This window comes from Nothoprocta perdicaria, unplaced genomic scaffold, assembly GCF_003342845.1.
Source record: "Nothoprocta perdicaria isolate Ctin4 unplaced genomic scaffold, notPer1 scaffold_84, whole genome shotgun sequence".
In the NCBI taxonomy this organism is placed as follows: Eukaryota; Metazoa; Chordata; class Aves; order Tinamiformes; family Tinamidae; genus Nothoprocta; species Nothoprocta perdicaria.
The window spans coordinates 1,925,440-1,997,528 of record NW_020456132.1 but is presented as its reverse complement, the minus strand read 5'-3'; the positions used below and the strand labels follow the sequence as shown (position 1 = coordinate 1,997,528).

The window sequence follows — 72,089 nt, the reverse complement described above, 5'->3', positions numbered from 1 at the left end:
CGGGAGGGAGTTTGYCTTGGGGAGCCACTTTGCTCAAGGAGCTCCCTGGTGCTTAGGGAAGGGCGCTGCGCACCAGCAGAGGCGGGAACGCTCAAGGCCAGCCGGGAAGAGCGGCCGCGCGGGCCCACGGCAGCCATGGCGGGGAGGCCGCTCCCTCCGCGCCGCGCCGCTAGCAGCACGGGTCTCGCTGGATTAACGCGGCCAGGCCCCATGCCCCTCGGCCGCRTAGCGGGGCTGGCTGTGCCGGGAGAGCCGAGCGCTGAGGCGGCCCCCCCAGAGCGGGCCCGGCYGCTGCCGCGGCCCCGCGCGCAGCCCAGCTGCCGCCTGCCCCACTTAGCTCCGTGTCAGGGTGTCGCAGGGAGACGCGATTGCTGCCACGTTGCGCTTTAATCAGGGCCTGCGCGGCGGGAGGCGGATAATCCCTCCTGGGAACGCTCCCGGCGCCCCGCACCAGCGAGCTCGCTCTTCGCAAAGGCACCTACCACCAGTTACTTTGGGTGGCATCCTGAATTGAAAAGAATCGGGCTCTTTACTTCTCAATTATTATTTTTTCTTTTTTTTTTTTTTTTTTTTTTGATGTGCCTTTGACAAGTACAGGCTAATGGGGTGAAAGTAATCACGAGCAATCATGAGCAGCCTGATAATGTCACACTCGCATCGCACCGCTGGGAACTCGTCAGAATGAGGAAAACACTGCAAAACAACATGCTGCAAAATTTTAGCTGGCTGGAATCCGTGGGAATCACCTATAGGCCGATACAGTTGGGTAGCGAAAAGGGACTAAACCTTCATGGGCTGCTTGTGAATTTGCAAACTTGGATATCTTTTCACATCCATCAGATATTTTTCTCCCTTATATAGTAGGCTAATTCATTCAGATTCTCCTCCAACAGGGAAGAGGGTAGTGATTTAAAAGCAGAAGATTCAAAATTCGGTTTCCTATATTTTATCTGTGAACTGAGATATGGATGGATATGTCACCAAATACATCTTCTTGTTCCCACCTCCATGAAATGTAGCCCCCTGAAGGCTCATACAGTGCTGCATTACTCACCGCTAGTGAAACTATATTAAGAGTGTGAAAGATACTCATGCCACCCTCACCCAGAAAATGTCTTGACTCTGGTGATCTGCCTGTTCTTTGCCGTGTAGTCATTTGTAGTGTTTTCTAGTAATTACATAGCTGGAGCTAAACCCTGCTGTCCTTTCTCAGTCCTATCCACCACTGTAAGCAATTGGGACCTCAGTTACAAAAGAAAGTAGGAATTCTGAAACATTTATCATGCATTAACTCAGTAGAGTATAAATAAAATCATTGAAGCCAATTGGTGTTTCTTTTCCTTCTTTTTTCTTTTGATTTCCCCTCCTTTCTTTTCTCTTTTCACTTGCAGTGAAGCCCTGAGAAGCCCAGAATCACCACAAGGCCTTCACCGTGTGGCTGCAGCCCACGGTCCTGGATCCCAGGTAGCTGCCTAGGTGGCAACAGCAAGAGGACTACAGCAAACAAACCAAGTGAGCCACAGGCCACCAGTTTCTGTTCATCAGCTGTGTGGAATATCACCACCCTGCTGCTCAGTCTTTCCCTTATTCCCTTTGCTCCAGTCATTTTGCCCACAGCAGAYCTAGACCACTTCCAGCATTTTAGTACAAATCCATCAGCACTGACCTAGGCTACCAAGCCAAATTGGTGAGCAAGCTCACCTCGACACTTAGCTTGGTAATATTCAGTGGACTACAATGAGTGCGTTACAATGAACCAATATAAAATAGCTCTTAAGCTACATCTCTGAAGTTTGATTTGATGTTATTCCAATTGTCTGGGGACCCAGGGCCACCTGGGGACTTTCTCGATGCACTCCTGTCTGAGGAAGAACTTGCCCTTCTAGATTCAAGAGATGTCTACTGGTTCACTGGATCTCCAGGAGAAGTACAGCTCAGGAGGAAACTCAGCATTAGGGTTCACAACATGCTATTTTGCTTCTTTGGGGAGGCAAAAAAGTTGCCAAAAAAAACCTAAATCATGAAAGCAATCTTATATTAAAAATAAGATTATTTTAAGATATTAAAATAGAAGATTTACAGGCACACAGCATTCATGTAACTGAAAAATTATGGCTGCCAGAGTAGCAATAAGTTAGCTATTTCATACTTGTTAAGCAAATGCAGAACACAAGGTCAAACGTGAACTGTACTCAGGCTGGATTTTCTGTACTCAGGCTGGATTTTCTGTACTCAGGCTGGATTTTCTGAAGGTCAGTGTACCCACCGGCTTCAGCAAACAAACATTGAGGGAAGAATACGAGTATGACCCTCTCCATTGCATTCCCTACCCTCGTGCTGCCCGAACTAGCACAAAAAGAAATCAATCATGTGAAACAGGGGCAATGGCCTGAAATTCAAAAAGCAAATAGGTAGCACAGATGTGTGAGTTTGTAGGCTTTGGTGCAAGTCGTGTGACTCAGTTGCCACGTGTGTGTCAGTGCACTGATCTACATAGAGCCATTTGGGTCTGCCAAGAGACGTCTTAAGGGTCATGACAATGTTGYCCTTTTGTAGGTGATTTGTCTGCAGTGATCTAAGTGATGGGAATCAGACAAACCTCCAAGACAGTTCCTGGTTTAAGAAGCTTATTTGCGAGAAGGTGTTTGACCCAGTGCCTGCCAAGGAAATTGAGGCCAAAGGATTGACTGAAGAAATGGGTGACAGTTGTTCTTTCCCTGTTTCCTCAGTTATAGGTAAACAGGGAGAATTGCACGGATTTAAGGAGGGAGATCTAAGGGATAAAAAGCAAACTGAATTTGTTTAAACTTCTCAAGTATGGCCACCTTCAGTAAAGTCAGGGCCGGGGAAGCCAGGCATTTAGGAGATGACTCCTTGCTGGAGAGCATAAACAGAGCTAGCCTGGTTCAAGCCCATCCGTCTTTTCTGCTGAAGTGGTGACAGTGACTCCTTGAAGGACATCTCCTCTGAGTCATGGGTGACTGCATCTCACTCAACAGTGTCCAGAGACTGCAGAAAGCACAACCCCTCTCTGCTACATCCAGCTCCATCATGTGCAAGACCAAAGCAGACACCTTCCCCTTCCATCAAGGAAATTGTGAGGACCTCAGCCGCAGCAGACAAGTGTGACTGCTTTGGGGCAAAAGGTCTGTCAGGTCAGCAGGGAAATATAGATCTCCCTTGAATTACACCAGCACAAATCCTAGCCTGGATTTGATTAGATTCAGGCTTCTTTTTGGTCAGAAATCAGGTTTCTTTTTTCCAATGAATTATAACAAATCCCCTGGCAGTTGTGAATTTTTATCGAAGATTTGAATGTCGCAACTGTTATTCTTAGGGTTACTATAAGTATCATTTAGATGACCCATATACACCTTTCCCCCAAAAGAATTAAGATTCAAACAGACCAAATATAGTGTGGAGAGAAGGAGGTGAAATGACTGGGTRCAGTGTCTCCAGAGAGCAAAAACACCACAGCTATCGTGACACCTGCCTCAGTGCCACAGTTGCCCTGGCCTCTGCTGTTGCCTTGCTAGGCAAGTATTTTCTAGCTAGCATTTTCAAGCAAAACCTTTTTCTCCTTATTCCTATTAACATTTGSACTTTAAGGAATGTGAGCTCCTTTAATCTGTTAGTAGAAATAGCTGCAGGAGCGGCACAGGCTRGCTGTGCTGAAGTAGTCAGAAGGCATCAGCAGTATTTCCTCACATGAAAGAGTGGCATCTTCCCTAAATTCTAGAAAAACTGAGACTTTCTGTGAGACATCTAATACTTGCACAGTATCAGATACATATCTGTATCAAACAACCTCCATCTCCTGCCCACTGGACCTCTGGTCCCTGGAGATGCAGTTCCAGGTTGCTTTGCCTCTGTCATTGTGGTCTTCACGGAGCAACAGGCAATGCAGAARCATCGTCAAAATTGCTAACAGCCAAATTTTTGTCTGATATGTTATCACACAACACAGTTGCTTCACAATTAGGCCATGATATACCTGTGTCAGYAGTGACTATGTTTTACTGCATAGTGGCATATTCCCCCATAAACAACTAATAATCAATATAGGCCTTTGCAACAAATACTGAAGATGTTTCTCTGCCAGGTCTAGCAAAGGCAACACCACAGGAGCCTCTCTCTTCCTCCCTAGCATGCTAGAGACAGGGCATTAGAGGGCTCAGCAGCAAGGCAAGTCAAACCACCTCCTTTTGTGCTAGGACGTGGTGGTTATTGCTATTCAGGGGACAAAAATCAAATAACTAAAAGGCCTAAGAGACAATGCATGGCTTACRCTGCAAAGAAGGATCAGAGAAAGAAGACAAAAAGAAAAGAAAGTGTATGGCCACACTTACACATCCTCTCAGATGTGCCTGGCAGAAATCAGATCTCCTTGRCAGTACTTAGGAGAGCTTGTTTAATACAGACCTGCTGGTAGTGAGACATAGAGTGAAAGAGGAGCAATTCTAGAGTAAATGCTTTGTGTCAGAGCGAGTTAATGATTATTAGGTATGTTACAGCAAAACCACAAGTTCTATTGTTTATTGTGTTGAGCCCACATCAGCTATTCATTTCCTATTTTAGGAATCAAAAAGGTAATAGGGCAAATTCTCTACTGCTGCAAACGGGAAAATTCAGTTCAAATCCTAGAAATGCACCCTTTAATGCTGGCAAAGACTTTAGGCTGGTGCTGCTCAGTCTTCAATTAGCAAAGCAGGTGCCCCAGACAGGAAACGAAGACCCATCTACACCCAAAGGCTGCAGCTTCCAGCCCTGCCAGGACACCCATCCCAGAGAAGCCACCCAAGATGAAGGGAGAAAAGATGGCTTCAAAGACAAGATTTAAAAAAGGGGAATGTGACTTGATGAATGCCTGGGAAAATATAAATGAGGCAGCAGAAATAAACAGGAATACTAGGTGGAGGACCACAGAAGAGCCAGAAAGGCTGGGTGATGAAGCACAGATCACAGATGAAGAAGTGGAGAGGGAGGGACATGCAGTTAGGAAGGAAGGAGCAGAGAGTCAGTGTGGGAGAGMAGAGCAATGATCAGGGAGAAGTGCGAGGAGTACTGCTAAAAAACATTTTTTTTTTAATAAAGGACAATTTATGGCATTTGGTCATGGCTAATAAGAGCAGGAGGAGTGTTAAATCAGATTTTCTTTAGTTCAGTATATTTGAGGGGTCTCATTTCCAATGGACATGAAATGCTGTGATTTTGGAAGAAAACTACATGTTTTGCCTTATTTTTTTCTCCACTCCAAGTCTTCTGTAGAAGCTTTTGCCTACCTTCTGTAATAGAAGGGAGCCCGAGTACTTGGTCACAATGGAGTACAGCTCCCCACCAAAGGCATCTGCCCAAGACTTCACCCTGAAAGGAGAAAAGAGAGAAAACAGCATAAATAGGTAATAACCTTTAACTCAAAGGGAGCAGGACTTAATTCCAGGGAATAGACAGGGAAAACCAGTCTTTCTGTGCCTGAAAACCTTCGTATTTCTTCTCAACCAGTACAGTGACAACAATAATCCTTTCTCCCCAAACTGGTGGTGAAACAAGCAGCAAGGTAGGAAGTGGTTTTGGACATTCTCCACAGAATATAGTCAGCAAGAAGGAACAGTGAGTTTTGACAGTCTCAGCTATGACTAGTTTAATTGGAGGGTATCATTTGCCTCACATAACTTTAGAAGTGAGAAAATTGTGTGTTTAGGCTTACATATTACCATGATTTCCTCAGTCGTTAGTAGAACGAAATAAACAAAGAAATATCTGGAGATACCTGTTTGTCTTTGCTGATTGTAGAAAGAGTCTAGGGTGATGGTCTAGACACCTTATTTTTAAGATTGTTGAAGAGAAATATTTCTCAGTCGTAGAAGAGTTGTCAAGATCCACCTCTTAGTTCAGTTCCTAGAGTTGTGCAAAACAGAGGCTAACAACCTGGATGAAGACGATGCTCTCAGCAGAGATACCRTGGCTTGACAATGCCTGTGTAGATCTCATCATTGTAAAATATTATTCTTATTTATGCAGTCCTATAATAACTGATGATAGCTGCAGTGCATGGAGAACATAAGGATGTTGAAGAGCTGCCTGAACTCCAAGTTATCCAAATCAGAATAGATGGTTGTTGTAACTGACAGAAAACTTTATCAGAAATTGCCTACATGATTCACATTAGGCAGCTCCACCTACGCACAGCTCCTTTAATGAGGATGCACTTAGGAGAGATGTACTTAAGGGAATAAATGGTCTTCTCYACTTATCGGAATATGCTCTTTATTTATAAGGTAAAGAGTCTTACCTATCATTTCCAGTACATTTCTCTCAGCTCAAAGCAGACTAACCTCAGAACCTGACTGTCCAATGCACTGCACCATTTCTGGGGCAGAATAATACAGCTACTGTTAATGTAAGCTCTAGAGCTAAGCCCGTGCAGTGATGGCAGAAGAATCACAATAAATTTTAGTCTAGAAAAGTCTGTTTAGTTCCCTCTATTGCAGCAGCAATAGGGGCTGATTTAGACCACCCATTAGACTTCTGCTCTCTACCACCTCTCTCTCCACTAACTCCAAAAAGGGGGTACCTAGAGTAGGTCCCTTTATAACCACTCATTGGCAATGAGGCATTCACTTCTAACCACTGCGTGTGATCTGGTAACAGGTGAAATCAATAAGAAGAACTCAACTTTATTTTTATTTTTACKTTATTTATTTTAGTGGAGGGGGAGGGTTGTGTTATGTGTCCTGTTTTGACAGCTAGAGCTTTTATTTCTTTGTTTTGTTTCTTAGATTAAAAAAAAAGCTATTTTCCACATTTTACGGTCCCATATCAGAATTATTTTAACAAGCCTGGAATAGAGGGGGGAAAAAAAGAGGAAAACAGAAAAAGCATGAGACCTTACGAAGCTTCTTCCTCGTTCTTGCAGTGGCCAACTTATTCCCTGACATACAGAGAATAAATTCTCACAAGGTTTGAGAGTTTCTAAGTTGASATTTAACTTGATGCCCATCTATTGATCTTAGTTTATAGTATTTATATGTGAGATGTTTTGTGCAGATATTGACTAATGTTCTTCTTGTCTCTTCACCTTTTCCTATAGAAAACAAAAACCTAAAATGAGGCCTGGCGTAGTAATTCTGGCAGAAATACTTGTTTTTACCCTCTTTGCTGAAAGGAATGAGGTTTTTCAGTTCTGTGTTGTGTTTGTGGCTCTGCAAGTGACTCTGTCCTCTCAGCCCTAATAATGTTTCTGTCCAGGAGGGTAGAAGAGTCAGTGATATTAAGTTCCAACAAGTGTAGGTAGATGGCCATATTCAGCAGAAAGATGCAGTTCTTGAGGGAAAAGGGGCTGCAATATGAGCTCAGCAATCATCAGTCACTAGAGAAGCCAACCACAAGATGCAATTTTATTGAAACATCTCTGCTGCTCACACAATGACTTGTTTCTGAAATCCTTAAGTCCTGGTGCTGCACGATTACTTGATGTTCTTGGCTTTTATAAAAACAGAAGATAGTTTTTTAGCATTTGAGGTTATGGCAAAAGAAGAGTAAATATGTGAGCCTTGAAACGTCCAGTAACAGAAGAACTTGAGGGAGAGACAAACCGGGTTTGTGTAAGTTCACCATTGCTGCGCCACTCTCCTAGGGGGTGAGTGCTCGGCCAAGGAGCACCTCCTTGCCCGCTGGAGGCCACRGGGCACAGCCATGGTGTGTGGAGGCCAGGGCAGGACCCTCACGGCCACTTCTTGGCTCCCACCCAGGCTCTGGGGCCAATGTTTCTGCAGAAGTCCTCAAGGCAGCTCTGCAAAGTGCCACGCTGCAAACTGCACAAGCGCTGGGAGAGGCAAAGGCAGCGAAAAGCACCAGGGGAAGAAGGAAGCACAGAAAGAGGAGTGGGAGGATTTGTACTAATGACTGTAAAGTTAGGGGAAATGAAGAGGGCACAAAGGTCACAGAGACCTGTGCGATGGGGCTGAAAAGCAGATAATTAAAAATGTACGATGATATTTCATGGAGATGAGAAGAAGGCAAGTGAAGAGGCAGGAATACTGGCATTTACTTGTACAAAAGGCAATTATTTGCCATGGAAGGGAATGGCCTTACACTCCTGGAAGGTTAAGGGCAGCCAGCCTGCTGAATTTAAATGGGTTTCTTCGTCTTTTCAGAAACAATGAGAGAAAAGGTCAGTCTAAACCTCATCACGTTGCAGAGATATTTCATCCAAGGCTGCCTGCTCGCAGACCTCAGGAGCAGATGTGCAGGGACGATGGAGGCAGCTGCAGGAGGCCACCCCAGGTTGGTATGCACCTCTCCTACCAGCATCTCCTTGGGTAATCTACAGAGCAGGACCATTTCCCTACTCCCTTTTGTCCCCTAGCAAATGTGTTCCTTTGCTGAAATTTGTTTCAAAGGGGCATTTTTGTGTGCTTCAGTCAAATTCAGGAGTGATTTTGAAACACCAGGGACTATTTCAGTTGTTGGACTGTTTTTAATATCAGGGAAAAGAAGATCTTTTCCATTGTTTGCTTCCTTTCTTTCCCTTTTTTCTTGTACATGTACGAGTTCCAAATTCTGTGAAGTGACATAACTGTTTTCTCTGTAGTAAAGGGCCACCACATTACAACCATCAGAAAAACGTCAGAAAAAGATTTGAGCAGCAATTGCCCGCCTGTGATCCCTACACTTGTATGCAGTGGCAAAAACAACAGGGAGGACAGGCTGTCTTAATGCCACAGATTTCAAGGCCAAAAGGTAGAATTATGCAGTGTTTACTCTGGGCATAGAAAGCTGCTTTTTACTGTACACAGTTTGAAATTACTGAAGGTTGAACCTTATTTTAACAGAGAAATAGAGAGCAAGAGAGCAAGAGGGAAATATATTTTGGAACAAACTACTTTTGCTGCAAAGTTCCTCTCAGAGGAAAAAGTCTTGTTTACCAACAGGCAGTATCTACCAACAGAAGCACTTGAGGAAACGCAGATTGCTGTAAATCAGAGGCAATCCCCCACAGAAGCAAAGACAATTTCTCAAAAAGGCAGAGGTGTGGGGAAGGCTATAGGCTGCCCTATAGCCTGTGCATCCTTCTTAGGAAGCTCACATCACCAGCCCTGAGCTCAGGCAGGATTGGGTAGTTCAGCAAACAGTAAAGCCAGCRGCAGTTTCCTGCATTCCCCGACGTAAAACCCTGGAGAGCAGCAAGGAGTCAGCAGAAGGCTGGGTTGCATCAGGTGTGCCTTATCAGCAAGCACCTTTGTAAGGGTCTTGCTGGCACTTTTYGAACACAAAATGCTTTTTTTAGCCTCAGGGAAGGGCTTTGGCTCACCTTGGGTGGTGCAGCCCACATACCTCTTTCTGAAACTCAAAGACAATGTTGTCTCCTGTCCAAACTGGCCTTGCTGTTGTACGCGGATGGACCTGTCCCAACTCTTCTCCAGAGAAACTGCCCCACAACTTTTGCCAACAGTGTTGCTGACAGGTTTTTAATCCTTCAAGGATTTAATTTGTTTAAATCAGCTTAATGAGGTGAGGCTTTTATAAACTCAGTTGGCTGAGACCTGTTAGCATCTGGGGGGGCTGTGGCTTGATGCACATGTAGGAGTTGCAGCAGTAGCAACTTTCCAGCAGCGACCGTGATGGAGCAGCCACTCACACATCCCAGCATGTACAGAGCTGTGGGCACCCTGCTGCCTTGTAGACACCCAAAGAGCCCACGTACAAAAGGGGCACGAACATCTCCTGTGAGTTTGCCACCACACACACCCAACGGCAGCGCACACGGAGTGAAAGAGAGCAGGAGAGCTGGCGCTGCGCCATCCAGATCTGGATGTGCCTGAGATGTGTCTTCCCCTGGGACCCGACCCGTCATGAGGCCACGTCCCGGCCGGTGCTAGGGGCCCATATTGTCCCTTGTGGGCGACACACCGGCCCCGGGAGGCTGAGGGCAGAGGGTGGCCGGGTGCGAGGGCAGCAGGAGGCCGGCGCGGGRCCCGAGGCGGCCGCGGAGGGGCGAACGCTTACGTCTCCAGCGGTATCTTCATCTGGGCCTTGGCGGCGAGCGGGAGGCAGACGAGGGTGAGGAAAAGCCACGGGGCGGCTCCGTGCGCCATCCTCCATGCGCCGAGCGTCAGCAGGAGAGCCGGCTGCAGCGAGGGCGTGGGGGCGCCCGGCCCGTCCTGCCGCTGGCGCCCGGCATGGCGCGGGGCCGGAGGCCGGGCTGCCGTGGGGCCGAGCCCTGGCGGGCCCTACACCCGCGGGGAGCCCCGGGGCCCCCACGGGCGGCGCTTGCGGCTGGGCGCCCCGCGGGGACGGCGGAGCCCGGCGGGAGCCGCGGCGTCTGCGTAATCCACCGCCAGCCCTCTAATCCCCTTGCAGGGCAGCGCAGCGGCAGATTTAGGGAAGTGGAGTGGGATAAAATCACCCGGGATTACTCTGATTCCTGAAGACGGGTCTCGGCTACTCCAGGCCGAGGTCAGGCTGCTGAGCCTGGTTTAAAGGGGTAGCATCGCGCCTGCCTTCCCGGGATCCTGCCCCATGGGTGCTCCCACATCCTCATCTCTTGCATCCACATGACCCATCCTCCTTTCCCTCAYGGATCCTCCATCAACGCGCCGCCTGACGCCATTGGGCAAGTAGACTGGGGAGTGAGCCCGGTGCCCTCTCCAGGATGCATGGCCACCAGGATCCAATCTGGCACCAGGAGCGTGGGCCCTTGGAGGGCTCCCACAGCTCTGCCTCTTGGCACGCTCGTGGGTTAACACCACCATATCTTAAGTTGGCATAGCAGCGATGGCCCCAGCCATAGACCTGGCGTGTGAGGCACCATCCAGCACTGGTCTGACCCTTGGAGCAAAGAGTTTGTAATCTAAGAAACGTCCAAAGACCTCATCTAAGCAACTCAAGAGGAAAGCAGATGGGCAGCAAGAGGGAAAAATGGCATGAAAAAAGGCCCATGACAGTTAACTTTAACTGATCRCCTACTAATGTGGGTGATTATTTATTAATAGTCAAACCTCTCCGTTCAGGCAACATTCAATTGAGATTGCCATCCCTTAATCGGTGCCGGGAGACCAATGAATCACAAGGGACCCGTGGTTGTGTTAGATGAATAACAGCACGTAGTGAACGGCGTACTCTGATGAGGGACGCTTTTTATAAGCTCATTATCATCAGGAGAAGTATGAATTATGAATAACTTCAGATACAGCAGTGGAAAGATTATAAATGACTAGAGCAACCTATTGAGCAGCTTGACTCTGYAGCTATGGATTAACCCATTTATGAGAATATCTTGCAAATCATTTTCACACCTTTATAAACTCCTTTTCTAAGACAAAATACAATACCCCAATATACGAAAGGGGACCTGAAAGGGGAAACTGACTGTGAGAATGCTAAAGTAAAATTAAGTGACATATCTTAGATGTGCTGTTGGGTGTAGTGGTAGTGCCRCATGTGGAATAGGTAACAGAAGAAAGAGAAAATACAGAGAAAAGAAAAATCAAACTGTGATACATGAAATAGAGGTCAAATTGTATGATGAAGAGGCTCAAAGTCCAGGATGAGCAAGAAAGTGACTACAGGAATGACCTTCCTCAGGATAGGATGGTTTCTTCATTTACTAAAGTTTTTACTCCGAGTTGAGTATCTTTTAAAAAGTTATGATCTTATTCAAACAGAAGTAATGAGCCCAAAGGGCAGGAATTTCGGAATGATGTTCTWAAGTCTGTGCTATGTGAAGGATTATGCTGGAAGGCCAAAATAGTTCTTTCTTACCTAAAATCTACAAAAAAAAAATCAATTTCTACACACATAAGCTCACACCCTAGAGACAGTGTCTTCAAAGAAGTACCACATGCCTCCCTAGCAAACGGCACAGTTAGCTAATGAAAGCAATAGTCAGAATAGCTTGGGATCTTGGTAATACATTTTTCTCTCTCAAATGGCTAGAATATATGYTATCTCTTTCCCTGAAAAGGGGTTAATACGGGACCAAACCGCCCCCAAAGGAGTGTGAGTGACACAGTGGTACAGAGAAATGCCTTCCTCCAGCAAATTGCACCCAAGGGGTGCCCAGGTGCCGCACGCTGGGCCACACCAGGCCTGGTTGCTCTTCCCAAACTGTGGCCTCCTGCTGCTGGGACTGCGGACCTCAGGGTCAGGTTTCCACCAGCTCCTTCTCCGCCTTCCTCTCAATCTAGACAAAAGGAGAAGATTGCTTTTAGAAAAGCTGTTAAAACTGTCTKTCAAGCTCTCATTTCTCTGTGATTACCAGGATTAAAAGTGAGGGGTAGCATGTAGCACTGGCTAGCTTCCTTGCCTGTGGAAGAGATGGTAAAAATTTTGAAAAAAAGCCAAAATGAGATCTGAAGGAAGGGAAATCAACATTTTAGACAGCATTTTCTTTCTTCTTCACAAGGAGCCATAAGCAAATAGATATTTAGAGTGACTCTTCCAGGATATTTAAGCTAACCCTTCCAACCACTTTGGGCTATTTGCAGCTGGGACCCAGTTTAATCCAAATGGGTTCTGGCAAGAGACCTTGTTTCTGTGTCACTGGAAAGCTCTGAAACACCGATAGAAATGTGATGAGAAGCAGCAAAACACTGAACAGGGAAATCCAAATCCCTTTATTTGGATTTATCTTATTTAATGGATATCATCTAATGGATATAGCTCACTTAACCCCTTAATGATCTGAAATTGCAAGGCAATGGGATTCAAAGATGAAATGAAAATAGCGTAAAGAACAGAGGAATACCAGGTGACTAGAGAGCCTTTAATGGGATTAGTGTGCATCAAGATACTTCTGCAGGGCTCAGCGACTTCGGTTTGTGAGCGTTCGGACTGCTGGGAGGAGATAAACGATGGCGAGGTCTAACAGGGAAAAAGAAAATGAATCCTAGGTGAAAGAATGAAAACAAGTAACTGGGAATGAGAATCTGAGGAGGGCTGCAAGAAATGTCACAGAATCACGGAATATTCAAGGTTGGAAGGGGCCTCTAGAGATCATCTAGTCCAACCCCCTGCTCCAGCAGGGACACCCAGAGCACGGGGCACAGGGCGGCATCCAAGCGGGTTTTGAAGATCTCCAGAGAAGGAGACTCCACAGCCTCCCTGGGCAGCCTGTTCCAGGCTCTGGCACCCTCACAGTGAAGAAGTTCCTCCTCACCTGGAGATGGAACTTCCTGTGTTTCAACTTAYGGCCATTTCCCCTTGTCCTATCGCTGGCCACCAATGAGAAGAGCCTGGCCCCTTCTTCCCTACATTCTCCCTTCATGAACATATACATGTTAATCGTATCCCTTCTCAGCCTTCTCTTCTCCAAATATGGGGTGAGACCACACATCAAATTAGAGCTAAATTTGCAAAATAGTGGGGCAGTAAAAAATGCAAGTGCAATTTTGTGCTGTATTCACAGGTGCAGGGAAACTGTTCCAGCTCTGCTTGTTTCTGKTTTTTTTTTTTTCAATGTCCAGTTAGGATGATCTTGTTATGAGAAGATATTGGGAAATGTCAAGATCTGCCAAAAAATGAATGTGATCAGAATATTGGTATATGAGGAGCGTTTATTAAAGTCATTAGAAATCCTCATTTGTTTAATGCATAAATGTGATGTCCCTAAGCTGGAAATGCCAGGATAAAATGCAGAAACTCTGCAGAAAGGGAAACTCTGCACTGAGTGTCAGGGAAAAGCTGAGTAGATAGATTTTCTGCACATGACACAGCCTCTTCAGGCCACCTCCCTTCATGCAGTATTTTTGAATAAGGTACATTTTGTAGCAACCAAATGTCCCTTTGCTAGAAAGGTAGCTGGAACTGAGGATATGGCTGTGGCCTTCAACATGGCAAACAGTCATATGCAGCTTAGTGGAGATGATGAGCAGATGGGACAGTGTCTCAGACTGCTGGGGTATCAAGCCCAAGCCCCCTCTGTTGCCMGGAGGTTTTCCTGGCTGGAGTTGGTCATCAGAAGACACTTCTTCTCATGGTACTGATTTCCCAGCTGGCCCATGCAGAGAGGCACCCTTCTATCTTCTTCATTTTCTGGAGCAGTGTCTGGGGACCCACRTGGAGTGAGCATCAGGATCCTTTTCCGTGGTCGATATCAGGGCTGGGGAAGAGGATGTGGGAGATCACAAGTATTGATTTGTTTTTCATCCAGGAGTCAATGGGATCTTGTTGTGTGCCTGCAACTACCTCCTACCTCAAAGCAAGTCTTTGTTYCATCATGGTCTGAACTGAAAACAGCTGTGACATAATTGCTTAATAAGAACTGTTCGCTTTGATTCTGAGTAATTTAAAACACTCAGTTCCTATGATCCTAAGAAGATTGTATTTTTCCTTAAAGGAATGATGGGGGATAAACTATGTGGTCTTGATCACAGCAGATGTATTTAGCTAAGAACGTAAACTTATGTCTCTCATTATCTCATGGCAGGCCTCCTTAGATACATATCTGGGTATAAAAACTTCTTTCTACCCAGATCAAACATCCTCTTTGAGAAATGCTCTCACAAATGGTGTTTGTATAGGAGATATGAGTACAGTGTCTCTGGCCCGTCTAGGTAGGTTTGAGAGAGGCTTGGAGGGGGTTGAAAAGCAGCCATTTAGTGCTTTGCCAGTACTAGAAAACCTGATACCCCTGTCCCAGCATCTGCCAGGAGGAGGGAGCCCTTGCCAGAGGCAGTGATGGAAAAGCACTTTTATTGGTGCTTTTACTGGCTGGCCACGCAAATCTCTTCTGATCAGGTTTCACTGCTGTAAAGGTTTAGCACTTGCAAGCCAAGCTCGCAGGAGGTGCGGATTTAATAGGTGTGTGGGGAAGAGGCTGCAGCCTCTGCGTTAGCGGCGATGCTGCGGGGGGACCCTCGGACACAGCCTGGGGAAGCATCCGCACRCCCCTGTGCTGCCCTTCATCCAGGGCAGTGACGCCAGCAGGTGAGACTCTTTGCTCCAGCCACGGGATGGCTGCATGGCTGGCAGTGTCCTGGGACTGGGGAGTTTTGGGTCCTACTGCTACAGGTGACCTACAACACCTAGTGCTGTTGGTGAGCACCATCACGACAAGCATCCCCTTTTCACCCATCATTGTGGTGGGATGACACCTCCCTCGCTCCCACGAGGATTTGGGGTTAAAATAGCTATTTTTTAGTGTCATCTGGATGCTCAATATTGCCTGAGAGGGTTCCTGTSCATCAGGGACTGGGACAACGAGTGATGGCGCTCACAAGGAGACCCCGATCGGGCTCCTCAGAGCAGGACTGCAGGCACGTCCTGCAGCCTCACGGAGATTTCCTTGGAGCAGCACCCTTGTGTAACACACATACAACATATACGTACACATACAATGTATAACATCCAGGGTGTCACAGGCTGACTCGGCGCAGAGACTTGTCAGGCAGGCGTTGCACTGCTGATGCTCTCCAGTTCGGGCTGCTTCGGAAGCAGGGAGTAGCCAACAAATGTCACCCAGATCATCGTGACACGCCAGTGGGGATGGCCCTGCACAAAAGCCTCCTTTTGGCTCTACCTTTCAGCTTCCACCCAGTTGCTCTGTAGACATCTGCCCCCGGCCCCGGGCACCTGCAAGCAGAGCGTTTTCCCTGCTGATTATAGAAGCAGCAACACAGGCATCCTACTAATTAATGCCTTTGCCTGGTTACTTTGCTTTTTGCCTCCCCTCCCCCAGCTCCATGCTAAATTTAGACTTGGTTAAATACTCGGGGATGAAACAGGCTTTTTTYCCTCCTAGCAGCATTTTAAGCCCTCCGCATCCGTGGTGTTCAGAGCAGCAGGAAACTGAGAGCTCAGAGACGCACACCAGGGGAGGAGAGCAAAACGCCTAAAAACCACGGAGCAGTGAAGCATCCCCCTCTATCGGAAGGGGAGTGGAGGGGAAGGAGATACTCGTCAGATACTCATTTTGGGGAGGACTGTGAGCAAATAGCAGCTTTCCTGAGTGCTCTCACAGAGGTAATGCCCAGACAGAAAATCAACTTCATCCTTATCTACTACCAAAGGGTTAAACTTAATCTTTCCCATTTCGAGGCCACATGACCTGAAGGAACTTGATTAGGAGGAAGGGAAACCCCATTTTAAAAGGGATTAAAATCTTCTGTGCTAAAGTGGCTGCACTAGAACAGCTTTTTCGAGGGAGGAAGCTTTGCTTGCTGGGGAGCCCCAGGAATTGCAGCGCATCAAGTGACTAAATAAATTATGCCACTTATTCTGCTAATCCCCACAGCCACAAAGACACTCGACTCAGTGCGCGTGTAGCAACATTGYTCGTGCTGCCAAATCCTTGATGTTAGATGTGTGATGCAATGACCCTGTTCAGAGGACATGCTACAGATACCTCCTCCTCCCTCCGTGGAGCCCTAACGCTTCTGAATCCTGAAGGATTCAGGATTTTTCCAGGTTATCAGGATAGAGGTATTTGGAGCAAATTAGGGTTGCTCCAGCTTTGCTGGGCTAGAAGGAAGCAGGGCACCGTGTGCCCATGTCATGGGGCAGACATGGGGGGACGCAGAGCCGAGTTACTTGCCTTCCTGGTTATATATATATATATGTGTGTGTGTGGATATATATATATGAGGGTTACTGGCTCACCTATTTGTTGTGATCCCCATGAGAATCCACAAGGTCATAGCTGTAGAGGGCATTGGAAGCACAGGGTGCTCTGCAACTCCCTGTGTTGCTGTCCAGGGATACAGCAGAGCCCAGGGCAGGGGACAAGGCCCTGGACCTGCGGGGGATCTACAGAGGCCCTGCAGGGGAGCAGCTGCCCCTTTCACCCTTTCACAGGYTTTCTCTTAATTTTTCTTTTTGCTGCTGATGCTGAGTGTCCAGGCAAGAGTTACTGTAGAAATATGGGATCTTTGGAATGCTCAGAACTCAATTAAAAATCTTAAAAGCTTTTCTTCTTTTTTTAAATYTTTTTCCCCAGATTTCCCAGAAAGAAGCAGCTTTGCCAAAATTCTAGGTCACAAATGATAACATTTCATGCTTTTCCCCTTTGAAAACAGGACTATTTTTTTTCACACAAAAATCAGAGACGATCAGTTTCAAGATGATTAAAGATAAAAGCTGGGCTTTAGATACATTTGCCACACAGCGATGTAGGTGTAGATAAAACAGTCCATTCTTTCATGAATATTAATGAAAACATGTTTGTGATTTTAGGCAACCAGCAATTGTTATTAAAAATACCCTGATGGTTTTGGAAAAAAAGAGAGCCTGGAGGAAGATTCCGTAAGAATCTGCATCAGATCAACACCATTTTAAACTAAGCTGCACTTTGCTCCTTAATTAATCCGTAGTGAGTGAAAGTTATTTCCCTGACCAGTGGCTGTTCAGCTGGCGGGCTGGGAACGCTCTGCAGCTCCGGGCGAGGGAGGCACCCGAGCAGGGCAGTGCCAGCGGTGTCTCYTGTAACCTCTCCTTACAGTTCAAGTCACTTCCAGTCAGCCTGAATTGCCTCCACGTCCGTAATTAGCTCAGTCACCTGCCAACTTCCATAGCGCACACGCACTCTCCCTCCCTCCGGCATCTGACAGCGGCGCTCCCAGAGAGGGGCTTTCAAAGAGATTTTGCTCTCCGCTCCGGAGGTTTTAATGCTGTGAGTCTGCCCTGAAAGGATGAAGACACAAATCATGTGGCGTAGAAGAAATCGCGAAACGCCTTGTTTGATTTCCTTCAAAGAACGTGAATTAGCTGAGGAAGCAAACCCTTTGCGAGCAGTTTTGTAACCCCTCTTGGCCTCGGGCGATTGAGCTGGAGACCTTTGTTCTGGCAAATGTCTCCTGCCCACATGGGTGCTGGCCCATGAGGACGTCAGTGACTCAGGAGGACTCAGCCTGCTCTGCGCCTGTGTGCAAGGAGACCAAATATTGCCAGCCCGTGTGACCATGTGCGAAGTGCACGCCTGGAGAAACCAGTACCCAGCAGCTTCCTTCCTGCTGGTGCCAATGCCTGGGTAGCGTGTGTGACAGTGGAGAGAGGCAGCGGCATCCTGGCAAACCACTTACCTGGCTTAGGGGTGGAGACGTCTACGGCACGGTTGGAGGAAACCTACGAAATGCATTTGATTTCCCTTACAAAAACTGGAATGCGGCTTTACTGGAATGATAAACAAACAAATACACGTATACAAATGTAACAAGAAAGAAAACTCTTATTCCAAGTTGTGATCTCTGTCTAGCATCATGTACCCTTTGCTAAGCTTTGTTGTAGCTGCCCACCTCCTGGCGAGCACAGCACCAAGGCTGAAGGTAGTTAACATCTCTCCGAGCCCGAGGCGCCTGGAGTTTCAGACAGAAGCCACGCGGTTGTGCCCGGAGGGAGTCCCTCGCATGAAATCTGATGTGCATTAAGCAGCCCGGCCGGCCCKGGGATCTCATTAGCAATGGGTACTCGCTGTAGCTCTGACCTTAGCCTAATTCATTCACTGATGCTAGAGTTAATTGGTGTTTTCAGTTGGGAGKGATTCTCTTTCCTAGCTGCTGTTAAAACCCGCAGCTAGTTTGCTCTCCAGGTCTCTAAATCCACTGGAAAGAAAAAGAATTACCTGTCTTTCCTTGTGCTCCAACGTACAGTATTACACTTGGACAGTCACTAAGCTACTTTAKGTCCGCATAAGGCCCAAAATGTCACAGCAGGCAGTAGTGAAATACTTGCAACGCTGCAGCTTGCACCCTAGCAATTTAAACGGAGGGCAGTTAAAAAGCTACTGAGCTGCGGAGTCTTCACCACTTTGGAAAGCACAACATTGCAAGAAACGAAGACCCCATCTAAGAGATCATGATGGCCAGAGCCAGCAAAGCTGCTCCGGCAGCATCAGCTGCTGGTCTGAAGGGGCACTCCACACGCTGCCTCTCACCGGGTATGGGCCAGCATTTACAYTTGCTGCACCAGCCGGGGGGGTGGATGAGCAGCAGCGTCTACCAACCGTAACAGGCAGCTCATACTTTCCAACATGCTGTGTAATATGGAATAAGTTGGAAGGSACCTCCAGAGATCATCTAGTCCAACCCCCTGCTCCAGSAGGGACACCCAGAGCACGGGGCACAGGGCGGCATCCAGGCGGGTTTTGAAGATCTCCAGAGAAGGAGACTCCACAACCTCCCTGGGCAGCCTGTGCCAGGGCTCTGTCACCCTCACTGTCAAGGAATTTTTCCTTAAGTTMCTGTGGAACTGTTGGTGCTTGAGTTTGTGGCCGTTTCCTCTAGTCCTATCGCTGGCCACCACTGAAAAGAGGCCACCCCCTCCTCCTCACTCTCTCCTTCAGGTATTTATAGGCACTGATCAGGTCCCCCCTCAGCCTTCTCTTCTCCAGGCTGAACAGGCTCCCACTTCCCAGCTGTAAGACCCAGCTAAGGACCAGCTGCCCATGAGAGGCCCTGCTAGGCCTCCTAAAGGGAACCTGCAGCTAAACGCAGCAGCTGGGCTTTGTGGTGCAGGCTGTTACACAACATTGTGGCCGTCCCCTTGCAGTCTTCTAGGCAAAGGGCCGTCTCTACCAGCACACTTCAGCAGCTCTCATGCTTCAAGCCGTTTTCCTTACAACACTTGTGCCTCCACCCTGCCAACTGAGACCACTTCTGAGGTGAATTCCTGAGCGTGGGCTGTGGCTCTGGAAATAACAGGGTCAGTACACAAGGCCTGAGCCCTAGCACTCCTCATCACCCTCTGGGGATGCAGAGTGTCCAGAAGCATGCAAATCCTTTCCTGGGGCACCTCCAAACTCTGCTGCCTTTATTGGCAACTCCTAGATTCCTCATCAGCTTTTTTTCTGTCTTTAAAGTGCCGTAAACCCTCACTTGTCTCTCACAGTTTTTCCAGGGCTCTGCTGATTCTTTTCTCTCTGCTGATCTCTAGTTTTACCTCTACTAACAGCTGCTTTCTTCTCATCTACATGTTTAAGGTGGACACAGAAAATACAAAGTTGTTCATTTCCAAAGCTTTCCCTCCAAGGAAGGGAATAGCAGGCTCTTGTCCTTCCTGACACAAACATGTTGAAGGTGATCATAAAAAGGTTGCTCACTGCTTTCCTGTTATTCCCAGAGGGATGAATGGAGGCCAGCACGCTCCTGGACACTGCACGCTGCTGCTTGTACATATAAGAGATGATCTAATGCATCTGGTGTGGAATAAGATGGAAATATTAAGTGCTTGTTAGTTTGATGTAAGTAAAGAGTCTTTGGAATTAATCTCTTCWGGTGGCTAGGAAAGCTGACAAGGTAGAACAGGCGTGGGGTCCTTATCCTGCATTTCGGCCGAGACAGCGCGGATGAGAKGAATTTAAAACGATACTGCACATATTAACTAAGCAGTAAAGTTGTAATTAGCACTAGAAAAATGCAAGTTGTGTATATGCATATTCAGGGCCAAAAAGCTATAGAAGCAAATATAGATGGTGTACGCGAAAAAATACTGTGAGTTGAAAGTTTTTATGGCAAAGTTCCCATGTTCAAGAGGCACRGGTTTTCTGTGACAGTGGTTTTCAGCATTGCTGAAGAACACTTGCTTTCCTGGGCAGGGGCATTTCTCTGAAGCATGAAGATCAYGGTGGCCAAGGACAGAAGCAGGGACAGATTTCGAAAGCTGAGGAATGCAACCTGTTCTGGCAAACTTGTGTTGGCGGGCAAGCGGCTAACGGACAGGATGTTTTCCACTTTCTTATTCCTCTGAAAATCCACTTTCTGTCCATTTCTCTCTTGTTGGAAATGCCAACAGCAAAGGCTCACCTCTGGGCAGGCCATTGGAAAGCCTTCAGGAACACCCTCCCAAGCTGCTGCAGTCATTTGGAAGAAGAAAAGCAATTCTAAGGAGGAAATGCAGCAGCAGCTTTGTCAGCAGCACTTCACCAATCACCTCGGAGCCTCAGAACCATGAGCAGATGCTGAAGGGACAGGAAGGGTAATGGGAAACTGGTACTAGCTGGCCTCTCTAGTGTGGTCTCTGCTGGAGATTTTATTGCATATATTGTGGAGCAAACACATTTCAGATCAACAATATATATATTTTCTTGATCGATACAGGAATTACTTGCAAAAATACTGTCTTTGTTTAGTTCAATCCCGCTGGCTTTGTTCCTTCTTTGTTCCCACATACCGCGCTCCCAAGCACAGGCTACCTGAGCTGTGCAACCTGCGCTGCTGTGTGATGCTGCAGAGAAAAGGAAAGGGGAAGGGATTCCTGCCGGGTCATACGCCAGCAGCTGAAGGGAGAAACACAGCTTCAGAAATCCCTCATTTGTCAGGAGTCAGTGTTYGCATGCTATGCTGCTGCTGCTCCTTGCATTTTCCAGGTTTCCCTATCTACTTGGCATGCTGATATCTACAAAGTGCTGCTTTTGGGAAGCGGGGTAATCTGGGCTGGACTGGGAGATGAGTCTGATTTGTTTCTGGAAGAAAAACAAAGCCCCAATGAGCTGTGGCTGAGGAGCAGAATMCCCTGCTTTGCCTCTTGACTTCCCCTATGACCTTGATAAATCCCTTATGTAACCACGCTTCATATCCATTTGAAAAGGAGATAATATTTCCTTCTGTCTGCATTGCAAGGGTAATTTGTATGGAAAAGCATTTAAAGCATTTTTAGATATCTGGGCGATGCTGAAGACATCAAAAAATGTATACTTATATGTAAGTAACAGAAAATCTGTAAAATAATGCATGAATCTCATCCCAAGATGTTTAATCAGAATATGAAATAACTTCTATTATCATCTCCACAGAAGAAGATCAGACCGGTTTGGATTAAATACTGAGCAGAGTTTTTGAGTCCTTCTGTTCTGTACCAGAAGCCATCCCAGCCAGTTACCAATTCAGACCTTATTCAGACCTGCTCCCATCWGCAGCAGTGTAATTAAGCACATGGTTTTGATGTCATGAGAAGATCCCCAACCTTTATTTTTTTTCTACTTSTGATGCTGGTATTTTACCTCTGAAAACATCCCATTTCGTTAGATGTAGCTCCTCAGTGTAGCTCAGTAGCACTTGCAAGGCTTGCTCAACTTTGACTGCCAGCTGATGTCTCAGAAGCAAGTCTGTATTTCCTTGATCTTTGGTCTGTGGGCTGGTTTGATGCACTTAACACTGAAGAACACCTGTCTGCTGGATTTAATGTCCCCCAGACAGTGCTTAGCTTAGTGTCTCTTCTGAACTTTAATGCTCTCTAAGCATCTCTTGATATCTCAGTCAAAGGAGTTAATTGCAAGCTCTTCATCTTTATGTTTCTACTAATTCYTTCTATTTTGTCTTGATGAATCTCCTGTTTTATGATTTCTGAAARCACTTTTCTCAAGGATAACAAGGCTTTTAAGTGTGATAGGAGTCATCATCATCATCCTTGGTGTTGCTGATACTGGCTAGACATTCCTAAATTGTGGCACACATTATTAGTAGGATATGCTCCACTTRGAGGTAGCACATTGAGGTGACCACTTGAGCTCGCTCACATGGATCATGTGGGTAAGTATCTCTCTGTGAGCAGCTGCTCTGTAGGAAATGGATTTATGGGAATTGATTCATTGCTAGGAAAGAGGACGTAAACCAGCCTTTGGGTATAGAAACAKGGAAAGGTAGATCACATGAGGGTAAGAGAGAAGGGACAACAGTTCATTCTACCTGCACCCACAACTCCAAAGAGCTGGGAATTGCCACCTCTGTTGTCAACCACATTAAGTATAGAATCCCTGGGTTAGGCTACAGCTTGGTGGCTCATCTCATAATTCAAACTCTTGGCCACGGCTACCCGCATCCTTGGAAGAACCCATGGAACACAGGACTTTTCCTGATAAGAATCCAAAATGGGATCCTCAAGCAGAAAAAAATATAAATCTTAAATGAATGGGAAAAGCAGGCACTTCCACTAAGTGGTATGTCTGGGGCTACCGCTSTAAGTGGAGAGGAGATTGTTAATGAGTCAGGCTGCCAAGCAGCAGTAAAAATGAAAGAAAGCAGAGCTTTTGTTCCCAGCCTGAGTAACCCTATGCCAGGAACACTGCCAAGAGTCTGCATGTTCCTTTCCTCCATCCTTCTGAATGCTATATTTACAGGCAAGTGCTGAAGAAAAACACAGATGTAGGCACCTTTTTGAAGTGCCATAATAATATCTAACTCAATTTTGGTATGTTTCCTGAGTAGGTTTCAGGAATCAGGTGGAGAAATGCYGTGCCCATGGGCAGACCCAAAGCCATTTGCTGTCATGGGGAGGCACCCCAGCACCAGTCACGCCAACGTGCAGGGGCTCTGCACTTGGTACCTGGACCGGTGTTGCAGGGTGTCAGTACTTGGATAAGACAAGAATTAATATTTACAGAGCATCCAGTGGCAGCATTAGCACCCCTCTGTGTACACAGCAGTGGTTCTAGGGCTTTGCCATCATTTCCTGTAGTTCCTTCCTAGCTTGAAAACAGGCTCCTACCTACTGGAGAGTCAGCTAAGTTCTGATCCTTCCCATATCTTGACTTTAGTTTAGTCATCACGTGCCCGGAGGGGTTTTACTCTTTCTTCTACCTCTGCTGACTGCTGTTATTAATGCAGACATGTTGTTCTGAACTCACAGCTTTGCTTTGCAGTTTTGTAGAATTTACGTCAGAGCACAATAAGAAAAGGCTTTTAACTAATACACGTCCAAAAGAGTTTCAAAAAAAAATTTTTTTTTTGGTTACACAAGTGACTGAAGTTGCTGCTCCCACCAAATACACAGTGACTTGCCATTCTGTACACCAGATGTTTGTTCTAAATTCGTTCTGTGGGAGTTTTTATGATGTTGCTCAGTTTTCAAAAGGAAGATACATGGAGATACAAGAGGTCTTCCTGTAACAGCTACACGATAAAGGTGCTCATACACTGGGCATGCTTTCTCTAGATATTATTACATAAATTTACCTAAGATTTTGTCTTCCTCTCCCCTTTATCTTTTTGGTGCTTATTTCCTGTTTATCTCAGTAGTATTCTCAGCTAACCACAAAGAGATGCTGGACTTCAATTGTCCCTGCATCTCTCACTTCCATGTTGGGCTGACTTAGAGCTGAACATTTTGTTTGATGGTATAGTCTCCAATAAACTGAAAAAGTTAAAAAAAAAAGAAAAAAGAAAAAAAAAAGGAAATTAATTCAAGTATCTGCTGTTTTGTGAGAAGAAATAGGGACCTGCTCTGATGTCAGGCTTGTTTTAGCACAAGGAGGAGGGGGAAGGTGTTTGCAAAGGCTAACTTTAGCGCAGCCTCCCTGATCTCCCAGGCTAAATCAGGTTTCTACTGACTTGTCCTCAGGAGAATCCTGTCTTTCCACTGGCTCCACAGAGCAATTAGGCTCACGGATAGTAATTACCCTCTGTGGAGGTATTTGCAAACACCTTCCTAACTTTTCACAGAGTCGAGACTGCAGATACCAAAATTGCATTTTGCTCCTCGTGTATTGTCTCAGAGTATTAATACCAGTGAAAGGGGAAAGACTTTTAGATTGCAGTTTCAGAAATGCTTCAGGTCAGTTTAAGGCAGTATTGCAGCTCAGCTCTTCTGCCTTGCTCTCCTCTCCCCACTTCCCATGCACTTATTCCCACTCTGTCCCTGTGCTGCTGCGGGTGCTTCGGCAGCTCCCCACTGAACCGATCCAGCTTAAAACCAGCCTTGTAGTGGGGAGGCGTCTTAACCTGGATAATTCTGAAATGCATTTCAGTGTGCAGCTGCCTTAATCAAGTTAAAGAAGAAAAAAAAAAAAGGAAAAAACAAAAGGGAAAAGGAAGGATAGAYGGTGGGAGTGGGAATGAGCAGCTAAGAGTGGTGGCTGGGACGGGTTGCTGCTCCTGCAGCAGTGCCAGCTACAGCGTTTCCAGAGCTGCAGCCTCTGGTTGTTCGGTGTCTCGCAGGACGTGTTTCTGCTGTGCTCCCAGCTCCGCTGGGCACTACACGTCCAGGGGCCACGGGAAGCYCTTTACAGATATCGGCAGCACTGTGGAACAGGCAGGGAGTCTTACGAGTCTCTTAGAAGTCCTCAGTCAGGACTAGCAGTAAAGGTTACTGTAGTTTGACTGCAGATTCATTTTTTAGTACATTATTCATTTCAATAACTAGAATTTTGCCTTTTTTTTTAAGGAATCCTTCTGGGAAAAGCCGACTTCTCATGTTTTCTACRTTACAGCCTCAAATGCTTACTAAATTTTTTTTTCTAATCTTGCCTTTTTCTCAGCAATGATCTCCAACTTTGCTAAAATATTAAACTGTGATTTTAATATTCTAAAGGGACATAGATATCTAGAATACTCACTGCACTTAAAATTGAAATTCAAAGCTCAACATATTCCAAATAGGCTGTCAGAGGAGACCTAACATCCTGCCTATTCAGCTGTATCCTGCTCCTGCAAAATTTTATTTTGCTGTACAGTTTTAATTATCCCCTTTGCAACAGCAACAATGAGGAGTAAATAGAGGAGCAGTAGGCAGCTAATGCATAAAAATCAGATAAAGGATTTGAATTTTCTGAGAAGGGCCCCAGGAAAGGTTTGGATGGCTTCACTGAGTATTACGTATTTCCATGATAACCAGAGCTGGAATTAGTCAGAGATCATGCTTTCGTATTTCACCTACTTTCTACTTCTTATCTTCTCACTGCAATTTCATATATAAACTACAGTTTTATATATATCCTATAAGCAAGTGGACCTAGGACCTATATATCCTATAAGCAAGGAATCGTATAAGCAAGGAATCCTATAAGCAAGTGGACAGTGCTTAAGTGCAAATACACTGAAAATGAATATGAATTCAGTGTTGAGACTGGGACTAACGCATTACATAAAGCAAATTCTTCTATATATTAAAAAAAAAAAAAAAAAAAAGAAGACGAAAACCAAGACAGTGTATTGGGGAACACACCAGTTTGGCAGGTACAGCCCCTGGCCTCCTCCACAACATGCCTACTGTGAACTGCCTAGAGCACAGTTAATGTGACCCTACATACCTCCTGCTCTGCAGCTTGCTATCCTTTGTGCTATTTAAGATCAAATTAAAAAAAAAAAAAAATCAGGCCTGAAGAGTCAAATGAAAAAATCAGGCCCAAAGAGCAGCAGCCCTAATTGCAGGGGCCTCTTCCTCTCTGAAGACCCTGTTGATTTAAGGGCTCCCCAAATCTATTATCATCTTAAAGCTAAATTAGCTCAGAGAATCGTAATGTTCAGAAATACACTAGTTCAGAGGTGATCTACAAATTGTCCTGTGCACTGCAAAGACATGGATGCAGAAAGGTAAATTCCCAGCTGATACAAAAAGCTATTATGCAAAACACAATACAAAAATGCASGGATGAAGTTTTCAGTAATGCAGGAGGATCCTCCAGCTTTTTTTTGTGGTACTGGAAGGCTCTGACTCTATTTCAGGAAAAAAAACTTTTTTTCTGGGATAGACACTTCAGTTTGCAATAGGAAAAAAGAAGGGGGCATGTCACAGTTTTATACACCAATGTGTCTGCAAACTGAGACATGAATTCCCAAACATGTTTCAAGAAGCAGATCCCACRGTCTGAAACTCAAGCCTGAAAAAAATATTTTTCTCTAGAGTTCTCTATTTCTCTTCTTCTATCACGTGTCAATAAAATTTAATTTCTTTCTGCATTTCATTTTACCTTCTTATCTCTGTTGTGCTCTGTAAGTGTGCAAGCCAGTTTAAAACGCACTTAGTTACTTAAAAGACAGTAATTTGCCTCTGGAACAATCCCAGATACTCCTTGTAACTAAACACAGTGAGGGTTGGAGAAAACCAACGCTGTCAGTGTTACTTGCTGTAGATGTAACCAGAATAGATGGCAGAGAACAGAAGCTATTTGCTTTACCCTTCCTGCTTGCAGAGAGGCTCTAGTTTGTCAGACAGTGTGAAGACCATGTGTCATACACACCAGGAGTTAACAGCTGTTTTTAAAGAATTTGCATTTAATTTTTTAAAATGCTAACTTGAAAAGCAATAAAGATGTTTTTAAAATGTCTATGTCTATATAGCATTTCTATAAATAAAAAATGTTTCTCCCATTACTATGAAGCCTGTCCCAGCTGGAGATGCTTCAGAGATGAGCTGGAATCTTTTTTTTTTTCCCTCTTCCTCTTCCACCAATTACAAAAATTCTACCTGTCAAATTAAGTCTTGACTATGTGTCCCCATCATCTTTAAATTACCATCTCAAATAATGCAGAATCCAAGATACATATTATATGACTATCTCACATAAATGCTTTTGTGTAGATTCCAATTTCTTTCACACCTGCTCATTTTGGAAGTAATTCAAACTARCTGAGTAGGATCACATAAATTTATAATGGCCGTAGGGCTGGAATTAAGACTTGTTATCTTTAAAATCTGTCTTTCGTGGTATCTGTGCAACATGTGCTTCTCATGAAGTCTGCAAGGATCATAAGCAAACTGGTAACAAAAYAGAGCTGGAAAAGCCTTTGTTTTCCCTGAGCTAGTCTGTGTAGGAAAAGCCCACCAGCTGTCTGGGCCCGAGTCCCATGCTGCTATTCACCCATGCATCAAGGAAGGAGGTCTTGTGTTCTTTTATTTCAGTCTAAACTCTTTCCCAATAAATCTAAGCAGAAAACCCAACCCAAAACCTCCATATCACCCTTCTACCAGAGTAAGGACAGGGGAACAGGGAACAGTATAAACARCTCCAACTCTACTCACTCAAACCTGCATCCTAACTCACCCTGAAGACCTTTCCTTCACAGATGAGGCTGGAGTTGTGCCTACAGCACTCCTCAGAGCAAAGCAGGGTGGATATTCATTTGTGCATTACAGATTGAGCTCTCTGTACCATGCAAGTCATGTCTCCTCAGCAACTGGCACTGGGTTCCTTACTGGCACTTTAGCAGCAGATGCTAGTAAAAATACAATTTCTTTCAGTAATTTAAATGATAATCRATTTAAAGCCTCATTAAAAATCATTTAAAACCAATGTGTTTTCTGCCAAGTGTACAAACATGTTAAAATAAGAGCTAATACATGCAACCCATACATAGTCTGTCGTATAATAAGATGAAATCATTGCGGAGTAGAGATAAGTCCATTTTATTTTCTTTTGTAGAAATGGATCAACGAAATCATTGTGCTCCACGAACACACTGCAAAAAGTAGGATTTTTACACCAGGTAGCCTCCCTCTTAACAAAGCTGTACACTGCTTATAGTAACGCAGATTTGCTCTTGAGGAATAGAAACATGAATCCAGTGGCACCTGAAGCTATGCTGAGAGCAATAATCACAAACAGCCGCCCTCCCACCCCAATTCACCAGAGCCCTTCCAGCRTCCCTTTTCTACAACTAGCTAAAAATATTGCTGTTAAAATAGAAAAAGATTTTTCTACAAAAATTTTGGGGAAAGTCATGACATTTCTTCTAAATAGTTTCTAAATTGCTCTGCAGACAACTAAATGAGGTGATGGAAGTCTACTTAGGAAACTTTCAGTTTTAACATTTTGCCAATATTGTCGCGGGGCTGAAAATAAGTCCAACATTGCCACCATGCGTCCAGAAATGGGAACTGTTCGTTTCCAAAGTTGCTTATGGCATCTCTCTCAGAGAAAACCCATGTAAAATATCCAGTCCATGAATAACCACAGCATAATTTAAAAAAGGAAACTGTACTTGGAGATCAGAGGCTTTAYGCAGGAGAAACAATCATAAGCATGGGCCCATATAAGAAAAATAATTTAAGATATTTTGTGATTAAATCTTCAGTATTGTGACAGACCCCTCCCTGAAGGCACAAYCCGTTTCCACCCACCTCTTCTTTCTCAATACATCACATATCACTTGCCAATAAGCAAAATCTACATGTATGCAAAGTGCCTAAAGACCATCCATTTCAGTTTAATTTTTTTTAAAGACAGAAGTTTTTAAAACATAACATTACTTGAAAGAAACTGAAACTTTTCCCTGGATTCACGAAGTCCTTGGAATTTAATTTAAAAATCAGCTTTCACATGGGCTTTTTCATTGCCGCCTTTCTCACACTGAAGAGATATGCTTCATAAATAATATTTAAGAAGTTGTCATCATTCTGAAAAACAAAACAGATAATGGTTACTGCAAGATAGAGGTTCTTTAWTAAAGAGATGAAAAGTTCTTCCCATTTAATGGAACAAATATTTTCCAACCTTTTTCTATATAAGAAAGCCAGGTGTAGGAAGGTTTGCTTCCATCACCAAAAACAATATATGACTTGCAAAAACAATATATGACAGCTCTTGCTAGTAGCCCTGCAAGAATTTTGGTATATGAGAATATAAATTATGTGGCAAAYTTGATTCTATTTCTGTAAGAAATAATGAATACATGGAGAGCAGATTCTCTAGACTTGTGGATTTAACTGGAACAAACTACTCTTAGGATACTGCAGTGATAATACATCCTTGTAATTTCTTTCCATTACTCTCAATTAACCTGGGGGTTTCTTTAAGTAGTTTCCTCCATTATTTCAATAATAATGCCAAGGATGTCTGAAAGAACAGTGATACATTCTGGTCTTTGATCCTCTTCTAAATCCTACCTGGGCAAATCCTTGCATCTTGTTTAGCTCTTTTAGACTTAATGCTCCTAACTGATGCTGCTCCTTTCGCTCTGATGCTCGTTTAACTTTTTCCTTCTGAAGATCATTTTGCAAGAACTGGTCAACTCAAATTAAGAACGAATGTCCTAAGTAGCTCACATGAATATATGAAGATAATTAAAATCAGGATACTCCTTGAGGAAAATCAGAAGCATCTGAGATTGCAGTTACAAATCGGAAAATAACAGGTGAGAACAGGTGAGGTCAGTCAGTATCTTAGTATTAAACAGCAAATAATTTCCAGAAAACTTGCTTAACCCTTACTACGACCAGGAATAGCAGGGTCAAATGCTATGAGAATTCTATGAGAATGAATGAGAAATAAATGAGAAAAGTCTCTCATTGTTAAAGATACTATTATCTTTCTGGGTCTGTAAGTTAAATTGAATTTTAAATGAGTCACTTCAACATTCCAATAATAACTTTTATTTTTATTCCAAAGTCATACAGGTTTATTGTTCTGGCCTACAAACTGGAATCCTAAACCTGTCTCTAATTCCTTTTGCTTATACTGAGTTCTTTAGTTCTACAACCTCAAAATTTATTCTTCTAGGTATTAATCACATGAGAAGTCAAAGAAAACATAATCAGTCACACCATCCCACATCAGTAAACAGTTGCCTCTTATATAACACTCTTAATGCTCTGTCATATTTAAATCTGAGTAACGGTATCAAAAAGAATTTCAGCACTTAAACCAGAGAACTGCATAGAATGGACTGAACTAATATATTTTTAGATTACTTAACCCATATTTTAATTTTCCTCACGCTCGTTCTGTGATTTTCATTTCCCATCTGGATTCCTTTTACCCTTAACATGCATCTCTGAAAATATTTGGCAGCTAGGATAATCACCCATTATTTATCCTTAGCTAAAGATATAACAAATATCTCTCTGGCTCATAGGCCAACCTTCTAAAGCCTTCAATCATCTTTGCTCTTTTCCTTCCAATTTATTAGCTTTCCTGAACATTGAACTACATCCATTAATCAAATCGCATTTAAGCCAGCAGTTTGCAGAGAGAGGCTGTCACCTTCCTGCCCCACGACCTAGCGCGCCCTTAACACACAACCAGAAGCAGCACAACTCCAACGTGCATTTTAATTATTCACACAGGCCCTGGACAGATGGATGCAACCAATTCGGGGAACAGGCGCGTAAAGCCAAGCAGCAGTGAGGGCGTCAGGCAGAGCGGGAGCAGTCTGCACACTACCTGGATGAGGTGCACAAGAGTTTCCTGCAGCTGCATCTTGGTCACGGAGCTGCTGCTGCCCGCGGGCGGCTCTGGGGCTTGCAGGGGCAGGAGGAGGCTGGCCGGGGCGGCGGCAGGGTCCGGGGCTGCTGCTGCTGCTGCCGCCAGGCGCCCGCTCTCGCTGCCTTTGGCTGGAGCGGCCGCTGCGCTCTGCGCGAACACCATGGGGGACATGAGCAAGGTGGGCGCCACGGTGGCAGGGATACGCTGCGGGGAGATCACCTGTCCGAGTGAAAGCACAGCCAGCAGTTAAACAGCCTGTCTTCTTATTTATATGGGAATAAGGAGGGTGAAAGCAGCAAAATGCAGTAGCGATAAGAGGCACACAAGCTGCTGCCGAAAGGAGTCTAGACAACTCCCACTCAGGACCACTTATATGTTCCATTTCCAAACTAAAAGGCCTTCCATGCAACACGAGAAGGCAGAAATATATTCAAATGTGATTGAGTCTAGCTGATAGGCAAATAGTCTGAGTGCTAGAACATGGTATTACGGAAATTATGCTCTTATTAAATAGCAACACTCTGGAGATGCTACAGCGAAATTTTYGACACAGGTACACTACTTAAGTCCTATCTTTGATAATATACTTGCTAACACACAAACGCAATTATTGAAGACATACACTTTATACCTAATATTAAAAAGTATTTTCCAGTAATAACTTCCAAACTACTTAAAATAACCTCATTTTAATTTGTTGAGCTTTCTATCATTTTTACTCTTATATCCTCATTTTACCTAAGGAGGGGTGGAAGGGAACTAGAGATACCATGACTTATCCAAAGAGCCACAGCGAGCTGGTGGCATCAGCAGAAGGAGAACTCATCCACAGTTGCCTAGCTCACACTCAGGTCACAAAATCAAAAAAGGCCCTCAAAAGAAAGGAAAACACAGATGTTTCTGTAGTTCTGGGAGTTTCCTCTGTATTATAGCCATACCAGTCTGAACACAGATTACGTGTCAAAAAGGTTTCAAATTTTGTGACACATTTTGGATCTCTAAGACATGCAGGGCTAGCAGTAGCAGGAGATACAAGCCATCATGGAAAATTTATTCAGTAAGCTTTTAGAAATTCGAATATTCTCCCGGTAACTCTATAATAAACCTTAGCCAGCTATCTCTTTACTACTCAAGTAACCAATCTTCTCCTTTAAAGAATAAAACTTAAGGAGAATTAGTATGAGCCCACGCCAGCTCCACTGTTTGGGACTGGAACATGACTTATTGCTACTATGCAAAAGTGAAAGGATACCAAATAATTTAATTTTGTCTGACTCCTGGGTTACATTTGAATCTTGAAGTGAAATTAAGTAAAATTAAAAAAAGAAAAAAAAGGTTTATCCTAATTTCGTTCTTCTGAGGGGTTATCTCATTCCTGTGCAAAACAATGCTATTCATTAAGGAAAATTTGTATTCTGGAGCATCTTTTATCCCTGTTTGCAATTGTTTTGCTCAAGATATTTCTGAATATTGTTAATTATAGCACAATATGAAAAGAAATATAAAGGATCAACAAGGATCTAGATCTTGTCCTGATTTATGCTAAGTGTAAGGAAGGAGAAAGATTAGAGGGATGGGAAAGATGTGTGGAATTAGAATCCCATTTACAGTTACATGTTACTTACATGTGAAGATCTCCCAATAATAACACTTTTTAGACAAATACTGCTTTTTTCTTCTCTCAAAGCTAAAGTATTACTTGAAAATGACTACCTACCCACAACTTGTCTATGACCACATGACATATAGTCCATAACAGAAATGAAGTCTGTTACAATGCTCCCGAATTAGTTTTTAGTTCACTTCAGGTATCCTTTAAGCAGTACATATATATATATATATATACACATCTATACTTGATAAAAAAAAAAATCTTTTTAGAAAAGAACCGATGTACATCTGAAGTGCTGTAGTTCTGTGGAGTGAGACATTCAAGTTCTGCACAGATGTATTCCTCCAAATGTGCCTGAGGAAGATTTACTACCTCCAGGCACTCATCATAGCACTTCTGTTCTACTCAACCATGCAGTTCTAGGGACTTGCCTTTAATTCAATGCAAGCAAAATTGGCCAAGTTAGCTTAAAACAGCTGTTTTTTCCTAAAATGATTTAATGAATGCTTCTACTGAGTGCTCAGGAAGGGTAGGAACCTCCACGAAAGCTCCTGCCCTTGAACAGTGGTGAGAACCTGTCCCACCAGCCCAGCTGAATCTGAGAAAGCCAAAGACCTAAACGATACATCCTTAGAAATCAAAAGCCATCTTGCTCTAGTCTGGTAGAAACAAAACCTGAGATCAGCTAGGCTCTTAATAACATATAATTACAACTGTCAAGCAGCTACACATGTTACGGTTTAGCAGAGATCTCAAAAATTACCTGTTTTTTGTGGATGGTGCAGCTGTTTGCTTGGACTTGCCAAGCACATGTAAGCAACACTGCCATCTACTGCTGACACGGCTAATATCTGCAAGTTACTGCTACACGTCCAATTGCCTCCAAGCAGTCTTTACTCTTCTCATTTTTCAGCACACGGTACTTGTTTCTCTGCGAAAGCTTTCAAATGTACTTTCTGTTAACACTTGCGCTCACAGCTTCTGCCATTTTGAAAAATTTTACATAAACATTTCTTTTCAAAATGYAAGCGGGAATTTTCTGTTAAGATTTAGTTTACCTACTCTTCAATCAGTGGGATGAGAATCCCATGAGAAAATCTGGGAGCTGATCTTGGTGCTCCTACAGCAGTTCCTCTGATACCATGTTTTGCTGAAAGCACTGAAAATGCTTAGGAGGGATATGGAGCCTTTGGGCTAATCTTTCAGCTTTGAGTAATTTCTCACATGGCCACAATACCCTTCCAAAATGCGACTCAACAACAACTTTCTCACAGAATCTCTCTTGAGCTTCTTCCCAGTTTCTTCTGAATCATCCCCAGCATTATATCAAGGCAACACTTCAACCTCTGAATCACCAGTATGAGAGCAGCAGCCTTGCATGAGCTGTGCAGTAAGGAAATATGAACAATGCCAAACCTGCAGTATGTAACATTCCTTCTCTGCAGGAGGATCTAAGGATCTAAGACCTCTCCTTTTTGCTCTTCTGCATTGCTGGTGGCACTGAAGTGACCTGTAATGCAAKGTGGCAACCACCTTTGCTCCCTAACCGTGTGCGATTCCACATGCACCACCAGCTTCTCTGGAGCATCAGCAGGCAGAGGGGATGCTKTGGGGCTCCAGCTGTTTTTAGTGAGCATTATTTAAAACTAAGAACATCTAAGCTACAAACGGTTTGGGAACTTTGAAAGACAGTTGTTGGCTACAATGCTGGTGCTAACATTGCTTCATCTTTCTAAGTTTAATTTAGAAAAATTTAGCTAATGTTTAACAGCAGAATCTTACATAATCTTCCATGACAGGTTTAACTTACTAGTTGCCTTACTGCTGTGCATCTTTACAGTCTCATGCTGAAAATGCAGTCAAGATAATCTATAGGTAATGGTGTGACTCTTCCACCAAAGATACTGTGTACCACACAGATTCAGCAGAAACAATGTATGACGTGTAAAATATATTGCTGATAGAAAATACTCGGAGAAAAGAGACTGTCTGCAAAATAAGTGGCCTTTTAAAACAGAAGTGATAAATTTGTGTCAAGGTTATTGTAAGTCCTTTTAAAACCATAACACCGATTAACAGAAACACTTAAGCACCCGTGTTATCTATAATCAGGACAACTCATGTCTAATTTTAAGCCCATGTTTTAAAGTCTAATGCAGAGTAATACATTTTTATTGCAGCTTTAGCACATGTTGCTCATTGTCCACATAAGGAACACTTCTCAGAATAGGGCTGGCATCAGACTGAATGCTTCTGAGTATTATTCTTTAGCTTTTGCTAAAATTTTATTTTGGTGACTGGTTTCTTCCTTTCCACGTGGGAGATCACAGCTCTTATACCATATGGAGATGCAGCAGAAGCCAATTTAAATTTGGGCTTGTAATGTGTCAATTGTGGAAAAGACTATTGCTTCTATTTTCTTACTATTGCTGATGGATCTCGGGTGTTCCTTTAAAATCATTTTTCCAACCTAAGTGACACTGTCCAGGTACCTTTCTAGGTCTGTTAGGCTTTTAAAATTCACTTTTCCTGCACACTAACTTATAGTAAAAGATAGAATACCAGATAAATAATTATAGAGAACAAACCTTTTGCAGCATTTGTTGTCAGGCTCTGCTTCAATCAATTTTGCATAAGCATRTGCAGATACATTTGTGCCAATTCAATCTCACTCAAGATGTCTGTCTGCAGGCAGGACAGCACTTAAGCCTGTGGTCTACAGCAAGGATGCTATTATAAAAAGATCAACGATGGTTTTAAATGTTGTTTCACATATCTATCTTCTAAAATTTTTCAAGAGTAGAAATATTTAATTTGGCTAATTCATGGCATTCTACAGAAGAAAGACTCATTCCTTCATTTTTAGGCTTTTTTTTTTTTTGACAGACTGCTGTATGCAAAAGCAGCCTTCCTTCCTCACTGCAAAGCTTTAGGGGTCCTGAACTAGTCACCTTTTGATCAGTTTTCTATAATGTCTTATAAACAATTCTGAATATGTCAAAGGAACTGCATCTAATACTGTTTTGGTAACAGCTGTGGTTGTATCAGTCAGTAAAGCTACTCGTCCCCACCAGGATGAATCTTCTTGGTCTGGTCTCAGATACTGAAATTAAGATCAAGAGTCTCCTTCCTTGACTTCCTTCCTTGCTTTCTTTTCTTTTTATTTTTCCAGGCAARCTTGCAGCAATAACCTACTGAATGAGACTTGACACAGCAAGCACTTTTCTTTTCTCAAGCCATTGTTCTGTTTGTACCCTTGCAGCAAAATAACTGAAATTGTGACTCCCTTTCCACAATTCCATTCTCTTTCCGYATTGCAGCTAATGTCTGCACATTGTTATCTTTTACAAATATACACAAATGAAGTGCTATCAGCATCTATACCAATTCTTTCATTCAGAAATACCTCAATATTTTGGTCATGTTTTACTACTGTGCACTGGCTTATAACATAGAGGATAGCACTTGCCTCACTTCCCATTCACCTTCTGAGTAGGAATGGCTCATGTCTCCATGCTGTCAGTACATTTCCTGGTGAACCAGACAACTTCTTTCATTTACAGCAATCTCCCGAAGTAACAAAAAAGTAAATGATTGTGACTCTGGATCCTCTTTTTGTTCATTAGTACTGCACTGAGAAGCCAGATACCCATCTGTAAGCAACTGCTCCTGAATAATTTGATRGACTAATCCACCAAAAACCTCTTCACAAAAGTTCAAAGCTGTGCTGCTTTGATTCACAGAATAAAAATAAAGATGGCTATTTGCTATAAGGTAATCATCATCTTTTGATCACTCTTACAGAATTAGAAATCTTGACCTATCAGTGCTAGTAAAAGATGTGGCTGTTAGTTGTTAAGTAGCCATTTCAGCTTCTTGGATCAGCTTTCTACAATAAGGAGGATTTCTGCTACAAGCTGAAACGTTTTGTAGTTTTTCATTCAACTCTTTCAGAAATTGAAATGGATAAAAGCAGCTTTTAAACTTTACACTGAAAAGGTGAATGTTCATTTGCTTGGGCAAGTAACTTCTCATTACCAGTACAATACAGGCCTTGGAGATAGTCTGTCCACAACAAAGGGAGGTAAAAGGGGCTTAGATGCTCATCCCAAAACAGGACATTGGAAGACACTCAAGTGTAGCACCTGCTATGGAAAATGAAGTTATTAACAAAGACAGTGCACCTGGGGAAGCATTTAGGCATTCTGCAATCGCACACGAGGCTCACTGTTCATGTGCAAGAGATTCATCCTTCGGTATTTACCATATCAGAGCTTGGCAACAGAGAAATTACTTGATGTCACTATAAAATTATGAATGAATGGAGTGTGTAAGATAATATGGGGAGATACTGGTCAAAAAGATTGGGAACTATCCTTATAGAACTCCAAGATGAAAAGGCAGACAAACCCAAAGTTTTTCCTTTTTTTTTTTTTTTTTAATTCTACAGTTACTTTACCTGAAAGAGAGAGCTCTGTTTTTCCACCCCTGGTGCCTTGTCTATCCAGGAATCCAGTGGTTTCAGTGTACTGGCGTTCTGTATAACAACAGGAAACTTAGCTGCCAAGGTGGGTCTGCTGGATACGTGCAACTGCTGTTCTTGTTGCACTATCTGGAGTTTTTTCAGTAGCTCTTGAGGTGAAATCACCCCAGAATTGGTTGCTTGATTGCCAGAGAGAGAAAGTGTCTGTCTAGGAAGTTTGGACTGTTCTTTACCAACGGGGTGAGACTCCACAGTCTGGCCTGGAAGGGAACCATTGAAGTACACCAAAGGTGGCTGGGTGAGACTGTTTACCTGTGCTGCTGGGGCTCCAGCAGCAGCAGGAGTCCTGCTGAAGACTGAAGCTGTTGAGCTTACAGGTCCTGTTGCACTGGGGTCCACTTTAGGGACTGATCCCGATGGGCCCTGTAATTTCTGTAATAAGCTCTGAGTGCCAGCAGTATCCTGGACTACATGAGATGTTGCAATGCCATGAGAAGCCACAGGTTGGAAGAGTCCCGTGAAAGCCTCACCCACAGGGTGGATATTGCCATTTTCACAGAGACGGTTCTCAGGAAACTCAGCAAGTGGATGTAGGTCTGTTCCACGCACCATGAGCTTCTGAATTGCTGGGCAAAGCTGYTTCTCTGCAGAGGGTGAATGTCTGCTAGGTTCTTCATAAGACAATGATCGTACCACCCCCTGCCTCACAGGAAGATTCTCTTGGTGCTGTTTACTATGTGGTTCTGAGACATCTGGCTTTTCTTGTTTTCCAAACAGTGCTGTCAGAGACAAGTGTTGTGGTTCAGAATCTGTATTCTGTGAAGGGAGAAAGAAAAACAAACATAGTTCTCTGTTGCATGCTAAGCCCCATGAAGTGCCTACAAAACTTAGCCTGCAATATTCAAGCAAGCGCTGGGAAAGCAACGCTTTCATCTTTTCTCACAGTCTTAATAACTGTGACGCAGGAAGGGCAAGGAAACAGTTGTCAAGCTTCTTCGGTGGTAAAAAACAGTGAATCTGAGAAATGGCAGCAGTTTCACTTCAGACACCATGAAAAACATCTTTTCCCTTTCAGCCACTATTGTAGTATCGGTAAGAGAGAGAAACCTTCTGCCCTTGTGTGGAGGTGTGCTGCTCCTTGTACATCCCACTGTAATGGCTGACTGGATTCAGTTGTTGTCATTTTGCAAGGCTATGCAACTTGAAGGTATACCAAAGCACTTCTCTGTATTTAGAATAATTAAAATCACATAAAGAAAACAAACTGTGGTCTAACAACTGACTGGACTAGCTGGGACCAAAGCAGCATCCCCAAATTGAAAGACCAGAATTTCTTTGTTACGTCAGCATAGTATGCCTGTAATTTTAATGCTTCCATGTCATTTGGTATGGGGAGGAGTGTCTTTAGTGCAGTTTTGCATTAAAATAATTCCTTACCAAAGTTCCACCTCAAATAATTGCACTGACCTTCTGACCTAAATAAGCATTTCCTAAATGGCTACTGGGTTACAGCAGCACAAAGCAGAACACAAGTAGAACGTTTTACCTTGCCTTGCTGAGACACTCGTTGATGCTGATTTTCACTAGGCTTCACTGGAATTGGTTTGATTAGGTTAGGGTTGTTATAGATAGCAGAGGAACTGGTCATTTGTTTTGGCTCTGAGCAGGTCTTACACTGCAACAGAGAAAAAAAGTATTTTTTGAGTAACTGAGACAGTATCTTTTCCCTTAATTCTCTAGCATAGTAAAATCCAGAGTCAGGTATTTAAAAAACAAAATTATCAGTTTCAACACCATTTATAAGAAGTTACACAGCACCATTTATAAGAAGTTACACTACTGAAAAACTAGAAAGTATTTTTTTAAAAAATACAAAGCATATGCACAAATAAAGACTTGGCTCCAACATTTCCTGTTTATGAGATCTCCCCTCCTGGTTTAAATCCCAGGTCTCTTCCTTATCTTTTAGTTTTCCCACACTTAGCCCAAAGTCAATCTGACACCTTGAGCAGATAAATAACATTTTTAATGACTTTTGTTTTTAAAAAAATGGCATTATAATTCCTAAACAACTCCTTTATGAAGATACACCCCAATATGAGAACTTTGAGGATATATATACCATATGGAAAAAAAAACAATTAAAATGATGCTTAGATCATGTTTAGATCTAAGATTAGATTCTACTAATCTGCATTAGTAGAATCAGTGTGTTTCCTTATCAAGCACAGCAGTACTAATCAGCTATAAGGAGACAGATCAAGYAGAGACTAAAACTGGTCAGGGCAAGAAAAGACTGATATATGAAGATGGAAGGCCATCATTTAATTTAGAAAAGGGTCACTGAGAATTCTGTGTGAAGGACACAGAGAAAGAATAAATGGGGTAAGAAAAAGTGAATCAGATGGTCTCATTCATATTGTACAAAAATCAGATGGTCTCATTCATGTTGTACAAAAATAAGAGGATAGTTGATGAAACTAAAAAAGTAACAAGTATATAAGGAATGCTGTTTTCCTTGGAAAGGAAACAGTGAAACAGTTGAATTCACTACTACAAGATATTGTTGATACCAATAAATTGGAAGGATTTTTRAAGAATTATTTAATAAAAATTTAATCCTATCTAACAAGAATATTCATAGTTAATTAACTAAGTTTGATGAGTCTAAGTTTTATGCCTCAGGACTAATGAGTCCTGAGGGGAAAAAAAACACTTTGCAGATGGTTGGTATAGAATGATCAACTTTGATTTCTTGTTCCTTCCTGCAAAGAATCCAGTATTATGCGTTAATTAATACTGCACTAGATGGATTGCTTTTCTCATGAAGCAGAGCCATTGCTATGTGACTATGAAAGCCCCAGTATATTTTCTCGAGCTTTATGATAAACTCTTAAGCGTTCAAAGTTGTTAGGTGAGAAAATAACTAGACACCCTCTCCCCTCCTAATATCCAGTGGTGTCTGTAGCATCCATTTCTAAAACCTACCACAATTGTAAAATGTGGTAAACCAGATGGTTTGGTGAAACAAATCTTCAGTTCTTGAGAAGAAATTGAGAAGTTCTTGGGTTTGGGTTTGAGAAGGCCTGGTCCCAAAGGTCACAGTACACAGCGCCTTCTTCCCTTCCACCTTTCCTCCTAAGAACTGCCTTCAGGAACCCCAAGCCCCTGAGACATGTGGGTAAGTCTGACACAATAAGAAGGACCTTAAGGGAACACACTGGGTGCACACAAGTCTATGGGATGCACCCATGAGAGCTCAAGGAATTGGCTGTGGCTCCGTGATGACTCTCAGTTATCTATGTAAGGTCATGGCAACTGGAGGGGTGTTCCTGAGGACTGGAAGACAGTACATGTCACTCTATCTTCAGGACAGACAAGGAGGAGGATCCAGGGAACTATAGGCTGGCCAGCCCCACCTCTTTCCCTGGGAAGGAGATGCAGCAAATACTCCTGGAAGTGACTTCCAAACACAGTAAGGACAAGAAGGTGACTGGGAGCAGTTGGCATGGATTTATAGAAGACCAATAAGACAGTCTTCCATCAGGTCATGAGATGACTGTGTCAGTGGATGAGGGAAGAGCAGTGGATGCTGCGTATCTTTTACAAGGGTTGCAAAAGTCTCCCTTAGCATCCTCACAGACCAGCTGATGAAATAAAATCTATATAAATGGACAGTGTTGTGGACTGAAAAACAGCTGACAAAATGGCTCAGAGTTGTGAGCAGTGGCATGAAGTCCAGCTGGAGGCCAGTCACTAGTGGTATCCTCCAGATATCCCCCGTTTAATAACTTCATTAATGATGCGGATGATGAGACACAGGGTGTGAGGTGCGGGCTTTCAAGGCAATAGAGAAGTGGGTGAAGAGACATACAGACCAGGTGGTTGTGTTACCATTCAAAGGGACCCTGACAGGATGAAAAAAAAGGCCAACGGGAATCTCATGATATTCAACAATGGGAAACTGCAGAGAAATAACTGAATGTACCAGTAGAGGCTGGGCATCTACCAGCTGGAAAGCATCTGTGCGGATAGACCTGGTTGCACTGCTGGACAAGGTGGCCATGAACCAGCAATATGCCCCTGCAGGAAAGACCAGCAGCAGCCCTGGTTATGTGAGGCAGGGAATTGACAGCAAGTCAAGGGAGATGATCCTTCCCTTCTGCTCAGCCCTGGTGAGACCGTATCTGGAACACTGTGTCTAGTTCTGGGCTCCCCAGCACAACACACATGGACATACCTGAGATGGTCTAGCAAAGGACTACAACGATGATTAGGAGTTGGAGCATCACTCCGATGAGGAGAGACTGATAGAGTTGGGATTGTTTAGCCTTGGGAAGAGAAGGCTTGATGGAGCTTATCACTGTGTATAGAAACTTGATGGGAAGGTAAAAAGAAGATAGAGCTAGACTCTCAGTGATGCATACTGAAAGGAAAGAGGCAGCAGGCAGAAAAAGGGTATATAGGAAGACAGGAAGTTACATTTAAACATAAGTAAAAGGTAAAAGCTTTTTATTATTATTTTTAAATAATAATTAAAGGTGAYCAAATGGGATGTCCAGGGAAGCTGTGAAATCTCCATCTGTGGAGACATTCAAAATCTGACTGGGCATGGTCCTAAGCAACTTGCTCTAGCTGATCTAACTTTGAACAGGGGAGTTGAACTAGATGATTTCCAGTGGTTTCTTCCAGTTCCAGTGATTCTGAGATTCTGTTGAGTTTCTGCTCCAAAATTATCTTGTGAGTGTTTGGATGCGACAACCTTCTGCCACGACTTTCTGAAGACATACTCTCACAAAGCAGAAGTGTAGTTCCATTGGCATTTCGCCTTCTTCTGTTGCACTTGACTCTCTTCTATTGTACAGCAATTGCAATTTCTGGTTCAAACGCTGCTCTCAGAAATAACTTTAAAACATTCAGAGACAATCATCTTACAGTTTATCTTTTTTTTTTTTTTTTAAATCTTGCATCTTCTCTCCTGTTGTATCACTACTGCATAAAGCGAGAAACTGCCTCAAGCACTAGCTTTGAAAAAAAACATGACAAACAAGACATYGAATTTGCAGCAATGGAGAGCTTCACAAGAAAATTAAATCTAAGTCAAATATAAAATCTCACAGTGTGTGCATCATGGCTAATGTGAGTAGGTCACATTCAACATGGTAATCTATTTAAACCTAACTACAATATTTCCACTCTCTGAACAAAAACTTTGCAATAATTGACCCAGAAYGAAGTATTTTATTTTCCCCAAAGTCTCTTTACCCATCTAATASTGCAAAACAAGTTCCAAGCAACAAAATATTTGCTGTTTGTCTGAAACTTGTGAGTGTATTTCATCATCTACCTGAACCATGTATAGACTGCAGAGGATGTTGTCAAAGCAAACACAGACAACAGACAAGTATTGTAGCTTAGCATTGGAGTTCTCCTGAAACTGATACCGTGTCACCTCTCCATCTCTTCTAGAGCAGTTGCTTGACTCTCATAGAAAATACGAGCCACGAAGACCTATCAAATATGAGGAGATGCAAAAAGGACTGATACATGGAAAGGTCAACCAGGACTGTATGGGAAGAATATTGTAGATGGAGGACTATGCTGAAAGTCATCAAGAACTCTGAAGCTGTCAGAGAAGAAGTGCAGAGCTAGTTGGCCCTGGAAACCAGGAACTTTTATCTAACTGACATCAAGCAGCGATAAGAAGACATCAGTATATAGTCACACAAAGGTGTACGAAGTGCTCTGAAGAACAGGAATAATGAGGGAAAGAATTTTCACAAAAGCAAAACCAAAAAGAAACAAGCAAAGAAAAACAAAGAGCAAGGATTGCCAGAGAAAGCTCTGCTTACATGAGACAACAAGAACAAATACAGACTGTTTAGGAATAGRAAAATAGGTTCTTCACCATAAATATAGACTGTTTAGGAACAGGAACATAGGTTCTGCATCCTCTAGGGCAATTATAACACAGTGCCCTCTGGAAAGATAGAATTTTTGGAGGCGGGTAAGATAGTATCAAGGCTTTCTTACAGCTAACAAATCAAAACAGAAGCACACACCTAAAAACTTAGAAATTACATTCCTGTTTGAGCAGGTCAGTGTCACTGGAACACTTTACTGAAGGACAGTGAAGAACTAGTCAAAAAAACTTAAATAAAATCCTGCTCACTGCCAGAAGTGATGCTCATATCAAACGTTGTGCACCCTTAGTAATGGACAAGTAAGCTTCAGTTATTTCGGGCACATCAATAAACCAAAGGATGTCCACCTTATCATGTCCTCTGAACAACAGATTAAGAGACAGATGGTGCAATAAATGCACAACAGTTAGGGCAGCACATTTCATCATGCTGCATTTCAACATCAACTCTTGAACTGTTTATCTTTCCAGCTACTATTATGAGGTCTGCTAATACCACACAAGAATACATTAAAACCTTCTTTTTTTTCCTTTCCCCCAAGCATGTTTTGATGATTTAGCAGCTTAAAGCTCCACTGATAAAGAAAAAAGGGAGAAGGAAGGGAAGCATTTCTTTTTTTCTCCCATAACCTCTGAATGTGCAAGTTGTTTTTGGGAATGGGCTACAATCTTTGAAGTTACTTACAGTCCCCAAATCTTATTGTGGGACTTAAAATACAGCAAACTCGTTAGATGCTTTGAAAACTGATGCTCTTATTCTGTGGCTTAAAAAACTTGAAAACCCCCTCTTTTCTGAAACCACACTGAATTCAGAAAGGAGAACAACAGATTTCATGACCAATTTCAGCACAACTGCATCGTAAGTCATGAGACATATACCCTGGCAAGGATGTCTATGTCATTAAGCAGCCAAAAAGCATGACTGAAACATACTGACATGAAATGCAAAAGTGATTCTCATTGCCTTTATTTCATGTACTCTTGCTAATTTTGCATTACTAACAAAATGAGAAGAAACACAGGTCTAGTCCTTAAGAGGTCAAATACTCCTATTACTCATGTCCCGGATGAAGAGGAAATTCTCATGTTATTTCCTTAGCAACTACTTTTAAGCAGAAAAATTAGATGGTATGGATAAAATGCAAATTTACAAGAGATATGTGTGTTCTTTTTTTTCCCCCTTTGYTTGTAAATCTGTTGCTTAACTATGTCTTTCAGTGTTGTCTTTCCTCTGTCTTGATTTTTGGTGTGTTCATCTAGATGAGTAAGATAATTATCTTTAGGCTTACCATATATCTTTCTCATAGTACATGGTACAGATTTTAGCCATCGTTCTAGTTAGAGTATTTATTTAATTGGTTAATGAAAAATCCTTGAGCATTTCAGAATATATCAAATCATACTCTTTTATGTAAACACTAAATACTTATTTAATATTAAAACAGAGAAGAGATACAAGTTTCTAAGGGTGTTTTTGTCCGCTATGAAACATGCAATTCACCTCTTAGAGAAAATATAAAGGTCTTAATTTTGAAATAAACCATACTCCAAGAAAAACAACTACATTTCACCATAATTAAAGTAGTCTATTATAACCTTTATGAGGTTCTTCTCATTAGCCACATTTTAGAAAAACATTTTTTTCTCCAAATTGTTTATGTTTAAGATGTATATATTTCTAGACTCAAAACACTTATGTTATGAGCTCATTATTACATGATAATACRTATGAAAGACAGGAAGCAGCAGGAGGAACTATAGGCTCTGAAAACATCCGCAACATATATATGAATAATTAAAATTTTTATATTTTTATTCCCTAAAGTAAGCTTTTTTTGATTGCTCAATAATACAGAACATTATTAGTCCATTAGTTACGTCCATGTTTAGAAGCCTCAGAAGACCAAACCAGTCCATGAGCTGAGATCATCCTATGGTTGCATCAGTGTCCAAAACTAGCTAACAGCCACAATTAAGAGCAGTCTCTCCAACAGTAAAGGTCTTYCACAGAGTTATCTATGAAAACCACTGAAATTATCACAGGGTTTGAATACTTCACCCAGAAACAGGATACAACTTCAAAGAACTTTAAAGTACTATTCAATCAGAAAGGAGGACAGGAGCTCTATGGGTCAAAAACAAAGTCAGAAACATTCATGCCTCAAGTTTCCATTTCTTTTCATCTCCTAGAGAGTAACAATAAATTATCATACACATCATACACCTGTCAKAAATTTTTATTCACAGCATTGTTTTCTCTTGAATCTCTAGGATATTCTGACATACAACAGACAGGGTACACTGTCTGAAATCAGACTGCCAGTTCTACTTTGAGGAAACCTCTTAAAAAAAAACCCCCGAAAAACTATTATGTGTTATAATGTAAAGTGCTAAGCAGGTAGGCCTCATTTTATCACTGAAAGAAAATGTCCTCATTTTATAGAGAGCAAGTCTCACCTTGGTATACTCATCTTTGGCTTTGGTAAGCATCCGTAAGATATCCACTTCTTTGTTATTAGTAGAATTCATGATCATTGGGGATGCTCCTGTTCCTGTGCCCTGCTGTGCTTTGAATTGTTCCTGTTGAGTTAGGCTGAAAGTGGGAGGTGAGAGGAGAATATACAAGACAAAAACAACAAAAAGATGAATTTTAACTGCTACTACTTTATCATAATTAAACAAGACTTGAGTATTTTCATTTCCCCCCATCAATATTAAAACTGCATTAAAACACACATATTAAAAGATCTATACTAAAAAGAGCTTGGTAAAGCATGAGATACATGTTCTTAAATTGCTGTAAATCACTCAAAATTTCTATACTCAGAGAGAGAATTTATAGTGTTATTTAGTTCTACTGGTGGTGGAGGATGGCAAACACACACAAATCAGTCATTAACTACTAGCAAATGACCAATTTCCTGCCCCAGCTGCTTTAYTATTATTGCAGAATGCTGAGAATTATAACACACAGCCAACTGGCTGAGCTACAGGGTGTTTTTTATCTATATGCAACACTGCTATTATAAACCACTACACACGGTTTACAATAGCATGAATCCTCTGAAAACTAGTCTTTATTGTAGTAAATTACCAGTTTGAGAGCACCTAATCACCACCAACTGCAACTTGAGCTAGTTAACTAAAATTAGCTGTCAAAAACCTGGACTTCCTAGGGTTCATTGCTTATTTCTGTAAATTCATCCCCATCAATTATTTCTTGGGTCACAACTGACTCATTTTGGAGCTGTAGGAGACACAGCGCCAACGAAAAAAGCAAAACCAAGAAACCACCARTGTCACAGTCTGTATTTCATAATGTTTTGTCACTGCAAAATGTAGAGCAGCAGGTATTTTTTTCAAAATGAGACATAAAGGAAACCTGACTAATTTCCCAGCTCGTATTTTGCAATGAATACTCTCTTGCACGTGAGYGGCTGAAGTGCTTTGCTATGGATCTCAGTGCGTGAGCACGGGCCTCGCATGGACTGCAGGGCACGACCAGGCATGAGGCACGTTGGCCATGAGAATGGATGTCCCTTCCTCAGCATGTTTCTGGCTACAGAAACACTTTTGTCAACCGGGCTATCAGGACTGGGAGAGGTGAGCTGAAAAGGAGAGACTCCCAGTTTGGACAGTGCCTTTACCTAGCTCTGCTAGTACCTAACGCTGCCAGCTTGACTGTGTCAGTCTCCTGGAGTTTTTCTTGGGATGACAAAGACCTGGACTTACCTCATTCTCCTTCCTTTCCTTTAATAGAAAAGTCACAATAGYTGTGACACAATGTCTCCCAATCCTACACTGCAGAGGCAACTGGTAAATCCAACCTTTGCTGATTCCTATCAGGTCCTTTTACTAGAGCCTTCACATTTCACCTCTAAAAAATGAGACTGCACATGTTGATACAATCTAAATGACTTAGCTCCTTCAGAATATAATAACCAAAAATGGGATCATTGCAAACAAGCCAATAACTAAACCAACCAGAGGGCAGAGCAGGAGAATGGGTCTTGAGCAATTTGCGATGTATGGAGAAAACAGTGATACTTAAAAGACTATCCATGATATTGTAAGACTAAAATRCATCTGAAAACACAGTGTGTGTGAAATTTTCTTCTCTGGTTTGATTGCAAATTTAAATTTAAAGAATTTATATAAAACAACTTTATTAAATATCTAAAAATTATTAAGTCTGATCAGTGTCTATAAATAYCTCAAGGGAGGCAGTGAGGAGGAGGGGGCGGCCTCTTTTCAGTGGTGGCCASCRAYAGGACTAGAGGAAACGGCCACAAACTGAGGCACCAAAAGTTCYMCAGGAACTTAAGGAAACACTTYTTGACAGTGAGGGTGACAGAGCCCTGGAACAGACTGCCCAGGGAGGTTGTGGAGTCTCCTTCTTTGGAGATCTTTAAAACCCGCTTGGACGCAGCCCTGTGCCACGTGCTCTGGGTGATCCTGCGTGAGCAGGGGGGTTGGACTAGATGWCCTMKGAGGTCCCTTCCAACCTTGAATATTCTATGATTCTAAGTCAGAGCTAATTAAATGAATTTTGTACATATTGCTAAGAAAGGAGGAAGCAGGAATTCAGTCATGATGCAGAAACAGAAATTGTATTGCAGGATGTCTTCATGATTGCCCTCACTTATATTAATAGGACCAAAAAAAAAAAAAAAGTAACAGCAGCATTTAAAAAAACCTCCCCAAACTGAAAATTATATTAAGTCCCCAAAGATTCTTCAAGTCCCCAAAGTTCTTCAAAACAAATCTCTGAGGCATCAGGTAACAAATCAGATGAAAAAATATTGCAACGTAACAACTTATTCTTGAATATATAAAATGCAGCTGTGTGACAATTTTACATTCAACAGATTCTACAGAAAAAGGTTTAAAGTAGAGAGATGTGACCATCCTTGTAACATATTGTGCATGTATGTACAGAAATACATACATAAAAAAACCACAGAAAGTCTTGTTTACCCATCACTTACTTTTTCATGAGCTCTGCAATTCTTTGGCATTCTTCCTTATCATAAAACCAAATCCCATATATGGACACTGTAAATACACATCAAACACAAACTATGAGCATCTTCTCAAACAGCAGTTCCACYTGACAGCAATTCTAGCTGGTAGTTACTTAAAGGTAACCTGCAAAGGAATATTTAAATATATTTCTGTCCTTCTTCCTCCCTGCCCCCCCCCAACATAAAAATGACAACTCAGATACTGCAGTACAGTAAAAYAAATAAATAAATAAATTGAAAGATATCAAAGGCATGTGTCCAAGGACGTACTCAGGAGTTCTGGAACCTGCACTGGAGGCAGAGATATTTGATCCTTTTCTCCAAAAGACTAAAATATCAGATTTTTTTTTCTTTAAATCCCTTTCCTCTGTCAATTTTTCAGTTGTCAAATCCATCCATTAGACCTCTAGTGGTTAGCGGCAGAGAAGTGTTGCACACATATATAAGCAAGCAAGTTTGTTTGKTTTTTTTTTAAACAACTTTCAGGCCTTTCGTACATCAGACGCCACGGCTGTTGTTAGAGCAACACAAACACACCTCTCCCTCYTTGCAGATTTCCTATCGCGTTGCCCATGACCTTCACCTCCAAACAAGCAATCATGTGTAGCCAAGCCCAGGATTAAAACAAATACAGCTAAGCTCAGACTTGAGATTCTGGCTCCTGCAAAGAAAGTGCCCACAGCTTTGCCCAGCAACAACAGATCTAAATGCATGAGTAGTGCAGAATTCTCCTGTAGACACGACTAATGCAGCCATCGTAGTGGTAATAACCATAATGGAACTGCAGCTAGTGCAGCTTTCACAGTCATCAGCAGCAGGGAGGTTTTTCCGCTCACAATCACATTATGTAACTTTTATAAGACCTGGGAATAAATTTTTAACGCGGTCTGCCCATGTTCTCCAAGTGATCTGTCCACACCGGTCACGGTAACTGTCCTAGATTTAACGTGAGGCACAAATGTGCTGCAAGACAGAGAGTGCAGAGGCACTTCAGCGACCAACATGCACCTTCCCCTTTCCATCACCACAACCTTGGGCAACGTCCTTGCTCCCATTTATATGGTATATAAATCGTATTTCATATATATGATATGATTATATGGTAAGCAAACGGGCAACTGTCCCCCCGCCCTCATCCTGCAGCAGGAGTTAGTCTCACTGATATGTAGTAATTCCTATCACATCTTCACACAAAGCAGGGGGTAGTCTTCATTTGACAGTGGGCAAAAAGAATGGAGTAAATGCTTGGAAACATGTCACATTATTCCTGCTCACGTAGCATTTCTTTGGATTAGAGTAATCCAAAAGCAATCACTTCTTCAATTGCAAAGAACCAAAGAGGTAGCATACCTAGTGTAAATTGGCTTTATCCAAGGTTGAAAATAAAATGAATGTGCAGCTCTTTGCAAGACACAAATGTAATATTTAACTCTATTCCCTCTCAAATTTTCACCATTTGTTGTATTTTATATATGTAAAAATGGTTTAAACATTTACCAGAGCATAGTGGTAAAAAGTATAAGCAAAGGACAGCCATCTTACAGACAGACCAAAAATAACTACTTTTAAAAGACGTATAGTCTTTTACATGATACAGTTTTTTTTAAAAAAAGTTTCATGATGATTTTTATTATTTAGCTAAAAAAGGCAAGTAACACAATATGCTCCAGAGGGTCTAAAATCCATGTATAAATGTACAACATATGTGCTGGCATGAACTGCACAACTCATCACCTTGTTGTAAAACTGACAATAGCATTAAAAATTGAACTTAAAGCAGACAGTAATGTTCCAACACATGGCACAATACATACCAAACTRCAAACTGCAAACTTGGACGATGTGTGTGAAGGACTTGCAAGGATCAAAATACTGCTATGCTAAACCTGGCATCTTTCTATCTAACCCATATTTGAAAAAGTTGCCATTTTGCTAGATGTCATCCATATTTCAGGCACCACAACCATATTCTTGAATGAAGCAATGGAGCCGACTGAAAAATGGTCTGTCCAGACAAGTAAAAATTATCAAAATCAGGATTATTCTTTATTATAAAAGAATCTCCAGCATAGACAATTATTGATGAAACAGTGGTTACTTGCTCTATCCTTCCTTAATATTTTTTAAAAATATTTTTGTCACGGCTGGTGGCATCTCAGTATGCACGACAGGTTGAACAGATTCACTTATTGGCAAACTGACCAAATAAGTCACAGGCTATTCATGAAAATCTGACAAACTTGAAATTGATTTCRTGGAAATATTGCTCTGGCCATTAAAAGCTTAAATACTGGAATCAACAGCAGAACCAGGCTAGTTTAACTCTGAGCCTCAACTCAGAGACAAAGAACAATAAACTGTCTGACTGCCCCTAAAAAAAGACTTTTTCATATTTTACAAAAACTACAACGCATTGTTTGAAATATATTTCAAAGATTGAAGTAGATTATTTTTAGGTAGACCATTTAGACTCTTTGACAGAAGAAGACACCTAGATCTAAGCAACACCTGCAGGGTGGTAACTGCACATCCAAGTGGCTCACAGGCCGAAAGGCAATCGTGAAGCAGCAGAGCTGCAGAGGAGACTCTCCCACTGCAGCACAAAGGAGAAATGTTCAGCCACTGAACGCCCAGTTTTCCTACCTGCAGTTTTCCAGGGAGACACTGCTGCGGAGCAAACAGACAAACATCAGCCCCAAATGCCTCCTGCTCCCCAGCTGCGCCAGCTATGAAAAGTAGCCAACAAATCAGAAGACCAATGAGGACGGCTAATTTTGCACCAACAGGCTGGTGTTCATCTGATCATCCATTTGTAACAGTTCTGAACTCATGTTATTTGCTAAAAGAAATGAGATTTAGTAACAAATCGATTATATTAAAGAAAAGAAAAAAAAAACATTCACCAAGGTTATGTTTTTTAACAAGACTAAGCTAAGCTGGAAGGATGTAGCACAGGTATCAAATCAACAAAAAGTGGTTAGTATTGACCTCGAGTAAAATAAATGAATTAGTTAAATCATCTAATTAAATCTATTAAATTAAATATTCAAGTGTAGCAGTCCTTAGAATTATTAGAACTTTAAAAAGGTAGTTTATAAATCAAAACTGAAAATTTTAAACAAGACCAGCGAGCTCATTTAATAGTGCTCAGTGATTTAATTCCAGAAATTAAATTATTTAATTTTTAAATCATAACTTCAGAGTCAATTGTAAACCTTCTGTTTCATAATTCTTGGCTAAGTCTATCTCCGAACTCTACAAATACTACAGTACTATTAGTATAGCAGAAGTTGACAGCTGCTGCTTACCAGAATTATAGATGACAATTTCTAACTCCTCAAAATTAAAACATTTATTTATTTATAATGATGAACAATTTCTTACCACCTTTCATAATTCATGTTAAGAATTATGAACCCTATTAATAAGAAAGGGAGGTTCTTTAAGCTTATTCTTTTCAGTCTTCATTTGCATAGCTTCAGCTTCCAGCTATTAGGCTTTTGAGCTCTGGAGAAAAGTTTTCATTATCAATGTTTTGGTTTCAGTGTATGTACCTGCATTTATTATTTTAAGCTACTGACAGACTAACAATATTTAACCACGGATATGGAAATATTATAGCTTCCTACTTGAATTCCCCTGTAACTAAATGTTCCAAACTTCCAGGCAAAAAATAAAATGAAGGGGGRAAAAAAAAAAAGTAAACTATTAAGTTTAAATTCTTTTTTTTTGTTTGGTGTCATGCTTCCTAGGGTATTGATGTAGTTTTAGGTATGGACTATGCTCTCACTCCTCAGTATGTAACCACATCTGGCTACACTGATGTGCAGTTTGTCTATGCACTTTTACAAGGAAGGCAGCTGCTTTACATTGATGATCATTTTGTGCAATATTTGACTAATTTGCAAACTATTGATAATGATAACTGTGTTTCTTCTTCCGATTAAGCCTGTTAAAATACTCTCCAGTACCAAGAACCACTTTGCAGTACCTATTCAGAAAGTACCCAAAGGAGATCATAACCRTAATAACGCTTCTAGATTTATGAGTTCTTCAACTCGAAACACMATTTAAAGCAGTCTAGATTGTCTCTCCTACTCTAATGCCAGTATGACTTCTTTGACCACAACATAGTCTTTATGATTATGATACAAACATAGGATATTCCTTCCAGTTTCCTCAGGCTCAAATAGCGAAAGAATCTTCCGAGGCCAAGCCTTGTGTCATTTAATGCACAATAAAGCAAGTAAGTCAGGACTGCAAGAAAGGAAAGAGGATGTAAGAGAAGCTGGGGCTAATGCAGCTGCACGTCGTCCTGGAGCGCTGAGCAGCATGTCCAAGGCTGCCCCAGAGACACTARGCAGAGAAATGCATGTGGCAAATCACCATCTGAAGGGGCTGCCATTGCCTGAGTATGCTTTATTTCCAGATATTTGAGGAAAATATAAAATTTAGGAGTTCTCTCTCTAATACAGAACTTCAGCRGTTTGCATGAAGAAGCAGAAAAAAAGCCAATTATGAAAGGGAAAAGAAAGTCTCCTCAGAGACAGCTTAATGCAAAATGAAAATGATTCCTGGAGAGTGAAAAATCCTTTTTTTCAGCTTGACCAGTCATCTTAAAGTCAGTTGAGGAGGGGAATATTCAAACAACTTTCTCAATAAAACCAAAACACAAAACAGAAAGCCTCCAAACCCCATTCCCCCAAAGCAGATGGTTGGAGAGTGGGCAGTGATTGGCAACATTATTAAAGTCAAGAATAGGTTCCTCGCCACCATCTGTTTAATTACGCCTGAAACTATGTCTTAAAATCAATGCACGAAATGGGTTTTTTTTTGTTAATAAAATGGACACTGAAGTAACCTAGTGATCTTCTACCGCTAATGAAGAGTGGGTAACCAATTCACAGWCTTCTGTGACTTCTATAGCCTTTACTGACTATATTGGGAGCGAAAAAAAACAAAAGACAATTCAAACCAAGACGATCATTTGTTTCTAAAATCATGCCTGCGGTTCTACTGTGATAGATTTTTCCTAAAAACACGTCTCAAATCAGCCTATAGGAAATCCCATAAAGAAAAGAACACCAACTCTGCAGCTGGGACAAGCAAAATAGGCTCCTCAGAACACTCCTCACATAAGGAGTTTGAGGAGAACACTCCTCAAAGCTAAGGTTATGTTAGCTTGGTAAAAACCTTCAATTTCCATTGATCCATTTATTTCCAAAAAGTTCAGCAGATTCAAGAGTCCAACTGCAGGTTTTTTACTTTTTGGAAAAGATCCCAAAGGCAAACCAAATTTGCAAGATTTTTTCTTGAAGTTGACTCTTCTTGTTGCTACAAGAAATTTTCAGGCAGGACACGGGAATAGAGGCAACACAATGACAACATATCTAATATATATTTTATATACATATCCTAAGATATATATTGTATATCCTAATATATATTGTTCTTAAAAATAAATAAGCTTTGCTTAAATAAGAAGGAGTTTCCATTATTATTTCACAGTAGACTCCTACAACATCCCCATCAGACTGGAGCTCTGCTGCCTTTTCTAACAAGAATGATTGCACAGTCTCAATCACCAAAAGAGCTTACAAGCTAGATGGAGAGATATATGCTACTATTTCCATTTTGATATGGAAAAAAGACAAGGCGCTGAGTTTGGAAAGCTGCGCGTGGAAGTCTTGTCCAAGGCTAAAGAACAAACCCAGTTATCCTGCAGCAACCTCCCTGTGAAAGAAATCCAYGGGAAAAGCAGCAAACTCCTCACCGGCTGAGGCTCTCATCATCCACAGCAGCTTCACGAGTCCTTGGTTGCMCCCTATAACTTCTCACTGCAAACCATCAAATAGATGTTCCATGCACACTGAAATAAAGCCAGACTCTCATCTACATAGACTGACCTGAATATACACACACAAAACCCCCCCCCACCATCACTCAAATTCAAACTATATCCAAAAATATATATCTGTAACTTCCATTAGCAGAAAAGCAAATATATTAGTATTCTACTAGGTAAAAAAAAATCTTAAGACTATTTTTTCGCCACCCCTATAACACTACAGGTACACCTTATTTAGCATCTAGAATGCTAGAAATGAACTCTTACAAGCTATGAAACCTGCAAAAAGAGAAGCTGTACTAGAGCCTCTGAAGCCTTTGCTCAATTATGAGACTCAAAATTCACAGAATAGTTAATTATCAGTGGAGTAGTTTAAACTAGACCCTTGATCATATGCCCATCACTCTAAAAGTTAAAGTAAAGAGAAGAACTCTCCTCTCCACTGAGGTAGAGGAGACACCAGGCAGCACCACTACTCCTCCAATCTGGGAGATAAAAAAGTTTGCTTTTATTTTGAAGGCAGTTCTCAGTCACACTCCTTATCTGCTCTCCATCTAACCTTTACTTTTCCTACTTGCCACTAGCTTAAAGTATGTGGCAACTTCTGTTATGTTTCTTAAGGATTATCTGGTGTTCTAGTCCTGTGGGAGCAAAGGCTGCTCCAGTGTAAAGGACATACTTGAAGGGTTGGTAGAAGACTCAACAAGAATGGACCACGGCAGTTTTCATGGATCCATAATTTAGTCATATCTAAATATATTCTCCCAAATCTCTGATGTACCTGCTAAAGAATATTTCTTCCACAGCTACCTTTGGCTTCAGGGTTGAGTTTTCAAACGCTGCTGGTGGTAATTTTTTTTCAGTTGAAAAAAATAAAAAAAAGAACAAAAAAGGGAAAATATTTTGATCTTAAGTAGGTGTTYGACACCATGTTATTTTATGTTATTTTATTCTGATTCCTGAGTTTTTCCTATAATCAGTCTGATGAGCTCTTATCCAAAACAGTTCAAGTCACACAAAATTTTAAACACCCTGAAAAAAGGCTAAGGCTTCATTATGAAAATAAGCAACTATAGATGTTGTTTAAAATTCTGACTGTTGTGATCTCATCTCACCTCACTTATTTCTCCATTACGCAAAGGGAAATCTTCAGATCTCCATTCAGTAATGGAAATCACAGAATTGTTAAGGTTGAAAGGGAYCTCCAGAGATAACCTAGTCCAACCCCCTGCTCCAGCAGGGACATCCAGAGCACGGGGCACAGGGCGRCATCCAGGCAGGTTTGGAAGATCTCCAGAGAAGGAGACTCCACAACCTCCCTGGGCAGCCTGTGCCAGGGCTCTGTCACCCTCACTGTCAAGAAATTTTTCCTCAAGTTCCTACAGAATACATTTGCAGATCAAGATGAAGCTGTGAATCTGCAACAACTATCTGAGTTGCCCAAAAATACAAACTTGTTCTTGTAATATGTAGCATTTAAAGCATATCCTAACACTTAGCCCAAAAAACAAACAAACAAAAAAGTATGTCTCCTTGTATGTTCTGTATATTCCAGCATTTTGGAGGCAGTTATTTTCACCATCTCACTATCTTTCCTATGCAATCAATTCCTTTCTGAAAAAGTTTAGAGAGATTAACAAACATCCCATAGAAACAGGCAAATGTCAACYACTTTTTCAAAATTTCATAATTCTTAGTCCCTGCTTACAGCATATCTATGTCTTTGCTTTACAGCTTACCTTCTGTTTTTGCTTTAAGATGGCAACTTGCGGTAGCATTTTAAAATTTTATATTCCATAACAAAGACTTCTGCTATAGTTACCTGTTAAGCCATCTTAATTTACTCAGGCCAAACTATGAAGTTTCCATTGAAAATTACATTTTACCCYTTATGCATATTTAAATTTTATTAGGCATATATTATGACCTATTTTATTCTTATGAAAATTGCAGTTTAGTCATTTTTCTTCCACGAGCATACAAATGTCACCTCTTTGAAAATAACACTGCTTTTTTCCTTTGATAGCTATCATTTTGTTTTTAAGGTATAACTTTAAAAATTAATTTCTGCTATTAAATTTAGTGTTCAAATTACTATAAACTTCAGCATTTTATTGACTCTTCTACCTGTTTTTGCACAAAGCAGTGCATGCCTGTGTGTGTATGTGTGCATGTCTGGAAAGAGAAACAAAATGTGCCTTTTGAGATCAAGCTTGTAACCACGAAAATATGATTAAACAACAGGTATTTCTTTGTTTTAAACCTGTAATCCCACAGATGAGAGCATCTGCAAATTCATACTTAACAAATTCATGTTATATTAGCAGCTAAACATATTAGAATATGTTCTGAATCAATGGGGGGAGATAATTTTTTTTTGCACTGCTTTATGTAGAATAGAGATATGCTCCAATTCAAGTTCAAATTTGGAACAAGGCATTGGGAGATTCTTGTTACAGCAACTGCATTATTTTCATACAGGAAGCCAAACTGCATTTTTTTTTTTTTTTTGGTCTCCCCACAAGTCAGCAGTGTTTTACCAACCCATGCAAAATCCCTTAGGTATAAAACACACCAGCAATTTTCACATTCTGCTTCCTCATTCTCATTCTGTGCCCTCCTTTTGCTTCTGGCTTGCTCAGTACAAACTTGAATCCTAAGCTTGTTTTCAATATGGAAAGGAGATGTRCAAAAGATTCACGTGACAGAAATCAGAATAAAAACAGAACAGAGATGACAACTGAAAAGCAAAATGAATTAAAGCGTTGCTGGAAGGCGCATGATACTTCACACAGAATTCGGTGTTATCTCTCYTCTTTTTCTAATTAATTATTATAAAAATTCAAGAGTCTTCCAATGAAATATGCCACAGTGAATTAAAATTCCTGTGTACAGCATTTAACATTGTATTTTGCTAAGGAAATAATCCCCACATTTTAAAGAAAAGCAGTTGTTTGACAGAGACTACAGAATTGGTGGGGGTCAACAAACTGAAAGTCCATATCCCATGCAAGACAAGGACCAGCACCAGCTGATTCATAGGAAGAATCTTCCTATCCCCTTCCCTGTCAACATCTGACCTGAAGCAGATGTGTCTTACATCACTTATTTTTTTCCCCCACCCCCAGCTTACTGGATGTGTGGCTGTTTTTATTCATATGAATAATATCTCTACTATGCAAAAGGATTACTGAAGCAAAGTCTAAAAACCCTAGGAGCACATAACATCTTAAATAATGAAGCGAGCAGGTACAAACTTTTTTTTTTTTTTTTTTTGTAAAGACTAATATTAAACAATGCATTATGATGTGAAGACTTTATATGCTGTCACATTTTATTAAAACAAGCTCTGCATTGCAAAACCAATAACTGGGCTGCAGCCACAGCCGTTAAAGTCCAGCAGATGGCAAATACTAAGCCCAACGCTGTTACTAGTTTGTACGCCTTAAGACAAAAAAGCAACACTGCATTTGCAGCCTTAGTGGAATTCCACTGGAACAGTTGCACCGAGTTTCTATATAGAACACATTCCTTGTCCTTTAAAGGGTATGCTATCTTATACTTGAAAAGGATTTCTTTCCCTTTTTTTTTTTCCCCCCCTTCGCCTCCCGTACTTAAAAAGCACTGTTTAATACCGATTTAAGACTTGTTCTGATGAAGGCAGAGCTGATGAGCCAGTCAAGAGCTTACAATAAATCAGTACTAGACAGAGCGAGGAGTTKGTGCATGCGCTGGAGGATACACCCGTTCACATTAAGAGAAGGTTACAAATATCTTTTTATATATACACACACACATAAGAGAGACTGCGAGCAAGCAAGCTCGCATTCCAAGAGAAGTTTTCGGGCTGTGTCAGGAGCGCGGTCCACGTCCTGCCAGACAAACCTATTTTTTTCAAGCACCAGAGGATATTATCAGAGAAGCCCGTGCTGATATACAGAAACCAGAGCTGGTCAGGGCTTGCTGAGGTGATGAGCTGACGGGTGGATGGCGCCCATTATCTTTGCTTCTCAATCCAAGTTTTCCTGAAAAAACCCAGGGAGAGCAGAAGGCTGCGACTGAGCATTAGGCACAGAGCACAAGGAAAGGATTAGGAGTGAAGAATAAGGAAAGGAAGGATCATGCAAGAGATACTGCCGAGATTTCCAAGAGCTGGAAAATAGTTTCTAGATGAAAGCACTGAGTCGTCAGTAGTTCTAAGCAGCACTTGAAGCTCTAACTTCCGTGCAGGACTATTACATTAGATACTTCTAAAGGAAGAAAAATCAACCCAAAGGAATTTTTATTTAGTTTATACAGGAAATCTGTTCCGGATCGGCTCCTTTGGAATTGCACGATGTTTCAAGCCTTCGTCCGGCAGGCGTATCACCCGCTCAGCAGCCACTCGCCCGGGGAACCCGACGGCAAGTACAAGGGGAAGCTGGTGCATGAAACCCAGCTCAACTGCTTCTACATCAAGCCTGGAGGTAAGCGAGCGCTTCCCAGGGCGTGCACGCAACCTGTGGGGGGGATCTGTCTCCTGGCACTAGTATTCCAACTTTAATTAAACAGAAGAGCCTGTATCATGTATGAAACAGCATCAATAATGCAAAGTAATAGCTGTGGATAATGTAGGTTGAAGTGCTGTGTGCGTGATCACACCACGACGTGGTATAGAGAGCTCTGGTGATTCCCAAGCTGGTGGAATGAAATGGATGGACAGCTTCTCTCAGTAACATACTGTCTTCTGAGCACCTAACAAACATCACTGTCCCACTCCCCTTTGGCTCTAGGGTAAAAAATAAAGGCAGGGGGAGGCAGGCAGGTATTAGCAGCAAGCCAGCAAGGGGTTAACTGTAGACAACGAGATAAAAAGGTTAAACCACTACCTGAAAGCTCAATATATTAACTGTAAATGTCTGCATGAAAAGAGGCTAATCTGAAAAGGGTTTACGTTARTAGTTTTTAAAAAGTAGCTAGTTCGGCAATATTCTTTTTGCCTAAGTATTTGGGTATATGCATTTTCGCTGTTGGGGAAACATCTCCTATTTTATACACTATACAAGGAGGTGCATAAAGGGAGACTATGTACAGGTAGTCACATGAAAAAGACCTTCTTTAAAAAAAAAAACCTGTTCCAACTTCAACTCTTGAGCTTTACTGCATCATATGCCTATCTTATCTCGAAAAGATGTCCGGAATTCCTCGTGTTGGCAGCACACCCTCAGCAGTAAACGTCCAGACAAGCTAATACGCTACTTATGTGCTGACATCCATAAATGGGAAGCTAAGGCTGTGCAGAGCAGATACCCGCGGTGTTGAGCTCTTTCCACTCTGTTCAGAAACACATCCACAGCTGCACATACATGGTTTCAGTTCCATATACTTCTCCTATTAATTCACTAGCCCAGGCAGGTATATACTTCTAACATGCACAAAATAACTATCAGCCACCAAAAAACTACCTAGCATTGCTATCTTTAGACCTTAGTCTGCTTCTTCTCACATGGCATACAATGCCACTGGCTTTCAAAGTGGGCTCCCTCATTCGATGTAACTGGAAAATATACTAGCAGTTATCACAGCTTTCCTTAAAATTTTGATCACTTTCATTACAGAACAGAAACACATGACTCATGTGAGCAAAAGATGGCTGTGCTCATTACAGTTATAGCTGCATAAACCTCCAATCATTATAAACACACTTTAGAAACGCAGAGCTTTCTAAATTACTGCTTTACAGTTGAAGACTTCCAGACGTGGGACCAAACCCTCAGAGTATGTAGGGTGAGAAGACAACAACAAAATCTTTCAGGAAAGTCTGAAGAGAAACCCTGCATTCTGGGGCTGAGTTTTAGGGAGAGACAAGTGACATGGTTTTCCTCATCAAGATTTTTATGTCTTAAAATTAGATTCTTTAGAATAAGCATTTATAATTTCAAATAAAAAATATATGTTGTATTTAGTTTAAGGGAAATCATAAGTAATAAAAAGACCTATGGAAGGCGTGTGTGTGGGGGGGGAAATCACTTGAAAATACTTAGTTTATTAAATACATAGTTTTCCTTATAAGAAAAGAAGCAGAATATTAATTTCTTCTCTGTCATGATTTGAACCCTAAAATCTCAATCTAAAAATCATAGACCTGTATGTCCTCTCTGCACTAAGCACAAAAAATCCCAAGCACCCTTAAGCAGAACCAACCAACACCTGCTAATCCTAGAATGCCATTAATAGTTCAGTTTTAGGGGCAGCTGGAGGTCATTGAGCCTAACACTCTGCTCCAAATAGGGCTAACTCCAGTTAGATAAAGAGTTTGGGAAAGCAGACAACTTGAGAAACTACAGAACACTACCAAAAAGTTTCTCCCACTTTTCTAATCCACTTTTTCATCTCATTTATATATTTCTACTCTAATTTGCATCATACCTTTTTCTGCAGTAAATTACCCTGTTTTCATCAGACATTACGCAACAGTAAAAATCAAATCCTAAGTATATTCTTCCAAAAAGAGCTTGCATATTCTAAAATAAACTAGTTAACTAAGCACTAAGTAGCAAGAGAGACAACCTTGATCTCCTGATTTTACCAATCTCCTGCCTTGAGCCAGGACTGCTGCATGTCCAGCCGCACCTGAATGCAGAGTGGTGCTCAGTTATGCCCTCAGGTTACCATATGTGGTTTTTTTTGCAGGTCTACAGATAGACATTAAGGATTTTTTAGCTTTCACTGAAAATTAAAAGGAGAGCCAGAATTGGCATAATTTAATAAAGTCAGTGAAAAAAATAAATCAATACCTAAACCATTGCTGCGAGGTCATTATTTTTCTTTACCTTTTTAAGTAACTTTTACCACCTTCTACGGACATTAAAGTCACTAGTAGAGCAAACTATAGAACACGAAGGACAACGAGATGCGGGAAACACAGCAGTAAGCCAGGAAAGGTTTTACTAACCAATCTAAAAGCAGATAAGTTCTCAGTGCAGGTGCGAGGAAGACGCCTAACTGAAGGCAAGACAGCATCTCAAAAGCAAAACAAACCAACTAAAAATCCATGCACATGACAAAACTATAAAATAATTAAGTTACATACAAACTGTAAAACGCATTTAGAAAACAAAAAAAGGGCATACAACATGACAAAGCCAATTCTGTCAGAAAGTCTTAGTTTTCTATTTTTAAAATCAACTCCTACTGCAACATGAATGCATTTTCAGTGTGTACAACTTGTTTTCCTTTTAAAATTAAAAAAACAAAAAGCTATTGTTAACAGCTCTAGCATTCAAATGCACTCCACTAAACCGAGGTTTCACTTTAAATATGAATAACGCTCAGAAAAGGCACTCCTGACCCTGCTGCTGTTCCCGTCTCGCTGGCGGCATGACGAATTTCTATAACGCTGAGCAAAGGGCAGATAGTGGAATAGGAAGAATTATTTTTAAGAGGCATGAATGTCTCCCGGGGACACCTCCTCAGGTAAACTACAAGCCTCTAACCTGGAGAAAGGGCAGTGGACTGTGCAGACAAGTTGAGCTTTTTTAAGGGCTGCGGCCAAATTGAGTTAGCAAACAGGAAGCTGATACCAAAAAAAAAAACTCTAATGAAAGCCCTTCTGCAAAAAATTACTTTGGATTTCTATAATTTTATAAATTTTCAGTATCAAACAGTTTTGTTCCAGATGTATAGACCATTTTTCCAAAGAGTTTTAAACTACGGAAATAGTTTCTTCAACAAACTGAGCAGATGTAAGAACAGTCCAGAATAATAATTTCACTCTCAAACTTAATCCCTAATACAATCTGCTTTCAGATTGTATTTTACTTAAAGCTGTACCATAAAAATACCTATAATACATAAAAACATCAACTTACTGAATTTGTAGGAAAATAATTCAAAATGAATGAAGTTAAAAATATGTCAGTATTTGCTTCAAAATTAGGAAGGACAGAAGTATTTGAGGGGAAAAAATATCAATTTACTGTGTTCATTTTGTTTCATTTTCATTATTTGACCAGAATACTCTACGTTGGTTCTCCATTTTAAACTGACGTTCTTACCAAAACCAAAAAGCATCAGAAACACTGCAGCTTTATTACATCATAAAAAGAAAGTCTAAAAGAAGAAGAAGAACTACTTCCCCATCTCGATAGAAATAGTTGACTAAGTTGTTGTTTACCGATTGCTGCATGAGACTGAACCCAAATATATACAAAAGGTAGATATAACCACAAAATGCTGGTTTCTTTCTCAAATAAAAACATTTTTCAGAAGAAAGAAGAGCTTAAATAATATTTAATTCTAGAATATATAATGTAGCTTAGCATCAGAACAAATTTCAGGGAAAAAACATAGCATCTAATAGCATCCATTTTTTTCATCCCTTAATCATTTTTACTCAAATTTTACACTGTTATCTTCTCTTTTCCTTAGGAAGATAAACTTCTAATAGCCTTTTAAGCAGGTATTTCTTAGAAGATAAATGTTTCTATGAGTCCACCTTAAGAATCAATAGGTCTTCACAAATGTCTACAAAGGTGGAGCACTTATTAGCCCCTTAGCACTTAATTAGAAGGGTGAACTGAAAAGAACCCCACTCAGCCTCCGAAAAGATGAGCTCTTCCAAGACCATGACTTAGAATCCTAAAAGGGAAAAAAACCTAGTTTGACAAAAATTCACATCATTATCTTTTCCTTAATATTGCCTTTCCAGTTTAACTGCCATGAACCAACTTTTGGGAAGATTTTCCATTTTCCTCCCTAAATAATTATGACATAGGGAAAAAATAAACACGAGGTTGGGACGGGGAAGAGGTAACTTGGGCATCTCCTGCGGACAACTGCCAAACTGCCCGCATCTACTGCAAAGCTTGGCAGTACGGGAACCTGAGAATGTGATATTAAACTCGTAGGGCTGGCAGGCATACGGTGCCTGGCTACACCTGACTACTGAAATTACCGTGAGGTTTTGCCTGCCTGGTTGGCCCTACAGCTTCACCCAAGGCAGGCCTGGCTCTTGTGCCTGCGTGCACCTCCTGAAGCCCCGGTTCAGTCAGACAAACACGTGGGGCCTGGCTAAGGAACCGCATTCGCTTTCCATCCTAGGAGCTGACTTCACCAAAGGCTTTGCTAAGCGACACACACAGGAGAAATCACCATCTGTGCCCAAATGGGCAGAGTGTCTAGTCAGACACAGAATATCTGTTTGACTGTCACTCAGTTTCTTTCTCCAGAGGCTATAGTAGGAAAACACCCAAGTAACTTGTACCAGATTTTCTCTCCCGGTTTACTAGCTTCTTGCAAGGTACAGTCTGCATTAAATTTCCTTCTGCCAGCCAGAACTCCAGAGGTGAACGGAGCTCTTGAAATTTCCTCAAGTTATCCCAGTTCTGTATGATACCAGTAAGCAGTGATAGAAGGACAGATCAGTCGACTCAAGAAATAATTCTCTAACCTAGCACATACCCTTACACAACTGGTATGAGATACTTCAGGAGATGTGGCGACTAGATTATTATATAGGTGATCATTGCTAAAAGGAGATACTGATATTACTTTAACCAATAATTACATTTATGCATTTTTTTCGTGCTATTTCATATTAACCAGCATGATTTCTAGAGCAACAGGTTCCAAACATTGGCTTCAATAATAGATACCACCAAGAACTAGGAGAAAAAGTAGTAATTATTAATTTAAGATTAGTTAAATATATAAGTCAGGAATTTATTTTTTAAAACTAAAATCATTAGACTACCTAAGCAACAACAACAAAAATGAAAACCACTGCCTTGCTTGCTTTCAGAAAGACAAAGAGTCTGAAACAACAGTTAACTACATAAATTTAAGTATCTTATTGAGAATACTTACTTGACCTATAAACCTTTTGTTTCTTGCTGTACTTACAAGAGGATTTCTTTTGGCACCAAATAAGCTGTAATTTGAGCCTCCCTTCTGGCTTTCGGATGAATAAGCCTAGTTCTAGCCTTGCTTTTACAGATACAAACTTCTCTGTTAAATAATGGATCAGTGTAAATATTAACTGGCAGGGCTCCCAAATCCAGTCTGAAAAATTCTGGGGTTAGATCGCAGGTGCTGCACCTATGTTTTTAGACAACAGATTTGAGATGACTTAAGACAAAACAAGATCATACAGAAAAACTGAATTTATATAAAATCCAATTAAAAAAAGATCAAAATGCTCCCTTTTTAAGTATTCATAAGCTTTAGTTGTATTATATATCATTTTGGAAAGCCTCTTCTATTGCAGTCATATAGTGGGTGCAAAGCAGTCTTTCTAAAACATGACAAAATGTCAGGGACTTCTCCAGTGCAAAAGTAACACACTTTTGCTGCCAAGAGCATCTATTTTCAATTGTATGATACAATCAGCAGTAGATATTCAGTTCTACTGAAATAAAACCAGGTTCAACAAATGTTCATAATACTGCAACATGCAAAGGACTACACAAGATTTGCGTATTCTTCCAAATGGTTCGTTTTGTGTGTATTTTTTTCTGAAATTTTATATCTCTACAAAAATCAAATGCAAATCTTACATGAGAAAAGAACTACACTAATTAAAACACAGAGGAAACAGATCTAGTTATGTCATATCTAAAAACATTTCTATGACAAGTACAAAGTGACCAATTTAAACAAAGATTAGAAAAGGCAACCTGCTTCCAAAATACTTGCAAACTGCCCAAAGTTGAGCCAAGTAAACAGCTATTACTAAATAGTCCTCTATTAGTATCCCGAAGGAGGAAATAAAAATAATAGTATAGTATTGATGCCTAGAAAGAACAGGCTTTGTATGAAAGCTCCATTTAATATGGAAAAAAAAATGAAGCCTCAGTTTAACAAAAAAGATAAACAGAAGTTGTATAGTAAATCAAATGAAAGTATTTATCACAAAATTTCAAAGTGGATATTCATTCAGGTCTGGATGAGACCTTAATGAAGACAGATATTTAACCATTTTTAATTTTATTTTATTTTAATTTGATTTTGTTTTATTTTTTAACTCTGAAATATACAATATGGGAGGAAATTATTGAAGTTAGCTGACTCTTAGTGGAGAAAATAGCAGGTAAACTACCTGGATGACCTAAGGACTTTAGTTTCCTATTGGTGCTGGCAAATTGTCAGTGCAGGTCATCTCTGAACATAATCTTTTACCTTCCCTGCTTCCATTCCCTTATTTTCTCCGACAGGCTTGTTGGGTTTGTTCTTTAATATACACTGGCATTACTTTGAGGTGGTGCCTCCTAGCACAGATTTGTGAATCTGCTGGCAAAAAGGAGCATTAACTGATTCACAAAAAGGAATCCCTGGCTGTGTTTATTTTGCACAACAGGTCTTAAAACCGAATGTAAAAGAGTTCAGCAAAATTCTTCTGCACTGAAAAGCAGAGACATACCAACAGACTGTTCTAACTTTGCCGAGGCTGACGGGCAATGGATCTTTCCAAAAAATCCAGTTTGGAGTTGCTAGGTGGAAATCCTGTCCTATATAAACTATAGTTTAGACAGAAAAATCCAGAAACCTAGATTTTTCCTAAAAGCCTAAGTTCTGACATCTCCTAATGAGCTGCTTATACCTCAAAACAAAGCAAGCAATCTTCTCTGCTATAAAGAATAATAATAAAAAAAAAGGCTCAGGTTATATGTGATGTTCAGGCTAGAGACTTTCTTAGCTTTACTATGTCAGCACAGAGTGATAATAAACAAGTTCTCTCTATTCTTTATGCATCTCAACAAAAATAAAACATTTAATGCTTTAACTTCAAAAGGCAAATATTAGTCTATGCATATACAAATTCCTACTGGGAATTTAAAATGAGATTAAAGAAAAACCTATATATGTAGGAGAGACTAATCAAAATCAGATGGGATAAATGGGTCTTGTGGTACTTAATGCTGCTTAAAATCCTTGTGTCTACTCTAGTCTAGCCTGAAGGTGTCTTTCTTTTCAGTTTATTTAGGAATTTTAAAGCGAGAACTTCATCTCTCCTTCAGCATCTCATATATTCTCAGAAATAGAATTTTCATTTAGAATATTTAAAATGCTATCTGACCATTACTATTTCTGCCACATTGTGCGTGTGTGAGCAACAGAACTCCCTCTTAATATATTTTCACGTTCCATATTGAGTTTAGGAAAAAATAGTCATCAAACTGCATTGTCTTAGATGCCAGGATTTTGCCCAGTGTTTGCTTTGTTCAGAGCGAACAATCTAGATCACAGGTCAGGTCACACAGAGTTTTTGGAATCTGCTTTTATGCCCCAAGCACAGAGTATAGAGCACACTACAGCTCTACTTGTAAGTATAGATAGAAATCTGTATATTTATAAGCACTAATTCACATATAATTTCATGTTCCAATGATTCTGTGTATACTTGTATGTTCAGCATTCTCCCGTCCTCCGTGCAATTCTGAGTTTGCCTGATGTTTGCCAATTGCTACACAGAAGTCTGATATTTAAGACAAGCACAGAGCCCACAGCACTAGCTTTGTCTATCATCAGGAGGCTCAACTCTGTATTTAAAGGAGGCTCAACTCTGTATTAGCACTATTTTTAGGCCAGTTACTTGTAAGAGTCAAGGACCCTTTCTCCAACTTGCCTTAAGAACAAGGTATTGGAGCTGGAGCAGAAGCAGGTTTTCAATTGGTTTTGTTTGTCTATCTTGAAGCAGAACACCAAGATCAGGTACCCAGATTGCTTCAACCTTCAGTGGATTTTCTTTCTGACAAGACTTCCCAACTTCGACTGAAGTATATTCAAAATGCAAACACTGCCTGTATGAATATCTACACCCATGACACACTCTTTACCATAAAAATCTACTATTTGTCAATTAAGGGAAAGATTACATGTTAAGCATGTTTAAACGCTTTCCTGAGAAAAATGGTATTTTAGGAAGCGCTGAGACACTCCTCTCTTTCAGTATGTCAAGCAAAAAAAAAAAAATTCTTTCAATTATAACTATTAACCAGCTAGTTTCAACCCCTGAAAACTGTAATCTAATGACTTGGACTGTCTTAAGCAGAAAATAGACTCTGAAAAAGAGCTGACTGTTTAAGCATTTAACCCAACATAACCCAGGCACTTACATCTGGCATTTCTGTATAGCAGAAAAGGATCCTGCAGCTGGAAATCGAGGTCTTTAGTAATTGGTTCTGTTCGATTTTCCATGCTCAGCCTGTTCATAATTGTGAAGCCATGCCTCGGAGAAGCCGATCTGAAAATTGCCAAGTAGAAATATCAGGTCAAAGAAAATCAGAAATGACTGTAATTTTTTTGTTGTATAGTTGTCCAAAATTGTTTTTCTTTTTTAACAGATATTTCAGCAATCTAATTTGGTTGTCAAGGAAATAACAGTCAAGTCTTGCAGTCCTCCTTTAAAATCCTTTAATTATTTCAAAACATTTTGCATAAGAAATGACCAAAGCACCACAGCTCACAGTAACTGCAGAGAGTATGCAGCATCTGAGACACTACCATTTGAGGCCCAGGGATTAGTCACATCATCTACGCACAAGCTGCATTAATCATATATGCATACCCAGGCTTTACACTGAATTGTAAGGGTTACAACTTCTCAACAGGCAATACATTACTAAATGACACCTCGTCCCAGATCACTGGCACTGCGCTACTCAACCAGCCTATAGTTTCTTCTGGAGTTGTAAACAGCAATTGGAAAGCTACAGTCACGGGCCAGAGCACAGTCTGTGGTTTAATATTCAGGGAACAAGTACAYAGGATAACAATCACTCCAGGTGGGATTTCAATACCATGCAAAGTATAAAAACCCAAATCATATTAAGCTCTTTCACAGGGGTTATATGTCTAAGTCAGTTAGATAATTTCTCTTCGCGTGAGCTGTTAACCCTATCACCAGTTCTGACAGGAGATGCTACTTTCAAACTGAATTTGATRCTAAACAACAAGATAAAGGCTAAATGTTTGGGAAAAGATCCAGGTTTGCTGATCACTKGTGGGTGGATGTCTATGAAATCCARAACACAGAAACCCACATTACAGGATGGGAGGCAACAGAAAATTAAACAAAAGATATAAACTTTATGAAGAATACTTGTTTGCAACAGCCAATACTTCACTCATTTGCCTTTCTTGTTTTTAAATAGTCCACTTCTACTAGTGCCAATTCAGTGGCAAGTCTCATTTTTGAAACTTCTTGAGAGTTCTCAAGGATAGAGTAGGAGATAAAATAAACAATCTCAAATAAAACGGTCACCTTTATCGCAATAGTAATAAGAAAGCAAAAGACAATGTCAGTTGTCTCCAACCTATAGTCTGCAGGCAATRTTTTACCTACAGGATTTTGTGACTTTCTTCAAAGCCACAGAAAATTAAAGTTAAAACTGAAATTGATGGGGAGGTCAATGTACGATGTCACCCACAGCTCATAACCTGTTCAGTACTGTTCTCTGTAGGGCAGCAAGGGTGGAAATTTTAGGGGAAAATGGAAACTTTCTCAGCTTCCCATCTCTGCAAGGAAAAAAAGGAGGRAAACAGGTAGAGGCTATAAGTGCCAGACCTACACGTTGTCAGTTCCAGACATATAAACCCAACATCCCAGAGAAATAATACTTTTGTAGCATGGGACACAGCCAGGCACCTCATGCTACTGCTAGCACAAACGAGGACCAGTTCCTTCATCTTGCAGCAGKGACTTTTATAGCAGCTCATGTCATCTTTTTGTTCCCCTTCACTTACCTAAAAGGAGGTTGAAAAAAATCACTACTAATAATTCCTGCAGTTGGTAGGAAAGAGCTCAAAAGATTAAAATCAGCATTCCCACCTCACACAATTCAGATTCCCCTGGGCCTCCTTCATGTCAGTTTTTCATTTCATACTTGCAACTCTTGCCCACTTAAAAGAATCCTTTGCTTTCTCAGTGCTCCTACTGGATTCTCTAAAGTGTAAAAGTTGAAGGAGAAAGTCTGTTTATCTGCTTCAGTGTCCCTTCCAGCAGCTCTCGCAAGATCTGTTAACTGCTTTTAACATTAGTCACATAAAAATGCTGGGGGCCTACCTTGGAGATGCTGTCCTACTGCAAAGCAGGCTTTACAACACATAGTGGCAGAATATTAGAAGAGATAAACTGAGGAATGCTCTGGAAAGGATTCTGTTTGTAAAATCTCTGAACATCACAAGAATTTTTCATCTCCTCAAAATACCAATTCTTAAATAAAACTATTTTAGTGTAAGCGGAAAAAAAAAGTCTGCAAAAGTAACATACACCTAGGATAGGAATTATTAAAAAATGCTCCACAATTAGTGGCATTACTTTACAAAAGCACTAAAAACAGCTAAAACCATGCAGGAATGATGCAGAGAAAATCAGCAGTCAGATAAAAGCAACATGAATGTTCCCAAAAACAGGAAGAAAAAGTCCTGCCATTCTCAAACTTTAGYGATCATTATTTATTATACTGTTTTTTCAGACACTTTTTAAAGGACAAAGGTTAAATTTTATTGAAATCAATGTCACACGTTTCTCTGATTCATCTGTATTGCATTTCAAACTACATTTTGAAGTCCTATCCACATTCTGGGTGATCCTCTTTTTAAAGAAAGTCTGTTTTTCTGTTTACAGTTTCTTTTCACCTTGCAATATAACAGGATTTGAGCATGTTGCTTCACTTGGCCAAGCTTTTCCACACCCACAGCTTGCATGTTCGGGCATTTGAACATAACCCCCTTACCTTGTGTAAACAAACAGTGTTCCTTCCACATCCGTCTTCTCCTAAACAAAAGGAACGTTATGAAGTTCAGGCACAAATAACCCTGCAGCACCTCTGCTTTAACAGCGCCAAGTGCCATTGCACCACTCTGGCTTAAGCAATGCAATTACTAAGCCCTACCTTATGGACTACAAAGAGCATTGGTCACCATTCACCAGATGTACGTGACAAGATGGAGAAGTATTTGATCTGCGTTTTCTTTAACAACAATAATAATAGTAATAATGCTGATGATAATAATAGGCCTCACAGGCAGTTTCTAATCTTTTTGTACCCTGCCAACCTGGATAACTCATGAGGGCTCAGTGGATCCTGGGGCTGGATCCTGTTGAAGTTCGCAGGTGGCTATGAGAGGGGCAGGGAGGGCTGGTTCAGGCTGAGTGGCAGTAACATGGCAGGGAACCCGCTGCACAGGTATGCCCGACAGGGAAGGTGCATAAACCTTAAACCTAATAACAGTAAGAACGAARCATAAAGAGCCTCTCAGATTTTCAACGGATTCTCATGATTTTATTTATCTTAAATCCTTTTTTTTTTTGAACGTGTATCACTTAAATCTCCGAGCCCGCTCCGAAAACCAGGCCCTTCCTCCCCTCCTCAGACCCGCCCCCTGCCACACCCGCGCTTCAAACGCAGCGCGCGGCGCGACCGTTAAACCGCCCTCGCACCTCCGCGCCCCGCGGCCACGCCGCCGGGGGCGGGGCCGCCGCCACGCCCCGCCCCCTCCCCGGAGGCGCCGCCCCCCGCCCGGCCGCGGCGGCGGGCGCGGAGCGGGGCGGCGGGGCCCGCGCGCACGTACCCACTCGTTGGCGCGGTGCCCGAAGGTGTAGAGCGCCACCTGGCTGGCCACGTCCACGATGCTGCTGATGTAGGGGTCGTGCTGCTGCAGCGCCGCCAGGCTGATGTCCAGCCCCTTGCCCAGCAGGGCGGCCCCGGCCACCGCCGCCGCCATTTTCGCCTCCAACAACAACACACGGCTCCTAGTAGGCGCGACCAATCCAGCGCCGAAAGGAAGGGTGGMGGCTCTTCCCCCCCGCTCCCCCCCACCTTGCCCGAGAGCGGGCGGCGGAGGCGGCGGCCAGCCGCGTGCAATCGATCGCCGAGCGCCGCCCTGCCGCGATTGTTGCCCGTGGTGACGCGCAAGCCGCGGCCGGGCCTGGTCCCCGGCTGCGGCCGGGCCTGGTCGCGGCCGCCCCGCACGTCCCCGGCCGCGCTGCCTCCGTCCTCCCCTTGTTGTTCCCGCGCCTCTCGGCACCGCTGGCAAGGCCTCTGACTTCCTTGTCGGGGCGGCGGTTGAGGTCTGCCTGTGACAAGGCGGTTGCCTCCTGCTTTGGATTTGAAAGTGTCAGCAGAGACCGGCCCAAGGCTGCATGAGCCGGGAGCCTCGAGTGAGGTGTCCGATGTATGTGCGCAGCTCACCTCGGCCTGCGGTGCGCCAACACATGTACAGCTCCAAGAGAATGGAAAGCCACAATAAATAAATAAATAAATAAATAAATAAATAAATAAATGGACTGGCAGCCTTGTATCTATCAGCCAACACACACAGGAAAACTCAGGCATAGCAGCGTGACAAGAGCTGGTGGAGATCTGTACATAATTCTGCCTTTGCTGTTAGCTCCTCGCGTGTCTTTCTGCAGGCACTTCAGCAGTGCATGAGCACCCGCCATGTGAGGAGCACACGGACAGGACCAGGAACACACTTTTCCTATCRACCACACACATATTTTTTTACTAATCTCTTTTATCAACAATTCATAGCAAATACCTCAGCTTTTTTTGGCACACAGATAAACTCAGTATGTACCGTTGCATGCGAAGGATTTGGTTACCAGTGCAGGCTGAACCCCAGTGAGAACACGGCTTTTTAAAGCTCGACTTCACGACAGGAGACTGCTGTAGTTGCAAGCAGCAGCAGGGTGATACGTTCCCTTCCATTGGGATACTCTGCAAGAACTGAAGGCAGTGGTACCTGTTTCGTTAGTGTGCTGGATGATGCATTTTTAGAAGGGTTGTAGCTGGACACAGGGAGGGAGACAGAACCCTGTTTTGTTTCCCTCTTGCCTTGGCACCCAGGTGCAGAGGGAGGCTGATGTGGGGCAGGCCCAGAGGGTGAAATTCCTGTTGTGTACAGGGGGACAGGGGAGAGCTGAGAGAGGAGCAGCTAGGGATTGGTACAATTAAATATAGGTGAGTCTCTAGGGTTAGGAATGGGCATGCAGAGACYGAGAGAAAAGTCAGATGAAGAGACTTTTCACTGAAGCTCAGAAGGGCCTGTGTAGGTTTTCTCTTTGTTTGTTTTTTTGTCAAAGACCCACTGAAAATTGCCTTACTAAAAGCAAGGATCTACAGCTTCTTCTGCAGGTAGGTGGTGTGCATGTGTAGGGGGGGAAACCTCCTTACAGACTTGTATTATGATCTGCCTCACACTTTTTGCTTTTCCTCAAGTCACTTTGCTCTATCCAGGACTCTAATGAAACACAGCTTTGGCATTTAAAAGTTATTTAGGTATTTTCTGGTATGCTCATTTACAACAAAGCTCTGTCTAACTCCTATCCTGTAACTACAAAGAAGATATATTCCTGGTGGACAAGGGA

General features: G+C 41.7%; 2 protein-coding genes across 3 annotated transcripts in view; both read right to left on the bottom strand.

The window, feature by feature from the left end:
* The window catches only part of CACNA2D4 (calcium voltage-gated channel auxiliary subunit alpha2delta 4), a 123,880-nt gene extending 113,766 nt beyond the window's left edge, over positions 1-10,114 (bottom strand). Inside the window, exons 1-2 of the mRNA XM_026052160.1 lie at positions 10,009-10,114; positions 5,283-5,364 (exon numbers count right to left, since the gene is read on the bottom strand). Of these exons, the coding sequence (XP_025907945.1) occupies positions 5,283-5,364; positions 10,009-10,097 (171 nt within the window). The 5' untranslated portion in view covers positions 10,098-10,114. The remainder of the gene's footprint in view (positions 1-5,282; positions 5,365-10,008) is intronic.
* An 18,155-nt stretch (positions 10,115-28,269) lies between these two features.
* DCP1B (decapping mRNA 1B) lies at positions 28,270-70,444 on the bottom strand. 2 transcript variants are annotated; one of them, XM_026052128.1, is made up of 9 exons: positions 70,292-70,444; positions 69,454-69,494; positions 66,832-66,959; positions 47,854-47,920; positions 45,323-45,458; positions 38,489-38,617; positions 36,919-37,758; positions 30,806-31,066; positions 28,270-29,040 (listed from the first exon to the last, which is right to left on the bottom strand). In XM_026052128.1, the coding sequence occupies exons 1-9, from the start codon at positions 70,442-70,444 to the stop codon at positions 28,960-28,962; spliced, it is 1,836 nt and encodes a 611-aa protein (XP_025907913.1). In that variant the 3' UTR covers positions 28,270-28,959. The 2 variants fall into 2 exon arrangements, with proteins under 2 accessions (XP_025907913.1, XP_025907915.1); XM_026052130.1 differs by lacking the exon at positions 70,292-70,444 and adding an exon at positions 69,613-69,713.
* Between the last annotated feature and the right edge of the window lie 1,645 nt (positions 70,445-72,089).